This window comes from Paralichthys olivaceus, chromosome 2, assembly GCF_024713975.1.
Source record: "Paralichthys olivaceus isolate ysfri-2021 chromosome 2, ASM2471397v2, whole genome shotgun sequence".
NCBI lineage: Eukaryota > Metazoa > Chordata > Actinopteri > Pleuronectiformes > Paralichthyidae > Paralichthys > Paralichthys olivaceus.
The window spans coordinates 1,717,588-1,787,633 of NC_091094.1; the positions used below are offsets into that span (position 1 = coordinate 1,717,588).

The 70,046-nt window shown below is 42.0% G+C and overlaps 9 protein-coding genes across 23 annotated transcripts in view; 7 read left to right on the plus strand and 2 right to left on the minus strand.

The window, feature by feature from the left end:
* Positions 1–167, minus strand: part of LOC138411366 (butyrophilin-like protein 1) — an 8,988-nt gene extending 8,821 nt beyond the window's left edge. The window contains exon 1 of one of the 3 annotated variants that reach the window (XR_011244003.1): positions 1–134. This exon is cut by the window's left edge and continues 45 nt beyond it. Coding sequence is in view for 2 of the 3 variants with exons in the window: in XM_069531371.1 (XP_069387472.1) it covers positions 1–13 (13 nt within the window). In the remaining variant the exon portion in view is untranslated. The other 2 variants (XM_069531371.1, XM_069531361.1) reach the window with 2 other exon arrangements.
* A 2,510-nt stretch (positions 168–2,677) lies between these two features.
* Positions 2,678–32,802, minus strand: rbpjl (recombination signal binding protein for immunoglobulin kappa J region-like). Of its 12 annotated transcripts, XR_011239521.1 has the most exons (19): positions 32,660–32,802; positions 30,292–30,426; positions 28,873–28,962; positions 28,719–28,787; positions 27,598–27,715; positions 27,087–27,162; positions 23,065–23,215; positions 19,638–19,763; positions 19,422–19,492; positions 19,203–19,318; positions 18,634–18,811; positions 18,049–18,186; positions 17,125–17,237; positions 15,485–15,625; positions 15,253–15,408; positions 14,776–14,879; positions 12,642–12,957; positions 9,625–9,727; positions 2,678–3,655 (listed from the first exon to the last, which is right to left on the minus strand). XR_011239521.1 is itself a non-coding variant. In XM_069515944.1 (18 exons), exons 6-17 carry the CDS (start codon positions 27,112–27,114, stop codon positions 12,654–12,656), a joined length of 1,626 nt encoding a protein of 541 aa, XP_069372045.1. In that variant the 5' UTR covers positions 27,115–27,162; positions 27,598–27,715; positions 28,719–28,787; positions 28,873–28,962; positions 30,292–30,426; positions 32,660–32,802; the 3' UTR covers positions 2,678–3,655; positions 12,642–12,653. The 12 variants fall into 12 exon arrangements, 11 of the variants coding, with proteins under 11 accessions (XP_069372045.1, XP_069372056.1, XP_069372060.1 ...); XM_069515944.1 differs by lacking the exon at positions 9,625–9,727; XM_069515955.1 differs by lacking the exons at positions 2,678–3,655; positions 9,625–9,727 and adding an exon at positions 10,768–12,206.
* matn4 (matrilin 4) lies at positions 23,091–45,626 on the plus strand. 2 transcript variants are annotated; one of them, XM_069515925.1, is made up of 17 exons: positions 23,091–23,120; positions 32,682–32,790; positions 33,969–34,144; positions 34,515–34,673; positions 34,912–35,143; positions 35,331–35,453; positions 35,700–35,822; positions 36,594–36,716; positions 38,544–38,666; positions 39,255–39,377; positions 39,801–39,923; positions 40,863–40,960; positions 41,640–41,771; positions 42,287–42,470; positions 42,578–42,730; positions 43,545–43,647; positions 43,875–45,626. In XM_069515925.1, the coding sequence occupies exons 2-17, from the start codon at positions 32,709–32,711 to the stop codon at positions 43,933–43,935; spliced, it is 2,118 nt and encodes a 705-aa protein (XP_069372026.1). In that variant the 5' UTR covers positions 23,091–23,120; positions 32,682–32,708; the 3' UTR covers positions 43,936–45,626. The 2 variants fall into 2 exon arrangements, with proteins under 2 accessions (XP_069372026.1, XP_069372028.1); XM_069515927.1 differs by lacking the exon at positions 36,594–36,716.
* Positions 45,627–48,881: 3,255 nt separating this feature from the next.
* Positions 48,882–50,987, plus strand: LOC138411375 (odorant receptor 131-2-like). The gene is made up of 2 exons (XM_069531387.1): positions 48,882–49,491; positions 50,213–50,987. Exons 1-2 carry the CDS (start codon positions 49,342–49,344, stop codon positions 50,978–50,980), a joined length of 918 nt encoding a protein of 305 aa, XP_069387488.1. The 5' UTR covers positions 48,882–49,341; the 3' UTR covers positions 50,981–50,987.
* Positions 50,988–52,627: 1,640 nt separating this feature from the next.
* Positions 52,628–55,277, plus strand: LOC138411369 (odorant receptor 131-2-like). The gene is made up of 2 exons (XM_069531381.1): positions 52,628–52,777; positions 52,936–55,277. The coding sequence occupies exons 1-2, from the start codon at positions 52,628–52,630 to the stop codon at positions 53,701–53,703; spliced, it is 918 nt and encodes a 305-aa protein (XP_069387482.1). The 3' UTR covers positions 53,704–55,277.
* Positions 55,271–56,606, plus strand: LOC138411372 (odorant receptor 131-2-like). Its single transcript, XM_069531385.1, has 2 exons — positions 55,271–55,500; positions 55,658–56,606. The coding sequence occupies exons 1-2, from the start codon at positions 55,351–55,353 to the stop codon at positions 56,423–56,425; spliced, it is 918 nt and encodes a 305-aa protein (XP_069387486.1). The 5' UTR covers positions 55,271–55,350; the 3' UTR covers positions 56,426–56,606.
* An 871-nt stretch (positions 56,607–57,477) lies between these two features.
* Positions 57,478–61,372, plus strand: LOC138406002 (odorant receptor 131-2-like). Its single transcript, XM_069517219.1, has 2 exons — positions 57,478–58,286; positions 60,297–61,372. The coding sequence occupies exons 1-2, from the start codon at positions 58,137–58,139 to the stop codon at positions 61,062–61,064; spliced, it is 918 nt and encodes a 305-aa protein (XP_069373320.1). The 5' UTR covers positions 57,478–58,136; the 3' UTR covers positions 61,065–61,372.
* A 935-nt stretch (positions 61,373–62,307) lies between these two features.
* LOC138406005 (odorant receptor 131-2-like) lies at positions 62,308–66,373 on the plus strand. The gene is made up of 2 exons (XM_069517221.1): positions 62,308–62,940; positions 64,951–66,373. The coding sequence occupies exons 1-2, from the start codon at positions 62,791–62,793 to the stop codon at positions 65,716–65,718; spliced, it is 918 nt and encodes a 305-aa protein (XP_069373322.1). The 5' UTR covers positions 62,308–62,790; the 3' UTR covers positions 65,719–66,373.
* A 408-nt stretch (positions 66,374–66,781) lies between these two features.
* Positions 66,782–70,046, plus strand: part of LOC138406007 (odorant receptor 131-2-like) — a 3,950-nt gene continuing 685 nt past the window's right edge. The window contains exons 1-2 of the mRNA XM_069517228.1: positions 66,782–67,646; positions 69,658–70,046. The exon at positions 69,658–70,046 is cut by the window's right edge and continues 685 nt beyond it. Coding sequence (XP_069373329.1) covers positions 67,497–67,646; positions 69,658–70,046 — 539 coding nt within the window. The 5' untranslated portion in view covers positions 66,782–67,496. The remainder of the gene's footprint in view (positions 67,647–69,657) is intronic.

Below are 70,046 nucleotides of genomic sequence, written 5' to 3' on the forward strand. Positions count from 1 at the left end.
GAAGAAGCTTCATCGTTGTTTGAGTCCAGCTGTGACGTGTTGACCGTGGCTGTGACGTCACTGTGACGCAGCTTCAGTCGCTGCTCTCTCTCTGTCTCTCTCTCTGTCTCTCTCTCTGTCTCTGTCTCTCTCTCTCTCTCATCTTTAACTCTCTCACTTCCGCAGCTGCAGCATGACATCATAGCCTTCACAATAAAAGCCTAAACGCCTCGGAGGGATGACTCATGAGAATCTGATGGAGACAAACCTTTATATATATATATATATATATATATATATATACACACATACACACATACACACCTTTATATACTCATACATACCTTTATTTACATATACATAACTTAATATTTACATCGTATGTAATTATTTAATCTTCATCTTATTATTTTCTTCACTTATTTGTGGGTTTTATATTATTTCATCTTTTTGTATCTGTATATTTAATTTAAGTATTTCATTTTTTATATTTGTATTAGTATTTTATTATTTAATATTTTTCTCAGTATTCATTATTTCATCCTTTTGTCATTTTCTTTGTATTTTCTCATTTTTCTGTAGTTTGTCTTCATCTCATGATCTTTTCCTCGTCATATTCTTAGTGTTGTATTCTTTTATCTTTTTAATGTTCTTCTGATGATTCTTTACGACAGCAGATATGACTCACTTCCTGTAATTAGTTTGGTGCTGTGGGGTGAGGTGTGGTTTTTATGGCTTTTATTCTGTAAAGTTGTATAAAAACGTCAGGACCCATAAAGTGTGATTGATTGATAATGACTGATCACATCTGGACATGATGTCTTCACGTGTCTTTATGGACATGTGGGTGTTGATACCAGCAGAGTACACAGGTGTACCTAATAAAGTGGCCACAGACAGAAAAGCTGATGTGCTCCACACATGGTCAGAAAACCAGACTGTGGCTGTGAAGAGAAATGTTAGATTTCAGGCAGCAGGGGGCGCCACATGACTGAGAATGAAACAAACTCCAACCTCCAGAAATGATTTGTACAGAAAACAGATGTGAGACAAAAGAAACTCAACCTGTACAATGATACTTCGCCCCCTGCTGGTCACGACACAGAAAGCAGGTTTTGGGCACTTATTGGTTTAATTTTCTGAACTCGGAGTCTACGTCTATTTTTACAAACAGTCTGAGGTTTGTTCTGACTCGTGCAGTTCGCTGAGCAGGCATCAGGCCAGTTGATCTATATGAGCCGTCGGTATATATGTGGTGTGTTACATAACGTCCTCAGCGCTCGAACACTTGATGCGTTGTCAGCGACTCGGTCTCCTGCAGGTTCTGCTCATATCTGCAGCGAGAGCAGAAAAACAAACTGCTGCTCAAGAAAGGTTTCATTTCATTTGCAGAGACAGAAGAAGAACCCTCCTGCTTCACTCACCTCGGTCCGCAGGAGTTCACCGAGTCTACGACACCATCGCTTGGTAACTTTGTTCCCTGAGAAGAAACCTGCAGGATGTGCACGTGTTTAACTTCAGTCACGTCAGTCGATAGAAGACTGTGGTGTTGTTAGAATACTACGGTGAATCTATTTATATACGTAAAGCAGATACCATTTTTATACTCATATGAATATTGTATACATACCTGCCCATATACTTGTAACAGTCTATTTCAATATCTTATACATGAAGTACAAATACAGTTTTAGATCCTGGCCTAATCATCCTGTGCCTCTGCACTATGTGTATTTTTAGTGAAAGGTGTATACTATGTGTATATACTCTGTAATTTTCACTCTTGTTCTCTTGTCTGTAGCCAGCGATACTGCAGCCAGCCACCAGGGGGCAAATGACAAGTGTTGGCCTCACTTTCATCGTGTCGTCCATCTTTATAGTCAATGACATGAGCGCTCACTCGGACTCAAACAACAAAAACCAAGACCAGAGACGCTGAGATCTTAACTCACTCAGATTAAGTTCTTCAGAGACGAATAAAACTTTATCGATGTTACACAGTTCTGAGTTAAAGATCATTTACGCTTAGATGTGGAGAAGTAAAGGGGCGGAGCCGTCTGTCCGGAGTCTGCGTTCATTTTCTCCATATTTGTGCACGTCTTCTGTTTACGGATAAAACAGAGCAGTACCACCAGAAACCATGCGGGGGCACTCTAACAGTCCAATAGTTTAGTTTGAAACTGATTTTTAATTTTAACGGGATAATCAGACGTTGTTTCCTGTTTCTTCGGAGGAACATCATCACAACCTGAAACATGTTTGTTGTTGTCAGAAACTCTCTGCGTCGCCCTCTAGTGGAACAACCATGGAAGTTCGTGGGCAGCGAGGTTACGTCGTTTGAAACGGACGTTTCTGTTTTCATATGTAAAGAAGCATGAAGGAGAGTTTAGTGACTGAACAGTCACATGTTTGAATCATCGTTTAAATGATTTGTTTTCCCTCAGAGTCAAACGACCAAATATCCAGATCACTGTTTGCAGAACTTTAAATCTAAACAGCGACTGGCTGCACGGTCTCATGTGTCCTCGTCTAGTTTGCACTTTGAACAGTGAAGACACGTTCAGGGGACTTCAGGACACTGCTCAGGTTTTCTGAGGACACGGAAAAACTTTAAATCAACTTTAAACTGAGAGATTTCTGTGTAACTTCACCACACGGATTAAAAACAGATTCACCAGCGAAACACAACTGAGACATATTGATTTTAGTCGTATATAAAAAAACTGCGGTTTCTTTTATTCTCATATTTTCACACAAAACATTTGAATATTGGTGATTTTAACCTTCAGGTCAACTCCCTCAGATTTTCAGATTCAAAGTCGATGCGGCTGAAACCGTCTCTCACGTCTGTCGCTGAGCTCTCGTTAGTTTAAATGTCAGAGTTCATTTCCTGTCTGATGCAGGAGCCAGCAGCGAATAACACGTCGCTTCATCTCCAACATTTACTTTGGCTCTGAGATTGAAAACGTGATAGTTCGATAGAGAGCGGAACATTTTTGGAAACATTTTGAAATCCGATCCATTCGTCACCTCACACGGACTCAGTGTTGGAGTCACGCGTGACGGCTGCTCGGACACACGTGATGCTAACGTTTCTTTTCTTCTTTACTTTGAGCAAAACTTAAAATGCACAAAATAAAACAGGGAACATTTCATCATGTGACCAGTGGGCAGAACTGGAACCTTCGGAACAAATGAAACTTCCCTCAAACTTCAGTCTCCTGATTTTAAATCTTTACCACATAAAGTTTTTTATGAATATTGTGTGTTTTTATGAATTTATTTGTGTTGTGTTGTTTGTTGCTCTTGTTTAATTGTTCGTTGCTGATTGTTCATGTTTTCTCCGAGAGAAGAGATCTTGATCTCAATGTAACCGATAAAATAAAAAATCTATTTAATGTCTTGAACGATGAATTTCTTTGGAAGCGAACTTCGTTTATTCTGACAAAACGAACCAATCTATTTATTCAGCATCTTCTTTAGTGGCGCATCAACGTTTTTGTTCCAGCAGAGCAGGAGAACCGCTGACGTCTCAGTTCATCTCTCCACAGTCACTGTTCTGAAGCTAACGTTCACAGACGCAGCAAAAGACGAACTTGGTTTCACTCATGTTTCATCTCTTCCATCTGAGATCCACTGAGACACTGAAGCATCTGGAAAACACCAGAACTCTGACCTGGAAACAGAAATCACACGTTTCACGACTTAACGACCTCAGTGATCAGTGAGTTCCTGTCAGACGTGAAAAGATTTGTTGCTGTTTCTATATCGTTTCTGTGTCTTGGTTTGTAGAAACTAATTCTGAGGGTACTGGGAATTGAACCTGTGACCTTCCTGAACTGAGCCGCTGTGAAAAGGAAATATTTCCTCTGAGGGGAGGTGGTCGGACCATCACAGGATCACAACCCAGTGTTATCAGGTAACAAGAGACAGAAACAACAGCAGAGTTTTTAATGGTGGAAAGTTAATTAAGTTCAGTTCACTTTTATTTGTTCTGCGTCAAATGATGCGGAGGCAGAAAGTTCGAGTGTTGATGAGAGAAACTCGAGCGTCTGAGGAAAGAGATTCAAGTCAAGTACGACGATTGAATCTGAATGAGGAATCGATCCGAGCCAGAAAACATTTTGAATTTACTTGTTAAACAGAGAAAAATCATTTCTGTTTTTTTCACTCGACTCCTGACGACGGATCTGAAATAGTAGAAATGTCTTTTTATGGATTTTGAGTTGAGACGACGGTGCAAAGATTTATGTTTACGTGGGTCCGACCCAAACAAAGATGGACGACTCGTCTCCGCTTCCTCCCACCGTTCAGAAATGAAGCCAGAATTCCTCAGATACAGACGCTGCCCTCTCTCTCCGGTGACATCATGTCGGCCATTTTGATTTGCAGATGTCGGCCAGAGGTGAAACTATCACAGGAGGAGAAACGCGACCAAGACAGGAAGTAAAATCAAGTGAAGACGAAGCGAAACAAGTCGCTCAGAGGATCAGAGACAAAAAGGGGGGGGGGGCTGAGAGGAACACACACACACACGAGACAGCCAATCTTGACCCTTTAGCTCGGTCACATTAATTTATTTGACCCTTTAGTTCGGTCAAGAGGAGCAGCGTCAGGTGGTCATGTGAGCCGCGTCTCCTGCTGAGTGTGTGTGTGTGTGTGTGTATGAGTGTGTGTGTGTGTGTGTGTGTGTTATGGGAGAAGACAGCTTCACAGACGTGGATCTGGATTGTCAGCGTCTCACGTCACTTCTCATCTCAGACACATTAAATCTGTTTCTCTCTGTGTTTTCTGAGGACGACTCCTCGGCTGCACTTTGTGTTGTTGTGTTTTAGACGAAATCAAAAACGGGACAGAACCTTTGTTACGCTGACGACAGCGTGACGGCAAAGTTTCATTTTAGGTTCTTTGCCGTGTTCATGGAAAAGATGTTTGAGGGACGATCTCATGTTCCAGACTGTTGTTACCGGGACAGTGCGGTCGTGAGGCTGTGACAGAGACACAGCGTCTGAATCGAGTACAAGCGGAATCTGAGATGTTTTAACTTTTGTCCAACTGGAGGAAGTAGAGATGCATCGTCCATCTTTATTTAAACTTCTCTACACGGCTAAAGATTTATTTATTTAGATTTTTGTTTCTTTTAAATGCACAAACTCTCAAATCTTGAATGAAAAAGAAAAAGAAGAATCTGATCTCATTCAATGATTTACACAGCAAAACAAAACTGAACACGTTTCACTGTATTTCCTCAACAGCTGTAATTGTTTGTTTTATACTCTTTAGTTTCTTTTTTGAGTTTCTTCCATAAACGGATTCTTTATGACGTCTTTCTGTTTTTTCAGATCTTTTCTGGATGTTAGGTAAAGTTTGTCTGATGCTGATCAATGCGTCACTTTAAAAGAAGTTAAAACTTAAAGAATGAAACTTTATCAGAATCAATAATCAATAACGTGAATCCTCAGGGACGCTGTGGATCTTGATCTGGTTTCACATTATTTTCCCTGTGAAGTGTCTGCTTGTGTTTAATAAATCAGCCTGAGCCACTTTCAATATTTGAAGCCACAAACAAACACAGACCACCTGAAACTCTCCGTCGGAGCCAGGACGACATGAAGGAAACTCTCAGAAACGTTTCGGCTTCATGACTCACACTCAACATTAATTTACCCACAACTCCAACAAGCTCTTTCTGCACCAGGGAGATTTTTACTGAACTCAAACACCGAACGAATGCAGACGTGACACAAAACTGAGACTGAAAACACAAACGAGGTTCCACCGATTCGCCTGCTCTCGACCAATCAGGAGTCAGTCTCAGCTGCCATCACTAATTCAAACTGATGACTCATCAGAATGGAGACATTCAGCTTGTCTTTTGGGAGCTGTCATCTTTACGTTACTTTAGCTTCATGTTAGCACACGAACAGGAAGTGATGACACGTCGTCCATCTTTGTTTACAGTCGATGTACGGAAACATGAGACTGAACGTGAAAGGAATACGTGTTTGTGGAAATCTTTCTTCATCAAGAGAAACGTATTTTCTGTTCACATAATAAAAAAAGGAAACTTACAGTTAATGTAGTTTTATAACTGAAATGTAGTTTTGACATTAAATGTTTCATAGATTTATTAAAATGTGAATATCGGCTGTTTATCCTGAACTATTTCAACCTTGTTCATGTTTGAACTGAGTCGAGGTGGTACCCTCCACACAGGCACCTCCTGACAGTCCTCTCTCTCTGCTCAACCCTCCCCCTCTGCTCCCCTCCCCCCCTCCCTCCAGCTGAGCCCCCCCCCCCTCACTTCACCTCCTCCTCCTCCTCCTCTCACTGTGCCGCTCTGTAATCTCTCCTTCCCCACAACAAACCCACTGATCATGGGAATTTAAACTTTATTTTCACAATATAGAATTATTATGAACAGCACTCACTCTGTCTCTCTCTCTCTCTCAGGGAACAACTCTCTCTTATCTGATTGATTCTGTCCATATCTGGTTTCATGTTTTAATTGAGAATTATTTCATCAACTAATATTTTTTGCATCAGGTCAAAGGTCGTTAACTTAATTTAATTTCCTTTAAAATGATAATTGATTCCAATTTGAGACCAAATCCATTCTGGTTAAAAACATCTCCATCGTAACCTCCACCACCTCCCAGATGTTGACGACCAGCACTTAGCAGCACATTAATGCCTTGAAGACCCGTTGAGAAACATCTGTTCGCCAGACGACGTCTCGCAGCCACAGGGAAACTGAGCTGGAGATTTCACACAGTAAAAACCTTCGACTGAATTTTACACCATCAACAAATTCATGTCCTGTTTTTCTTCTCTTCTCCAAAACAAGAGGAGTCGCTCGGAGGCTCGAGCCTTAGCGGCCGCAGGTTCAGATCCAACCTGAAGTTCTGGCTTCAACTCGTATCATAAAAAGGTTTAATGTCCAAAAAATATCTAAAAAATACAAAACAAACCAAAAATAGTTCAAGTTGTAAAACACCGATGGAATCAGACTCAAAGCCTGAGCCGTTTCCTGCTGACCTGAAAAAAACCCCAGAACCATCATTCAACAGCACAACGACGTCTAACCGTCGACAACCTGCCGGGTAACGCACCTCCGCGGTTATTTCCACAACCTGGTGATTTTGAGAGCGTGGACTGTTTCAGACTTGTTCCACTCGGACGATGATGATGGACGATTTTCGCAGGGAGCTCGTAAAACACTTTTCACACCACGATACGAAGCGTTTCATGTCTGCGGAGACTCGTAAATTCTTTCTGCTCAACATCTTGCTCTACATGTGACCCTGGGCCGTCTGGGTATCTGGGGTAACTTCCTCAACACACACACACAGATACTGTAAGTGCACGTACACACACACACATGGCGGTGAACAGCAGGAATGCACATCTGCATCGGTTCCTGTCAGGACTGAACTTGCTTGTGTTGGATGTTGAGTTTGACCAGATGAAGAGAATCATCAGCTTCTGTCTGAGTCCGAACGACTCATTTAATTCAAGTTTTTACATCATCACGTTAACTTTAGTTGATATCAGAGGTTTCGTCAGGAGGAAGCTGTTTACGGGTTCCTGTCGACGAGTTCCTGTCGACGAGTTCCTGTCGCGTCCTCGTGTAGCACAGGTTCTCCATTATAGTATTTATCACTTATCATTTATTATGTCATAACAAGTATATTCTCAATTATAACTTCATTCTTGGGAAATCACGCCTACGGACAATTTAGAGTTTCCAGTTAAACCAGTGAGAGAGAGAGAGAGAGAGAGAGAGAGAGAGAGAGAGAGAGTAATAAATAATTATAGAATAATGATAATAGTTATGTGATATTCACATAATAAGATTAAGAGTTAAAAAAAAACTTCCTAAATCATTTAAAGTTTTTTTTCAGCCAAGTTTGTATTCTGTGTTTTTTCATGAGCAGAAACACATCGAGGCTGCGTCTGACTCTTCTTCTGGTTCTGATATTTCTCAGAGGAGATCAAACGGAGCTGGAGGAGGATTTTATGATCCTGTCACTTCGTGAGTGAAGGACACAAAGTGTCGGAGTCGTGTGTCAACGTGACTGATTGTAAATGTTCAACGTGTTGTGCAAAGACGTTGAGTTGATTTCTCTCAGCAGGAGAAGAGTTTAGAAGAAAAGCAGCTCTGGACTGAGCTCCATTCAGCGGATCACAGGATGACTTCACAGACAAAGAGCCGGTGCTTTGATCAGCTGAAGTTCTTCTCGTCTTCTCAGGATCCTGCGTCGTCTCAGGACACGACCGCCGCTGCCACCTGGACGTAATCTCTATTAACCATCATTATCATTCCTCTCATAGTTCCCATGCTCCGTTAGCTTCTGACAATTAGCATTCTGCTCATTTTTCTCCAGCAGCTCTGACGGGAGGATTCCTCAGCGACAGCTCCCGTCAGCGCCGGGCCGCTGAACAGCTGTGAGCGACAGGAGGCGTCCACTGATGAGTCGTCTCCTCTGAGGACCATAGTGTCCAACAGTCAGAGCGTCTCCTCACTATGTTTATTCATTCATGAAGTCTTCATCTGTTGACAATCTCTGCCTCTTCGCTTCTTTCTGACCAAATCTTTTCATCTAAACCCGAGATCCCTGTTTCCCTCCGTCTCTCTTCTGGTCCTCTCCTTTTTCGCCTCTCTGCATTTTCTGGTGTTTTCTCTTTCGTCCCCCGGCCGTCTGTCCATCACAGTGATGTCGAGGTGATGATGTACAGGAGGAGGACGGAGGAGAAGCAGAGAGTCGGACACTGGGCTCCTTTATCCCACTGTAATACACAAGAGAGGCAGGGGCCCCGCAACCACTGTGAAAGATATGAGAGGTAACACTGCAGGGAGAGGGAGGGCCCCTGAACAACACACACACACACACACACACACACACACACACACACTCACACACACACACACACACACACTAATCTAAATTCCATGACCCTCAAACAGAACAAGGACGTGTCTCCTCTTCTCATCCATCAAACACACAACACATTATTTTGAACCTAAAAGAATCTCAGATAATTCGACCTTTAACCTTTTCTCTATATTAAAGGTTATATATCAATGAAACTTCAACGTCACACCAGAGCTGCCACATGTTGTTCGTTAACCCCCCCCCCCCCCCCACAGTGAACGTGACGCCTCAACTCAATGAGAAGTAAAATAAAATGACCTCCGTTCATTAGAAGCAAAGAAACAGTCACAAGCTTGAGTCCACGTCAGGAACGTCAATCAACGTGGACGACATGGCGGCTCCCAACAGCGAAGCCAAAACACCACAACTGCCACCCTGGTGGCTGTCTGCAGTAACTGCACCTCCATGTTCAAGTGTCTCTGATCAGTTTGGTTTTAATGAGTTGATTGATGATATGAAAACAGGCTCCACTCCTCAGACGCTGACGATAACGGCGCCATTTGAGCTTAATTGTCGATCGATGCTAACAGGTCGTCGGGAGATCCTCCACAGCCGTCAGGGAGCGAGTGATGGCAACAAACAAATACTCGTAAAATAAGCTGAAGCTCTTCTGCTCAAAAAAACCCACTCACATCTGTGAATAGATACGATCATCGTGCACATGGCGGCTGAACTGAAATGAGTCTTGAGTTGCAGTTTATCTTCTCACCGTTGAACCAGCGTTGTTTGGCGATGGAAGGAAACATTCACCGCTGGAATCTGAAGGAGCCCTTGGAAATGGGATATGCAGATTTGAATCTCTGTCCATTAGTCTGCAGATCAAATATGAAAAGACAAACCATGTCTCAGAATCTTAACATCAGCACTGTTCAAATGTGCTTTTCATAAAACTCTAATGTTTTTATTTGACTTAAAGACTAAAAAACTTCAGGAGGTGAAGACAGACTTTCATTCACTGTGAAGTTAAACAGCAGAAATGAGCTTATAGCACAGAGAGTGGAGGAGGTGAGGGGCCTGAGTGAAGAATGAAGGTGTGTTCCTATAGAAGGGAAACTGAAGAATGGCTCTTTTCATTCGGCCTCTCATTCATCCGGACGGAGGGAAAACGTGGCGGACGTCAGTGTTTAGGCCACGTGGATCTCTCAGTTTGAAGCTTCTCCCACATGATAGAGATTAGGAGCCCGGAGACGGCAGGGTCTCCTTCCTCCGCTCTCACACATGTTTGTCTTGTTAATGATGAGGAAGAGGAGGAGGAGGAGGAGAGGAAGAGAGAACGAGCACAGGAAGAGAGAACCATGCCGCTCTGTTCCCTTCAGACTATAAGACACGTGAGGTGTGGAGGGAAGGTGAGAGTCGACTTGCAGCCTGGTGGACGTTCGGCCGGATCCACGACCAAGAGAAGTCAAATCTGATCCAATTCGCGAACGACAGGAAACAAATAAAAATATAATATAATATAATAAAATATAATATATCCAGAGCTCATATCCAACCCCACCGAATCATTCACCAAATCACACACACTCGTAGATATCAGTCCTCTGAGAAACACCCATTTACATTCATGTCCTCCATTCAGAGACACTACCCCCCCACCTGACGCACGCCCACGTCAGACTACAAACCAATCAGAGTCCAGTACAGGTAGACGACGCCCACGTAGGTGATGACGACAGGACGTACGCATGTGAGACTAAATTCTTTAGTCTCTAAATTACAAGTTCAGATTTTAGCTGAGACATTTTATTCTTCTTTGTATTTTTAAGCGTTTTTAAACTTTATGATGAACTTTCTTCTGTGTGAGTTCTTTATATTATTGTTTCTATTATCTTCAAATTAAAATCAAATCTACGTCCTCGTGGGGAAATGTGTCTTGGGCCAAATAGCTTCAGAACAAGTAACTAAAAAACATATCGTGTGAGACGCAGAATGAAAGTTGAACCTAAATAAAAGTAACAGAGGTTATTGAGACAAATGGTCAAACCAACATGTGTGATGGACGCTGAGATGAACGAGAGCTGTGACGTTGTGTCTGTATGAAAAGTGTTGAACCGATAAAGTCTGACTGATGCGGTGACGGCTCTGGAAGCAGCTGACGTAAAAAAAAAAAAGAGTGAAAACTATGTGAGGATGAAAACAGAAAGGAATCCAGCTTCAGTCCGGAGCCACGTGGGAGGTCTGCTCACGCCTCTGTGATCAGACCCGGCTTCACTAGTTTGGAACAAAAGAGTTCTCTGGTTCTGGTCGGACCACACACTTAATGAATCCTCACTTAAGTCCCACAGATCAAACGTGCAGCAGGAACAAAGTTGTTGCTGCTGCCAGACTCTAACATTAATTGGATTAACGTTACGAGGACCAGGAGAGATTTCAGGGACGAAGGACACAGACTGAGGAAGTAGCGGAAAAAATTATTAAGAATTTCTTTTCAGTCGTCGTTTATTTAACGTGTTTTAGAGACGAAGCGAAATAAAATGAGGCGGCTTTTTCGGGTCAGTATCTCTGGGATAAAAGAGACGTTTGGATGTTTTCTCAGTTTCGTTCCTCTAGTTTTAGTGTTTTCACGTTTTATTAGTGAAATGTTAAAGTTCTGCAAAGTTAAAACACTTGTTAAAGTTATCGAGATGAAAGAGTTCAGTTCCTTTAAGAGTTCAGATTTTCCTGCAGCATCATCTCATCGACACTTTTATAATTAGATTAACTTATAGTTTTTATCATTTTGTCTAAATTGAGCTCAGGAATATGAACGTTACAGTAACAGTGTGTGAATCAGTGATTACAGCTGACACACACACACACACACACACACAGGCCTCAGCTTCCTCGTCAAAGCAGACGCTGTTTCACTGCTGCTTTCTCTCACAACACGTCACTCTCAGCTCGTGTGTTCGATCTCCAGACAAAAACATCCACCCGCTCTCTCTCTCTCTCTCTCGCTCTTTTCTTTCGGTCAGGTCACAGTTCACTTCCAGTTCATTTTTTTCACCTCTCACACTGACCCTGAATCAGTGAGACTTTGATAACCATGATTAAAAACACGTGTGTCCGGACGCGTTCTGTTTTCATGTTGTTTGTGAATTTCTTTAAATTTGTTACAAACGTTCACTTGAGCTCAAAGATGAACTGATGAGAGTTCAAAGGTCACCGTGATGTCACAGAACCAACGTCTGAACCGATGTGATTCCTGCTGGTGTGTTCATGAGTCTCGCTCTGTCTTAATACTCGTGAGTCAACACCTTTACAACCTGCTGTCCCTGTATTTCCTGAGTCTGGAAGTGAGACAGTTTTAGTCTGGATGAAAAAGTGAAACAGAGAAAAACACGTTTGTAAATTTAACCAGTTAAACCAGTGAATAAAGCAGCGTCACGTTAAACTCGTGTTTCTCTGAAAACTTCAGATCCAGACTCGTGCACAAAGAGGACATGACGCCACCAACAGGCGACCAAGTGAAACGCAGCGTTATCTTGATTAAAACAACAGATTTCTGCAGGTTTGAAAATATAAAGTAAGAACACACGGATACAGATATAACACAGGTCTGACGTATAATAAACATTTCATTCAGTTACAGACTGAACCTGTGATTAAACTCAATAATTTGATGGAGTGACCTGGATTTAATGTTGACGGATGTTTTCGTGTGTTGACTCAGATGAAATTTTCAGTCAGTCAGGTTCAGAGTCTTGATCTGAAATGTGATAATCGGTGTCCTGCTGCGATCGGCACCTGATTATGAAGTCAACTTGACATGAAGAGGTGGAAATTGGCTCTGGTGAACTCCTGGTGGATGGTCTCCAGCAGGACGTCGTCCTCCTGTCCCTCGTCCATCCCTCCGTCCCTCTTCCCTCCCCCTCCTCCCGCTCCTCGGACAGAGGAAGGCGGCTGGAGCTCGGGGGTGTAGGTGAAACTGAATGAGGTGCGATAAATCAGGCCGTCCAATCGGATGAGAGACAGAGGGACGGTGATGACCCGACGCAGAGAGCGCCACCCGTCGCTGAACACAGAGACGTCAGGGACGACACAGAGCAGAGATTTGGGCGACCTGAGAAGAGAAAGAAAGTGACGTCATCGACTTTTAATCATGTGACTCTGAAGAACTCTTAATCCTGATTCTACTGTTTAGACCTAAAACTTTACTGACAGGGAATCCATGGTAACTATCACAACACTTACATATATATATATTTATACAAACACATTAATGGCTCTAGACGACACAGTGAAGCCAAAACACCTGGATCGCCCCCTGGTGGCTGGCAGCAGCATAGTTCACTAACCCGCCCCCTCCACGTCAGCAGATGGGACATGGACCAAACTAAAAAATCAAAGTGCACGTACATGTTCGTGCTCGTTCTAATCTCACTGATGTTTGTTCAAGTTTCAAGTTTGATTTTAATCAGTTAGTTGATGATATAAAAACAGGCTGAGACGTCATGATTGACAGCTGAGACTGACTCATGATTGACAGCTGAGACGTCATGATTGACAGCTGAGACTGACTCAGACTTGAGCAGCTACAGAATCAAGTGTCTCCATGAGGACGTGGTGGAGACCAAAATAGAGACAACACTGGAACTAGACTCATCACGAACAACCCTCAGTGACCGTGGGGCTTGTTTCTGCAGGACGCAGGAATATGCGACATTAGCCACAATATGTAATGTTTATACTTTCTGTGCTGCCCCCAAGTGGTCGCAAAAGAAATAATACAGGTTTAAAATTTAAGAAAAAGACATGCAAACTTTTTATCCATTCAGCACTTTTCAAAACAGATTAGAGTAAAAGAAGAAGACAGAGGAAAATAAATATAGAAACCACCGAGGAAACTGTACATAAGTAGATGATTATATGATTACGCGTCAGACTAAACACGAGCTGATATGAAATTCTAGCGAGCAGCAGATATTTGGAACGCACTCTCATAAGGTGTTTCATTCACACACGTCCTCTTTGCACGCCAGCGAGGGATCGAGTTCCTAATTGGCTGCAGCCTCTCGTACAAACAGCTCAGTGTGGTTGGCTGTTAAACAAACATAACTCTCCTCCACGCTGCCGAGCTGCTGCTGATGGGAGGTGTATTTACTGAACCTCTCGGCCAGAGACCCTGATGTCTCAGCACCTCAGCTGCGGCATCTGAGGTGGATTTTGACGTCAGAGGAGCGGCTTCGACGTGAGAGTCTGTGAGGAGACGCCTGAATGTCAGTTCCTGTCGAGTCCGTCTGTAATTTACAGGATCCCACACAGGAGTCAGAGAAGAGGATCGTTTCCTGAGCGTCTCTCAGTGATGAGTTTAACATTAACTCCTTTATGCTGCTCAGGTTTAAAAATGGACCAAAAGTTCAATGAATTCCCTGAATGTGTGAATCAATGGTGGAAAATTAGAATTTGTTGAGTGAAGAGATTTCAACCTCAAGTCAGAAGAAAACTCTTTGAAACAGAAGAATCTGGGTCAGATGAATTCAAACTGCCTGGTTACATAACATTTAGTCTGTAGAAGAAAAATGTCATAGAAATGTTATTACTTTAATTTGGCTTTAAACCTGGATCCTCTGTGGTGAAGCTGCATGAGAGCCACTGGTGTGAAAATTGAAGATGATTGAAACAAAACTTAAAAACCAGCAACGTTTAAAACATTCACCTGAAGAATAAAACTGATCAAATGAAAAGAATAAATAAAGGATTCGTCCTTCATCCCCCCGAGGCTCCACCTGCTGTTAACCAGGAAACAGCCCATCAATAAAATGAACAGATCTGTTGCGTGTCAACATGTGACGTTGTCAGTAACTGATATTGAAATCAATTAAGAGAAATCAATCAAATCAGAATCGACCTGAATTATTTATTTTCTTCCTGAACTCACTTGAACATGGTCTCAGCTTCACTGTTGCCAAACCAGACTTTGAGATGAGGGCTGAAGTTTTCTCCGTGGATTTCCATCATGGCAACGTGTCCGCCGCCGTTCACCTACAGGAACGAAGCAACAACACAGCCTGAGCTCACGAGGGCAGAACACTTTATTATTTTCAGATGTGTCGACAGAATTGATGACATATTGGCACAGAAGAGAAATGTTCTCGCCGAGTGTGTGTGTCTACAAAACAACTCTCTAAGAGACAATTATGACCCATCATCTGAAGTCATGTGATCAGGGACGTCATGACGTTACTTTTGCCTAAAAAGGTTTTCACTTGTAAGTGACTCTGCTCGTTTCACTGTCAACATCTGCTGTGGTTTTGTCTCATTGATCTTTTAACTTGGTTTTACTTAGAGTTAAAGCTCACGATTCTCAGTGCGTGCACGTGTGTGTGTGTGTGTGAACCCGTGTGATCGGACTCACCTCTAACCCTATGATAACAGGAAAAGGACTGACTGGCGTCTGGACACAGGCCAGACCCTCGTTAAAGGTGAATTCCACCATCTCCACTCCGATGATGGTCCAACAGGATCCGTCGTTCAGCACCACTCTGCTGGGGTCTCTGAGGCTGGAGGGAGCCTGGAGCGAGAGAAGAGGATGAAGGAGAGACAGAACCGATGGAGGGAGACAGAGACAGAGAAGGACGGAGTCTCACCAGGTACTGGATGATGCTGTCGTTAGATAAACACAAGTAGGCCTGAGGGTCGTCTCTGAACTGGAAGGCGCACTTGTGAAGCTGAGAAACAGGCTCGTCCACGTCGAGGATGGCGTGTTGCTTGTTGACCTTACGAATCACCTGGTGGGATTTTAACAAGACGATGAAAAGAAACACCAATAATAATGATTTTGATTTAAACACATTTAATTAACAGATTTACATAGTTTTTGTATTCTTGCAGTTTCACGTCCGTCCGACAATTTGTGTCCTCACATGCAGAACCTCCAGAACATTTCAGGAACATTAGATTAGATCTCTTTTTTAAAATATATTAATAATGATAAACAATTAATTTATATCAAAAATAATCCGAGCCTGCACTTTGCATAAAGAAGAACAGAAGTTCAGATCAAGAGTCGGTCGTTGACGTCTGAAAACAGTAGATCTAGTTAATCTGTGTTCAGTCGGCAGAAAGCTGAGACAGAACAGCTGACAACGCTCTCTAACTGCAGAGTGGAGAGATTTAAAAAGCTGCACAGTGAAAAACCTCTGGTATCTTCAGACCTCGAGCTCCATCACACGCTAACGTGCACTGCACACGCTACCGTGCACCGCACACGCTACCGTGCACCGCACACAGAACATGAACCACTTTGTTCTCATAGTCTTTTCACGGCTGCTGATGCAGCTGAACGTTTTCATCTGTACGTCTCCCTTCACCTCCTCAGTCCCTGAAGGTCGACCACAACCAAGCCGCTCGCCACGCTCTCTGTCTTCAAACAAACCGAAGCAGCGATAGGCCTCAACTGTAAAAACATCCAGAGGTGCAGTGTGCAGCTCCTCCTCCACCATCCAGCACCGGGCCTGTGGCTGAGCTTGTTATGACAGCAGTTTAGGAGGCGCTGAGAAAGGGTCTGCTCAGCGCTTCGTCTCAGTTTAACTTAAACTGGATGATGGGAGGAACAATCACAGCATTTTAGGGATTATCAGATTATGTAACACCTGCACACACACATCTGTGAGACGGGACAACCAGAGCGCTGATTGTACCGTGACTCTGAGGTTTAAACATTTAAACATGATCAGGTGAGACGGCTGCAGCGCCTCCTCTCTCCTGTGGTTATAAACACTGAGCTTGTTTTTTAAATAAGATATTTCTACGTCCCAGCATCACTGCTGCGCTTTGGTTTCTCCTCACGACATCGTCAGCAATTATTCATCCTCAACTTGACTTTTATCACAAATCTGATAAACCTCGGTAACATACTGCGTAAATCCTGCAGTGTTAAAGTATCACTGCAGAACGTACCGATACTTGTAGGTACTGGAGAATAAGATGAAAAGTAGTAAATCGACAGACTGTAAATAAAGACGAACAACACGTTTCCACTTTCTCCCACTTTTCAAAAAATAAAGCAAAAATATCTTGGATCCGAACGCTGACATCTTATAAACCAATCAAAACCAAACATGAACATCAGTGAGATAAGAACGACCTGAAATACAAGCTTCACTTTTGGGAGTTGTCACGTCGTCCATTTTTATATGATCAGTGCACTTGCCAGTGTGTGTGTGTGTGTGTGTGTGTGTGTGTGTGTGTGTGTGTGTGTGTGTGTGTGTGTGTGCGTGTGTGTTACCATTGGTGGCAGTGCTACTCCAGACTCCGTGCACACTAACTGGACCACAGCTCCGTAACAGATGAAACCTTCGCTCAGCACAAAGTCTCCTTGGTTAGCACTTTGGTCCTCTACTACACACACACACACACACACACACACACACACACACACACACACACACACACACACACACATGAATATTCATATGCACTGTACATTAATGGATAATATATTTAACTTTCACTGCAACACAGACTGATCTTTTGAGTGAGTGTGTGAGTGTGTGTGTGAGTGTGAGTGTGTGTGTGTGTGTGTTGGGGTGAAGGACTGAGGTTGAGGTTTTGGTGGTGGGAGGTCCGTGCACACCGGGCACTGTGTTAAATAAATAACCTCACAGCAGATCTGTGGACCGTCTTTTCCAGACGTGTGTGAGTGGAACACTGGTGAATAACTCGCCCTCACACTGACTGTATTTATGCAGGGTGGCCGTGAGCTGAGGAGACGTCTGGGGACCGGAGGGAATCAGACTGATACTGGTGTCGGCGCTGGTATCAGACTGGAGGGAACCCGACTGATACTGGTGTCGACGCTGGTTATCCCTGTGACCAGCAGACACTTGAACAGAATCTATAGTTCATGCTCGTTCACTTGCTGTAGGTGTGCACGTAGAGACTGAGGTTCGACGCGACGGTTCTGTCTCGTACTGTAACATTTAATCCTGGCGACGCCACTGTTCATCAGAATCTGTGTCCTGCTCAGTCACATATGGTGGAGGTGGATTTCTTGAAACCCCTCTGAGCCTCTGTTTTTGATCTAAAGTCAAACAGTGACCACAATATGACCTTTACAGTACACAAGGCATCAGTCAGTGTGTGACGAGGAAGCTGTGAACATGCACCGACACACACACACACACACACACACACACACACACAGATTTACCCATGGTGATGGTGAAGGCTGTCCACTGTCTGGCGCTGGCTACAAAAGCTCCTCTGTCCACTGAGAGGTAACGAGTGCTGACCGTCTGAGAGCGCAGTCGGTTGAACAAAGCAACTCTGGAGCACGAGGAGATACACACTGAAAAACACACAAAGACGTAGTGTGACCAAACGGATTCTGCACACACACACACACACACACACACACATACTGTACAACACAGTACAAGCTGTTTATTTAAGCTTTTCATCATTTGTAATATTTGACATGTTCTCACGCAGAAACCTGAGCGGACGTCACCTGATCTGAAATGTCGGCTGTCAAGATGATGTCTCTTTTTAGAGGGTGTGTGTGTGTGTGTGTGTGAGTGTGTGTGTGTATGTGTGTGAGAGAGTTTTGACCCTGTGACCGGACACAACCGGTTATCAATCGTTCAGCTGAACCTGGGATCAGTGGACGTGCTGATGAGGTTTCTAACACGTGACGTGAAACTGGAAGAACACAAACATCTCAGGATACATTGGAAAGACGAGGAGATTCCAGAGGAGGAATGAAAAGTGGAAAAGATGTAAAAACGTGACTCACGGTCGACGTTCTTCATGGACTGTCTCTTCTGTGACGGTTTGGAGATAACTTTGATCAGTCTGCTCTGGAATGAACCCACTTCCTGTCTGTTGCCCAGGAAGAGTCGCAGCAGGAGGCGGAAGTGTTTCCTCTTGTCCTGATCAGAGATGAACAGCGACTTGGCGCAGGCAAACATCTGCTGCAGAGACAGAGGAGTCAGTCAGTCAGTGTGTGTGTGTGTGTGTGTGTGTGTGTGTGTGTGTGTGTGTCAGAGGTCTGGCGAGTTTGAGTCTTCTCTGATGGACTGGACAGAGAAACAGGAAGTCTGTTTCTACTCTCTCAGTGACGACGTCAGCGAGAGAGAAACAATGTATTTACAGGAGCGCAGCAGCTTTTCTGTCAGACACGACTGTTTGTTGAGTCAACAGTCGTCTGTCGCTAAGGACGTGATTGTCTCGTCTGGACAAACACACCGAGCTGTCTGTCGCTCCAGGTCTTTAGTTCAGGATCCCATCAATCACACACACACACACACACACACACACACACACACACACACACACACACACACACACACACAGTTATCTAACCGTGGAGTCTGGCTGCTCATCGAAGACCAGTTTGAAAGTGTCGGCCTGAGACTGACTGGAGTTGTCCAGACACATGTAACCACACATGCGATACACAGAGTCTCCATAACCAGCCGCTGCAGGAGAACGAGAGAGAGGAGGGATGAAGAAATGACAACAGAGCGATGAAGAGGATGAGATGGAGGAACAGAGGGAAGACAAATAAAGAAGTTTCCTCACCCTTTAGATGATCCTGCATGACCTTCCATCCATGACCACGGATGTAAACACAGGGCGGAGGACAGAAGAACCTGCAGAATCAAAGTATTCTCGTGAACCTGAACTTCTCAGTTTCAGGAGCTGGAACAACTCTGTAACTAAAACGTATTCGTGTGAACGTAGCCACAGTTGTACGTGTTTTTTGAGTGAGTGTTTATCAAACTGAGATGTCATCACCTCTTCTCGTTGCCGTAGGACTTCTGAGCCACCTTGGCGTGCAGGATGACGACGCTCTGGTCAGAGTGGGCTTCTCTTCCCGGTTCCCTCGTTGTTCCCACTGACTGAAACCCGGGGTCCGGCCTCCTGATCGGACAAGACAGCAGTGACTCACAAAGAACCAACTCAAGAAGGAACTGACCAGATGTCAGTGGACAAAGGTCAAAGGTCACAGTGACCTAAAAAAGAAAAAGTACTGCCTCGTTACCACCTGAGACACAAAAACGACTCCCGCTGCTGTTGTGATATTTAATGGATCAAATAATCATTTTCTATTTTAATCACATTCAGATAAATTCCACAGGGGTTTGTTTTCAATTCTAAAAGGATCTAGATCATAGTTTTTAATTTTATTCCTTTAAAAAAAAGAATCACTCCCATTTTAAAACATAGTTCATGCACCAGACAAACAGGACCAAAGTGCTTCCATCAAATAAACTAAACAGTGGCTTTAAACTGACATAATATTATTACATTTTCTACTCATGCGTGTGTCTCTCGGCCTCAATGTGGGAAAACGTGCTCATTAATTCCTCAGTTTGAGCGATTAATCTTTGTATTTAGACGATTAGAATCAAACTCATGTGTGTGATTAGATCTCACATGATCAGCTGAACAGCAGGTAAACGACTGAGCGAGCCGGAGCAGTCACGGAGCGAGCGGCCCCGTGTAGCTCCGCTAACAATGGCAGCTGTCACATCAGCTGCGTTCTCTCTCTGCAGCGACGGTGTAATGAGGGGCCAGACACAGAGCTACAACCCCGGGGCCCGGAGCCTGGAATGCTCCTCATAATGAAGACTGTTGACACGGAGGGGAGCGGGGAGGAGGGCAGGAAGATAGAGTTGTGACGGGTGATGACAAAAAGTAACGACGACAAAAAGGACTCGAGAAGGTTTCATGGTAAAATAAAGTTGTATTAGTCACTAGAATGTCCCTCTGAGCTCATTCCTCCGTCTTTTACATTAAATCAAGCTGCACCAAATCACAGACACGAATAAACCCGGTCCTCTAAATAAGTCACATCCATGAATTATTCTCTATAAATCACTCAGTAGTTTTTAATTGAGCTAAAATCACAAAAAAAATGAAAGCAAATGGACAGGAGTGAAAACACAATGCAACACTTTTCTGCCCTGAAAGAAATAATCCGATAATCAGAGAAAATAAAGTCTCAATCAATAGTTTCAAGTCGTCTTCAAGAGTCGATCATTTAGAGTCAAATAGATCACAAAGCACTGTGTGTATTGGGGGGGGGGGGTTGATACAATGTGACTGACAGCTAGTACCGTCCAATGGGTGCAGGTGGCAGGTGTAGGTGGGCGTGCATTGGCCTCGAGCTCTCAGTCAGGCTCCACCCATCCACCAAATATGGTTACTGCCGCTGGACAAATTGTCAAACTGGGAGGAGGTGGAGACATGTCGTCCATCTTTACATATAGTGCACCTCTGACCCTGTGCTCCTCTCTCCACGGTTCACAGTTCAGGGTTCACACTTGACTGGCTGTGTGTGTGTGTTTGTGGTCAGTCACCAGGGTGCCACCATGGAGTCTAAATTAGAACTTCCCATGTCCAAAGGTCAAAGGTCAGTGTGTCAGGAGCTCGGAGCCTCTGGTATTTCACACCGAGGACACAGAATGGACTGAAGACAGAATGAGGGTGAGGGGTGGAGGCAGGGGTGGAGGGACGGAGGAGAGGAATTCGCTCTCACCTCCGGAGAAAGTTTGTCCTCTTGTCCGGAGGTTGAAAAGTTGGAATGACTACAATCATTGTGAGGTTCGTCTGCGGACACGACTCCGCAGGCGTCAGCGCAATAAAAATGTAACGAGAGACGAGTCGTTTAAAAACCTTCGTCAACCTGAGACTTGGTTTTCACCTGACGGAACAAAGTCACGTGATGCAACACGTCTCAGACGAAACGGACGCAGGACATGACATCATCATCATCATCACCTCTCTGTCAGAGAATGATTTGTTATAGAAGTTTGTTGTTTCTTAAGACGTTTCTCTAGAACAGTTCATCTGATCTGCTTCACACTGGTCACGTGTGTTAAGGATCCACTGAAGTGCAGAGTTTCATTTTTTCAATATTAAACTTTGATTTAACAGGAGACAAGACGCAACAACGGCGACTGATTCTCCTCAAGTGACGACGACTTGTGAACTGGAGGATCAGCCGCTGTGATCTGCCTCAGACACTGGTCACCTGTGTGTCCAAAGCTTATTAATACTGAAAATATCGTGTGTCCAAGTTCAACACTTCACTTCACTGGAGCCTGAACAACACACGCTGAGTGTGAAGCTGATCAGATGATTGTTACAGAGACACGGACAGATTTCTGAATTAGAAAGAAGAGGGACGACTCGTCTGACAACGTCCTCGTCTCAGAAGTTTAACAGGGTCGATGGGTTCATTAAAACATTCTGCTTCATGAGAACTTCAGTGAACATTTGTTTGACTTTTACCAACAAACAGGGACAGACTCTCACACAGTTTGAAAATAGGATTCAAACTCTAATTGAGGAGGCACTGGCCCCAGCTGAACTCTGATTGGCCCCTGAAGTAGTTTGTACTTACAATAAATATGACAATTATTTTTTTAAGTCCACAATTTGCTTTTGTCAAAATATATTCACTGATGTGTGTCTTTGTTCACATCTACAGAAATAACAGTAAGTAAGGAATGACTTAGATGTGCACTTTACTGAGTCTGCATCAATAATTGACATATAATTGGCCCCTCAATGGCCCCTGGTTCAGATAAATACGAGATCCACCACTGCAATAAAAGATACAAGATAATAAGAGTTGATAATGTTCTGAAGTTATGAGACTGGTTTGGCTTCAACATTTAAAAGTGTATTAGTTGAAATGTTTAGTTTGATCTTTGAATGTTTTGCAGTGTGTGTGTGTGTGTGTGAAGCTTTTGTAGAGATTTTACTGGTAGAAACATATTTATTTATATATTCATTTTATCTGCGGTGTAAAAGAACATGGTTCATTTGTGATATTATTCCATTCTATTTCACTAAAAGGACATTCTGACCTCCCTGGTGCCACATGGACTCGTGCGCCACGGCTCCAGCGCACCTCTCCAAACCCTCTTTGGATTTCAGAGGGTGAGGATGGGGGAGGGGTTTCTGCCTCCCCAAATAGTTTTCTCCTCCTGGTATTTTAATACCTTCACTCCATCCCTCCACCGGCTCATTCCACCAGAGTCAACCCGAGGAGAGCTCAGAGACACCCCCGCGCCCTGAACGCGTTTTCACGTCCCAGCGCTCATTCCTCACGCGGCTGAAGAACTTTGGGATAAGTTTCAGTTAAACCCTGAACTCAGCTTCCTGACTCGGGACAACTGGACTTTAAGAGCCGGAGGTTGGATCGTCTCACCTGTCCCAACAGCCCCCGGTCCTCGGTGCGTCTAGTCCGGCCAGCAGCGGCCCCAGGTGAGTGAGCGGGGTGACCGGGTCTGGGGCCAGAGAGGCGGGGAACAGGAGCGCGGTGTCCGCCTGAGAACATCCAGGCTGGAGCATCGGTGTCTCTGACGGGACGAGATAAGAGATTTCAAACGTGTAACAATAAAAGTTTTATATGTAATTAAACGAACAATGCGTCATTTAAACGACCTTTAATTAAAGAATAGAAGAAGAAGAATGATTTAGCATTAGAACTGGAGGAGCTCAGATAATTGATCAATCTTAGATCTCGGATCTGATCATAAACTAACTAAACTATAAAACACCTGCATCTGCACATCTGGCTCAGGGAAAGGTGTGATGAGCATTTTCACTATTCTCTGACGTTTAAGACAAAAGAATGAATTAGTCATTGGAGGAAATAATCAGGGGGAATCCACACAGAAAACATTGGCAATTCTATATAAGATGTTTGAAGCTTTAAGTTTGGTATAAATGAACCTTTTAAAATGACAGATGATGAAAAACTGATCAATAGATTTGGACGAACACATCTGTCACATCTGGATTTTTGGAAAAGCTTTTTATCTTTGCTTCTGAGTTTGTTTTTCAGACTTTAGTATGAATGTGTAATTCTGTTTTTAAAGGAAGTGAGACAATGAAAGAACAATTTAATTTAAGAAAACAAGAGTTGATGAAATCTGTCCTGTCAGCGATTTAGTCCTAAAGTTCTAGAACGAAGGATGAAGTCAGAAAATTCAGAAAAGTGGTGTTGGATGAGTGAGAGGGAGGGAGGGAGGGAGAGAGAGAGAGAGAGAGAGAGAGAGAGAGAGAGAGAGAGAGAGAGAGAGAGAAATGCAGTGGGTTCACACTGGTTGACTGGAGGTGACGCTCAGACGCTGCTGTTCCAGGAGAAAGAGACCAGTGACCAGACAGACAGGTAGACGGAGAGACAGGTAGACAGACAGAGAGACAGACATTAGACTGGTCTGTGCTGTTGTGTCTGTGGCTCTGTCTGGCGCTGACTGTGTTTCTGTTTCACTGTCAAGAGTTTTGTGAAAAAGAATAAACTGTGAAGTGAGTTTCCATCAACTGCTTTGTGGTGAATATGCTGCACAGTGTCGTCAGTAGGTGGCAGTGTTGCTACCATGGGCGACGCCGTGAATGCAAAGTGTTGTTGATGCTACTGTAATAAACCACAGAAGAAGATGCTGCCAAAAAAACCATAGAAGAAGACACAAAACCAGTCTAATTGGGTCGTTAACGCAAGTGTTTTTATCAGTTATGTTGTAATTATTTCTTTCATATCAGCATCTTCCTCCTCGTCTTCAAATGACCAATTAGCTTCACCAAGCTAAACTAAGAGCCACATTAAATACTCAGTAAGAAACAGTGACATCTGCTGGCCAATGAGGGGAAAAGAGGCTCACAATTTGTGGTTTTGTTAATGATAATTTACCCAGAATTCATAGTATATTATCCCTAATTTCCGAACTAGACAATTTATTGTGGCATATTAATTTAGACATTTATCTGAGGTCTGTTCGATCTCAACCACGGTCACCGTGTTTGTGTGACGGACCTCAGCTGAGCAGACTCGTGCAGACAGACAATCAAACAGTGAGTGTGTGTGTCCCACAGGAAGTGAGAGGGTGAGACAGGTGGGCAGGTAGACAGTCAGGAAAACAGTCGTTCTCTCAGTGGAACAGTAGCAGAGTCCACATCTGGTTCTGATCTTCAGCCGCTAACAACAAGTGCTGTGTCTTCATCTGAGTCTGGACTCCAGCTGTCACTCAAACTCCACACTGTCTCACCCCCACCACGACCTGTCTCACTGCTCACACTGACTCCACCTGTCTCACCACCTACAGGAGAGACAGCAGCCGCTTCACGTGTCTCACCACCTCCACCACCTGTGACCTGTCTTACTGCTCACACCCTCCACTTCCTCTCTAACTGACACACACTGACTCCATCCTGTCTCACTGCACGCTCTGCCCCCCCCATGCCTCTCCATCCTGTCTCACTGCACGCTCTGACCCCCCCCATGCCTCTCCATCCTGTCTCACTGCACGCTCTGACCCCCCCATGCCTCTCCATCCTGTCTCACTGCACGCTCTGACCCCCCCATGCCTCTCCATCCTGTCTCACTGCACGCTCTGCCCCCCCCCATGCCTCTCCATCCTGTCTCACTGCACGCTCTGCCCCCCCCCATGCCTCTCCATCCTGTCGCTCTCGTCTGTTTCTAACCTCTGAACCACAGAACTGATCAGTTTTCACCTCAGTGTGAATCCAGACTGTCAATCACACTTTGACAGAGAAACTACACAATGTTAGAACCCCCCAGCCCGCCCCCCCCCCGACAGGTGAACCCTCGTTTGTGGGCCAGGGGGGCCACTAGCTCTGAAGAAGGCCGATCCTGATAGTGTTGCACAAACTGATAATTTGTCCACATGGTGGCGCTAGCGGAGAACAAGCAGGATTACACGTCACCCTGATCTATCCGGTAGATGTTGAGATATTTCAGCAGCCGGTTGAAAAAAAAACTTCGACGTGCAGGTGGCGCTAAAAATGATCATTAAAAGCTTCAGTGTGTAGAATTTAGTGACATCTAGTGGTGAAGTGTCATGTTGCAGCTGAATACTCCTCCAAACATGACAGAGAACCTTCAGTTGTCATAGAAACTCAAAAGGTTTAGTTTGTCCAGTCTGGGATACTATAAAAAACATGGCTGCCTCCACAGAGAGGACCCCCCCCCCCCCCTCCTGATGTAAATATAAAGTTTTTAAATATAAAGGCCCCGTTCCAGGATTCCTTCCCCTGGGGACCATGAATCTTTAGTCTGAATGTCACAGCAGTTGGTTAAATACTTCTTGAGACATTTTGGTGAAACAGCAGATGAACATCTGTGTGGCAGATACACATAGTTTTCTACTTTCCCTTCCTCCGTCCATCAGATCAGATTCTTCTAGAAAAGAAGTTGTGGCCCCGACCACCTGGTTAGAAAACAGCCGTCTGACTTGGCACCAAAGATTCTTCCTGTTGAAAGTGGTTTGTTGGAGCTTGACTGTCAAACAGAGTCACAGCTGACGGAGGTATAACAACCAGCAGAGAGAAAACCACATGTGCTCGCTGGGACCGATCGAGTTACACATCATGAAAGTCACACAACTTCAGCTGTTCACTCAATACGAAGTGGACACTACTTTTCTGTCACGAGTCAAACACAACTAATGTTCACCGTGAAGAAACAGAACTACGCTGTTTAACACCGGGTGAGAGACAAACGTCTGAGAGGCAGAAACTTCTCCGAGTTCAAATATCCGTCATCTGTCGGCGCTTCTCAACCTCAGGGTCGCGACCCTGGCAGGAGGTCATGTGATGGGTATCAGGGGTGAGATGATTGATAGAATGTGGGACAAAAGTAAATAGGATGTAATTACAGACGGTTACATCCTGAAACTTTCTGTTTTTACATTGAAGCATAATTGAATCTGTCATAGTCCTGAGATGTTTAATAAGCAGCTGATTCCACAGACAGACTGCGTCTAATAAAACATTTTAACATGGACTGACTTTTAAATCTTCATTTTGTGCATAATTCACTTTCTTTTAGTTTTGTCTTGTGGCAGAAAATATAACGTTTGAGTTCAGGGAAGATTAATGTTACAACACCAAACAGTTTGCACTCAGTAGAGTTCAAACCTCCACCAAGGCCCAACATGAAATCACGCTGCACCAGTGTTCACACACTCATCAGTCCTCTACACGTGCATTAAAGGAGATTCAAGAATTATTCACTGGGAAAATGGAAATGTTGATAAACTCCTAAATCTCACAATGTTAAAGAAAAGAAAGCATCTGTATCACTGTTAAAAAGGTCAAATGCATTAACCACCTTTATTCATCATTATAATATATCAATGACCCCCCCCCCCCACACTGAAATGTGCACAGTTGAACTTTGTGGACAGCGTGTTGAAATCGTCTGCTCACCTTTCCTGTCTACGTCCGACTCGTCCATGGCGGCCTGTGCTGACTTCAGGAGGGGGGGGCGTTCCTCATGGTCACTCTGCTTTCACAACAGTGTTGAAGATAACGTCAGCGTTCATTTACATTGAGGCCCGTTTGTGCGTGAAAGAGCCGCACAACAGCTCATGGCTGATGTGGACACACAAAGGCACAAGGTGCAGATGTGAAGATGGAAGAAGAATAAAGAATGTGTTCAGTGTCCAGCAGCAGATCTTAGAGCAGCGATTCGTGTTGCAGCTTGATGGTCTGTTGACATCAAACATTCTCCTGGTGATGGTTCAACTGTCGGAGTAAACTCATCCTCAGTGTCATTAACAAACAATTCCCTCCAACTGGAGACGAAGCATCGTGGGTTTGGACGCGATACAGACTCAGACACATGTTGATATTCCAGATTATTCATCCAGCTTCATTCACATTTATTCAAACCATTAGTAACAACAAATAATAATCACGATCATTTCTTTCCACTGACCTGAAATCAAGATCGTTCTGTTTGTTCTCCTCATTCTGGTTTTCTGTGCTGCAGCTTCCTCATGTTCTGCTGCTGCTGCAGTGATGCACAGTTACCTTCAGCTTCACCTCAAGCTCAACTGTGAAAGTTAGTTCAGTTTAAAACGTGTCAAACGTCCGTCATCACCTGCACCTTGTTTTCACTGCAGCGTACAGTCCGTCTACAGTAACAGACGCTTTGTGTGTGTGTGTTTGCACTACATCCTGGATCTGTTATCTGACCACAGGTCTGTGTGTGTGTGTCTGTGTGTATAAAGAGATAATCACCTGTTGCTGAGCTGCAGGTTTCTCACACACACACACACACACACACACACACACACACACACACACACACACACACACACACACACACACATTTCTCTTTAGCAAACACTGCAGATGTGTGTTGACAGCGTTTTAACGTTTCTGAAACATTTTGTTTTTCATCACGCTATCTGATTTGTCTGATTGTTTTCTTGTAATGAATAACTGCTCTTTACCGTTTAATGTTCTTACTTATTAAGAAACAGATGATACATGAGCTGTAAGGAAATCTCACTGCCCCTAAAGACAGCAGCCATTCATAGAACCATGCCAGTTGGATAAATGGATTAAAAAAAGCTTTAAATAACTTCAAAAATTAATAATTGATGTGTAAACATGTAGGAAAGTCACGTTTGATTTGATAGATTTTTACTGGAGGATACTAAAGAAACATAATAATTCCATAAAACACCCTCTAACACAGTAATTCATATATTAAAGGTGATGTATGTAGGGATATTAGAATACCGGGTTCAAATGTGCAGGCTCAGAACATTTCTTCTGGTTCACGAAGCTGGGGATCATGGGTAATATCCAGTGTTCAGTGGGTGGGACTACACATGTCAATCGATTGATAGACTTTGTTTTCTAGATAGATTGTGACTCAATATAATGAACTAACTTAATGGCTGCAGAGGACACTGTTGGTTCATGAGATTTTAAAAACAACGACACTATTAATAAAATAGGTAAAGAATTAGACAAACTGTAACTCAGCCTCTAATTCAAAGGTTGAGAAGGTTTCACCCTAAGAAAGAAAGAAAGAGTCATATTTACCTTCAGTTGTGTGCTGTGGTTCTTCTGTGGTTCCGATTCAGAGACACAGGCTGTTAAACACATTATAACCTGATGAAAACAAACAGCACTCAGAGAAGTCTGTGTTCTCTATCAGTCACCAGGGAGAAAAACAACAAATAACAGTGACACATACCTGACGCTGCTGCTGCTGCTGCTGCTCTTCTCAGCAAACTTCAGCCAAATCGGACTTGAGACGTTCTGTGAGAGCTTGGTTTGGTCTGAGCTGATGTCAGGACGCCAGAGGAAGAAACATTCATCAAGAGAGGGAGAGAGGCAGAGTTAGAAAACCACTGATTGAAATATGTCTCAGCCAGCGAAGAGCAAACATCTAAATTTATCATTTCATAATGAGAAAGACAGAAAAACAGAGGAAACAAATCAAGACTTCTAAAATGAGCTTGAGTGCAAATATAGTTTACAACAGAGGTTTTTTTACTTTCTATTTATTTATTGCTTTCCTAATGATCCTAATGACCTTAGTCTGCTGAGCGCTGGTTTCTGTGTCATCAGTCACATGTGGGAGGTGATCATACATGACCAGGATTTTAATTCAAGCTAAAATGGACAAATATCGAAGCACAAACTCTGAAATACTAACAGATGAGTTGATGGACAAACAAAATGATGAGCAATTATTAATGATACAGGAATAATAACATGTCAAAGTGCTTCACAAAGAGGACAAATAAAAACAAGAAAACTAAATTAAGAATCGTTTAAACATTTCTATTCAGAATCAAACCAAGTGATATGGTACAAAAGACAAAATCAAATAATACAACAAAAGAAAAGATCACATGATAACAGATGCATTGTTGGGGAGCTGTCGCAGCAGAAACAGTCTGTAACAGTATCTGCTCTGCAGAGGCCTCAGTGTGATGTCGGGGTCGGTGACAGTTACTCTTGTCGGCTGACTTTGAGCCGACATGTGGAGAATGCATTAACACGTCCTGCTCCCTAGAGGGAAGCACTAACAGGAACTCCACATGTGCTGTTAAAGTCGAGTGAACGCAAACAACCAAGATCAGAGCAGCTGAACACGGGTCTTTTGTTTTTTCCTTCCTGGATCCTTCACTTCCGTCTTTATTAAATGAGATGAATTTAGTCCTCTGAGCTTTAGTTAGTTAGTTTAGTTAGTTAGAACAGAATTTAAAACCACATCTAACGATCAAGTGATGCACAAACTGGCCGTTGATTGTTTCCAAACCATTTCCAACTTTTATTTAACGTCTACTTTGAGTTTTTAGTTTGGTTCATGTCCCATCTGCTAACATGGAGGAGGTGGGGTTATGACCTGTTCTGCAGCCAGCCAGCAGGGGGGGCGATAGAGACACTTTGGCTTCACTTTTCAGACTTCCACCAGAGCCTGACTAATTTTCACGAACTTTATTTTTAAACTTCTGATTTTTGTGCAGCAGCTAAAAAATTAAAAACAAAGATGAGTTTTAGTTTCGTGAAACTGGAGGATCGCAGCAGTTTATTTTTCCTGCCTGGATCTTAAAAAGTCGTTTATAAGAAACAGCGACTGTTTCCTTCGTTGTAGTAATCTCACCTTCGTGCCAACGTCAACAACCGCTGCAGCTCTATGACTTCTTTTTAACAAGTGGTGTGGTCGGTTAACGCTGCAACATGTGGCCTCAGGAGACTCCCTGATGTCCAACTGGCTGCTGGTTCTCTCACCGCTTTACTGTTGACGCACAATTTCTTCAAGATTAGACACAAGGAAGAATTCTGTGTCATGCAGTTGTCTCACACCATAATGTGTGATTGTTAAATAAATGAAGCATATCTCAGCTGTTCTCCAGGAGGTGGCACGAGTCCAGACGTGGTTTTTATTTGTTTGAAGAGTTAATTGGAGGAAATAAGATTTTCTTTTCTATATTTAACAACCGAGCTCAGAAACACTGTGTGAACTGAAGCAGCCCTCGCCTCCAGTCAATGAAACGTTTAACGAGAAAACATCAGGCCTGAGCTCAATGATGCTCTTTGTGGATAATTATAGAATGTCTGTTGGTCTGTGTGTGTGTGTGTGTGTGTGTGTGTCCAACAGCAGATTGTCGTTTGGTGAGTGGACGGTGAGGGAGACAGGAAAGGGGGGAAGTTACTGAGCTACAGGGAGCTATACTGAGGAGGCTTTGTCCTACACACACACACACACACACACACACACTTTTGTCACTATACTCTCAGTGGGCACTTAATTAGGAACGTCAACTGTTATAAAGCCAATTTTATGATCAGTTTTTAATACAGTCACAGAAGTTTTGATTGAATCATGTTTTAGATTTGAGATTATATCATCTCCTACCTCACAAAGTTATCCAATCCACCATTGTGACCTTTGACCTCGGAAATCTCATCGGTTAAATCCATGAGCCTAAATCAAGACGACCACCAAAATGTAATAAGTTTATCTTTGATTCTAAAAACGACAAAACTAAATGTTTGCACCGATTTGAAGGTATTTCCTGAAGATGTTTTTGAGATATCGTATTCACATGAACGGGACAGACGGACGGACAACCTGAAAACCGAATACCTCCGGCCACTGGGTGTCGCTGGTTTTGTTCTTTTAAATCCTTCAACAAATCCACCTGATGTGATGTTAGGACGACGGTTCCCACGTGTTCAGATAACGAGGCAGCGGTTAACTTTAGTTGTAGACTGGTCTGAAGGAGCAGAACTTTAATGATCATAAGATTCATCAGGAATAAGACTTTACATGAGACTATTACACTGAGGACAATGCATTCCACACAGGTCATTACCTGAAAACGTAAAAGCAGGAATAATGTTCTCCAAATGTTTGGCTGAGGCTCCGTTGTGTGCAAGAGACGAAAGTTGGCGAAGGAATTCTGAGGGAGCGAGCGTCACGAAGAAACAATGAGACGAACAGAGACTCAGAGAAAAGAGTCTTTGTGCTCAACGACGTCCGATGACTCAACGCTTAGACCTGAGCCAGAGGCGACCACAGGCTCTGGCCGCCAGTCAGACAGAGATAAACCCCTGGAGGACCTCTCTCTGCGGACGGCTTCCATGCTGCCTGTTGGAATTGAACAAATGCCCTGAACGTAAACACTTCCCAGACATGATCATTAACCCCGAGCTACTGCTGCTGCTGCCTGCAGAGCTGATAGAGCTGATAGAGCTGACAGAGCTGACGGAGCTGATGGAGCTGACAGAGCTGACAGAGCTGACAGAGCTGACGGAGCTGATAGAGCTGATGGAGCTGACAGAGCTGATAGAGCTGATGGAGCTGATAGAGCTGACGGAGCTGATGGAGCTGATAGAGCTGACGGAGCTGACAGAGCTGATAGAGCTGATGGAGCTGACGGAGCTGACAGAGCTGATGGAGCTGACAGAGCTGATGGAGCTGACAGAGCTGATAGAGCTGATGGAGCTGATAGAAAGAGCTGAAAGCCTGCAGGGGAACTGACAGACATGCAGACAGATGAAGGACTCAGCCTGTGTTTATCCAAAGTCGTCTATTACCACAAACTGTACTCCTTCTCCAGGTGTTTGCAGCTGAGCATTTTACGACAGGAACGTCCCACTTCAACACACGCCCGACAACGACATTATCATCACTTCACACACACACAGACTCATGACTGCACCAATCACCTGTGCTGCTCAGATGAGATCATGTGAAATGTATTAACTGATGATCCAGGAAGAATCTGATCAATTCTGATGCTGATCCAGGAATTCTGTTTGTCTTTCTCTAATATTGTGCGATATCTTAACATCTCAATCAATTACTCAGAGAACAATTTATGGGTCTTTATGAATAAGATCAGGGATGTTTAAAGGACTCATGTTCACGACGCATCAACAAATAAGAGCAAATCAGTCATGATGCATATTTCTGCGTCTTGCTCGAGGGCACTACAGCGGGGTTTAAACTAACGTCCTCTCACCTGACACCTCTCGTCCTCACAGTTTATTCCAGATCCAGTTGTCGTCAAGATGAAGATGAAGCAGCTCGGAGCTTTGTGTGGATTCATTCTGCTGAACCTGGCCGTCCTCGCCACCGCCAGGCCGAAAACAGGTCAGTCTGTCCATTCTGTCAAATAAAACAAAAAGTGGAGTGAAACCTAAAAATAATTATCATCATATCATCTTCTTAACACAAGTGCCTCCTTAAATAAAGAAGCACAACACACCTGATTAATTAAAATGGTTGTGAGAAACAATATTGACTTATTTCAATCAGAAGAAACTGATAAAGAAACAAATGAGAATTAATTTAAATTTATTGTGAACAGAGACGATTAGACCTTGATTAGATATTGAACCCCAGAGCAAAGACAATGTCCACGGTGACCTCGACCTTTGACCACAGAAATCTGAGTTAGTCCAAGAGTCCAACTTCCCCGTTTCACCAAACTTGAGGAAATTCCCTCAAGTCGTCCTTGAGATATCGTGTTTATAAAAAAGGATAAGACGGACACCTTGAAAACATTGGGCCTCCTGCCACTGTGTGTCGCCGTCGTGGAGACACAAAGCTCTCAGCCTAAGTCGTGAATGCTTGTACAGTAGAGAACTCATTTCTAGCATGTGAACCACATAGAGGCTTATATTGGTAGGTTTTCCTTGACTTGATTTATGCCTCCAGACACTGAAGCAGACACATTTATTAAAATGCGAAAAACCATCCGTTGCCCACGTGTTTGAAACTAAAGATGGAATCCACAACAATCCCACACGGCTGCTTCTCTCAGGACTTTGTGAAGAAACTCTGGATCCATCGATTCTTTTCCATCTCATGGCTCCACAAACACAGACTCACCTCCAGCCTCAGATGATGTTATAGCTCAGTCACGACTGTTGTGTGTTTGAACTCAGATGATGTTTCACCACTCGAGAAAAAATTAAAGACAAAAACAGGTGTAATGTGGCGGCTGAAGCCACTGAGGAGCGAGTCCAGGTGATAAATCACGAGAAAAATACACCAGTGGGCCAGGAAGGCCCCTGCTGCTGAAACACACACACACACACACACGGATGTCATATGATATCCTCAAATCAATGTGGTGCCTACACAGAACCTTTATTACTTAGTCATTTTATATTTTCTCAAAGGAAACACATTCTGCTCATATTCAGGTTGATAATGTGAAAGAGCATTATGATGTTTACATGCTCTCATATTCAGAAAACACCTGACTCTCCTCAGACTGTCCTTTGCTGCGGTTCCTCTTTTGATTGGATTTATTTCGATCTCAGGTCCCGATCAGAAATGTAAGTCCGGTCCGGTGGATCTGGTTTTCCTCATCGACAGCTCCCGCAGCGTGAGGCCCCACGAGTTCGAGACCATGAGGAAGTTCATGATCGACATCCTCGACACGCTGGACATCGGACCCAACGCCACCAGAGTGGGAGTGGTTCAGTACTCCAGCCAGGTGACGAAGATGAACACAGAATCCACATCTTCATCACGTTCAGATACACAGATGTCCTCCTCTTATTAAACTTTCAATTGCACATTTGATTTCACGGTTTCTGTGACAGGTCAACATTAAAAACATTTCAGACCATAATGAATGAAATTCAAGTCGTGAGTCAAGTACGACAGATATGAAGGATTATCAGAGTCAGAATCACTCACACTTCCTCGTAAATGAAGTTAAGGTGAAGTAGACAAGCAGCCATTTTGTTTCTGCCATTTCTTTTTGTCAACCCTCCAACTCTGCAAATGTTTCAGTTTTAACTGTGACTCTAATAAAACTTTAATTCCGTCTGACGACTCATCGCGTCCCCTCTGGTCTGCAGGTCCGCAGTGAGTTCTCTCTAAAGACGCACAGCAAGCTGGACACTATGGTGAAAAACATCAATGAGATCATTCCCCTCGCTCAGGGCACCATGACGGGGCTCGCCATCAAATACGTGATGAACGCAGCCTTCATCGCGGAGGAGGGAGACAGGCCAAAGGTACCGCACATCTCCAGGAAAATACAAATCAGCATGTTTATCTAAAATCCTGCTGCAAAACCTGGTCACACAAAGTACAAACCTCAAGTGTTTTTATCACAAACTTAATGATCCAAGTTCAAATCTTTTCATTTTAGCCAATGATTATGATTTTTCTTCTTTAAACTGTGAATTTAACTCCTGACCACGTTCCCCCCACTTCACCTCAGCTCTGATCCGGATGTCTTCTGTCCCTCAGGTCCCCAACGTGGTCGTGATCGTGACAGATGGACGTCCTCAGGACCGCGTGGCAGAGGTGGCGGCAGAGGCCAGAGAGAAAGGCATCGAGATCTACGCTGTGGGAGTGGCCAGGGCCGACATGACATCACTGAGGGCCATGGCGTCCCCCCCATTTGAGGACCACGTCTTCCTGGTGGAGTCCTTCGATCTCATCCACCAGTTTGGACTTCAGTTCCAGGACAAGCTCTGTGGTAAGACTGCAGGGAAATGAAACAACATCATCTATAAAAAAGCCACAGTATCGTCTACATTGGACTTTTTAATTACTTTGTTTGTCAAAAGTATTTTTCAGTCAGGACCGGATCTGTAAAACTAAAAGTACGTCTTAAAAACACAAGAACAAACTGGTGGAGTTTAATGTGAGTGAAAACCCTGCAGGTGTTGATCTGTGTCTGGAGTCAGAGCATGGCTGTGAACACATCTGTGAGAGTTCACCAGGCTCCTACCACTGTCTCTGTCTGCCTGGACACACACTGAAGGACGACGGGAAGACATGTGCAGGTGAGACACACACGCAGCATACGGAGGCTCAGGATTCTCACCTGAGTCTGAACCAGCTTCATGTGTTTGTTCATAGTTTCATTTGATCTCTGATTAGTTTGTAGACGGGTGTTTTAACGATAAATATCATCTCGACGTGTGTGTGTGTGTGTTTCAGCCATAGATCTACAAACAAGAACCTGTAACAACAAATAACAAACTGTGTGTGTGTGTGTGTGTGTGTGTGTGTGTGTGTGTGTTATTTAGCCATTGACCTGTGCGCTGAGGGGAAACACAACTGTGAACAGATCTGCATCAGCTCCCCTGGTTCCTTCACCTGCGACTGCAACAAAGGATTCACACTGAATGACGACAACAGGACCTGCTCAAGTTAGTCACACACACACACACACACACACACACACACACACACACACACACACACACACACACACATTTTCATAATATTTCAAAAGGATGAAGTCACAAACTTTAAACTAGAATGTCAGTAGAGCATAAAGTGCTTTTATAATCTGCACTATATTGTACACACACAGATGTTAACATCATAAATATGTTGCTTCCTAATATCAAGACTCAAATTGACAGAAATGTTTAAATATCACACACATACGAGGAAAGTGGAAGTTCCTGGATTGGCCCCATGATGAAGTGGTTTCTTCCACAGCTCATTCTCCGTCACTCCACCAAGTTTGGAGCCACTCAGTTTCGTATTTTCCTGCTGACAAACAAACAAAAACACAAACATGAACTTCCTGTCGGAGGTAAATAACAGCTGATCTCTGGTCTATCAGCTGTTAAACTGACTGTGTTCACGTCATGTTCATTCATGCTGAAACGGATTCTGATCTCAACCAGCTGCTGATGTTTCTGCTGCTTCATGAAGCTGAGTGGGAGTTTGTGCTATGTTCCTCCTCACGATATAAGAATCAGCCGGACATGTTTACATTCGTCCAACTGTTACAACCTCTTAGACCTCGTGTAGACCTGCTCGGACTCCTACAACAAAAGGAGTTTAATTCAGTTTCTTGTTGGAGGTGAGATCAGAGGTGAGAAAAACGGGAACATAGACACAAACGCACACTTGTTTTGCCGCTGTTCGCTCTGCTGCTTATGCCCTCGCTGCTTTCCTCCCCTCAGTGATCGACTACTGTTCGTTTGGGAACCACAGTTGTGATCACGAGTGTGTGAGTGTGCTCAACGGCTATCACTGCCGCTGTCACGAGGGAAACAGGCTGCTGGACGACGGCAAGACCTGCCAGGGTAAGTAGTGCAAGCATGAGACCAGAAATCATAGATCGTAAATGAAGGCAGGTGAAGACTCAACGGTATCATGGAGATGAGGATCAGATTTGAAGATGTAAAATCTACCAAACACTAAAGGCACAGTTCTGAAATCTAATCTGTGGATCATGATACCAGGTCATTTAAAGATCCTTCAGGTGTAAAGGAGGAAATCGACCTGCTCGTTTCCACGCTCACTGAAAGTTTATCACAATGACTGTGAATAAAGATGGGCGACGTGTTTCCGCTTGACAGAATCCCACAAACATTTGATATCTGCTCTGATGTTTTTAGTTTATGTCCCATCTGCTAACACGGAGAAGGTGGGATTTACCACCAATACTGCAGCCAGACACCAGGTGGCGATCCAGATGTTTCGGCTTCATTTTTGGGAGCTGACATGTCGTCTTTGTACAAAGTCATTGGTCGGTGCTGTGAACTCATGATGGTGGCGACAGCGTTTCTCAAGCGTCGGTCACTGTGTGCACAGTAACTCACAGCAGTGCACGAGTTTCGACAGAGCAGTGTTGTTCCAAATCAAACATGGTCGTGGTGTATGCACAGGAAATAACCATCATGTGACCACGACGGTTCACCACCTGCTTTTCTCACTTCACTCTTAAATCAACATTTGACTTTCTTGTGTGTTGTGTGCCGCCCCCCGCATCTTATGACAAATTCAAGAATATGTTGCTGGCCTCTCTTCCTTCTGCTACACACATCAAGAGCATGTCTACGGCCTCACTCCCACATGTATGCATCCTGTACCCACAAACATGCATGTAGTGTGCATGAGAACACATGCGGCCAACATGTTTGTACACATTCATGACGTCTCAGCCTCAGCTCCGCAGCAACACCTGCAGTTTATATCTTATTGACGGAAAACTGAGAGATGAGGACGATTTACAGCCTTTGGAAAATGAAGCCATACGAACCTTCAAAGCTGCAGCGACACAACATGTAATTGTGTCGTCCATTTAACCCAAATACCACAGCAGCACCGAGTGAAGACAAGTATTCTAAAGAATGGATTGTTACATTCCTGCTGGATCAGCTGTTTGAAAACACCTGGTTTTTATCTTATCTGAATAAAATGCATCCTCCAGAGGTTCTGAACGACAGTTTGACCTCGTTGCTCCACAATGTAAAGATCATACTCTAAAAGAAAATAAAGAAAACTAAAGCAAAGAGATTAATATCACAGATTGTTTTCAGTGATCCCGATGATCTCACAGAGTTTCAATTGAATTTAATTTGCAGGTTTTAATATTCGACCTTCATGTATTTTACTTATTAGAAGACTTAAAAATGAAAAGTGAAATATTCTCTCTGTGTCTAAACAAGAGCAATGTTTTCAAAAAGTGCGTCACCAGAACAGAAGGCAAATTTGCTAATATAGGAAAAAAACTCTCCACAACTAGTAGGGGGCGCTCATGAGGTAGTTAGAGTGGAGATGTAGCTGCAAAGGCAACATTCTGCCAAATTTTCTTATGGTTTAAGATACAAGTGGAAGAAACGATCGATAAAGTTCCATTAGATTCGATTTGTGAAAAACCTTCCTGTAAGTATTTTTTTTACTTTACTGTGTGAGAGAGGAGTAAAGGTGATAATGATGATGATAGCAGCTGCTGACTCCACCGACTGTAAGAGAGACATTAACATAATATATAAATTCAACAAAAGGTATTCGTAAATAATGACTTTAGCGCAAACACACACACACACTCTCACTTTAACTCAATGTGTGTGTGTGTGTGTGTGTGTGTGTGTGTGTGTGTGTGTATGTGTGTGTGTGTCATTTAGCCATTGACCTGTGCGCTGAGGGGAAACACGACTGTGAACAAATCTGTGTCAGCGCACCGGGCGTCTTCACCTGTGACTGCAGAGAAGGATACACACTCAATGAGGACAAGAAGACCTGCACACGTTAGTCAGGCCCTCACACGGATGCACACGCGTGTACACACACATACAAACATACACTAGGGGGGGGGGTTCCTGATCTATCACATAACACGCGCTCATCCCTTCATCCTTCTTATCAAGTGGAAGAGAAGTGATGTTGTGTTCAGCTGTTAAATGACTCAGTGACCGTTTAAATCATCAATTAGAAATTTCAGGCCCAGTAGGTGCTGTTTCCATTTTTGCCTTTTCAACTTCATGTAGGTTAATTTAAATCTGCTCAGGGTCAAGAAGCAATTTCAGTTTGAACTGATTTTGATTTAAAATCTATTGCACAGGTTAATGAATGTGTAGTCGAGTCTCTGGTCCCCAGAATAGTTCTTCTCTTTGTTCTTATTAATTATTATTTAAAAGATGATCAATATATTTATTACTATATATATAATAATATATTATTATTTATTTTTTGAAGACAGAAACAAACAAAAACATCCCAACACACAATATTTCAGTGCAACTTTTACTACAAACAAGAACCTGTAACAACAAATAACAAACTGTGTGTGTGTGTGTGTGTGTGTGTGTGTGTGTGTGTGTGTGTGTGGTATTTAGCCATTGACCTGTGCGTTGAGGGGAAACACGACTGTGAACAAATCTGCATTAGTGCACCAGGCACCTTCACGTGCGACTGCAACAAAGGATTCAAACTCAACAAAGACAAGAAGACCTGCACAAGTCAGTGAATTACACACAAAGCTTCCTGTTGTTTGCCTTCACTTCTTTACTTTAACTCGTAACTGTGTTTTGAAAGGAGCTGTATAAATTATTATCATTATTATCATTAAACCCTCAAACAGACATTTATTATAACTGTTATATGGTGAAACTGTCTCTCACAAAGACACACAGTTATCATCACTGATCTGGTCCTGAGTAAAAAGTTAATCTTGTTTATTTGACTGGAAAAGAAAACACAAATAAACAACATTTTTCAAATGTTGAACACGTTTAAAACAACAGTAATAATAACAGCACCAATCCCTGCACAGTAACAAAATACTCATGAACGTGTTCTTTAGTTAGTTCAAACCTAGTTGACATGTGTGTGTCTGTGCGTGTGCAGGTGTAACTTTGTGTTATTGAACTGTGTGTTTGCAGACATGGACCTGTGTAACACGGTGGAGCACGGCTGTGAGCACCAGTGTGTCAGCACCCCTGGATCTTACTACTGTATCTGTCCAGAGGGACAGCTGCTGCAGGAGGACGGCAAGAGCTGTGGCAGTGAGTCCACTCGCTCTTTCATCATCTGCACAATGTGGATCTGTGAGGAGTCTGTCTCATCTCAGGCGTCATCAGTCACAATCATTAAAAGAACAACCTCACCTGTAGGGTTAGTTTGGAGAGACGGGGGGGGGGGGTCCTGTGGGTCCTGCAGGACCATGAAGACAGACTGCAGGAGACAGATAGAGGAACATCGAGTTAATATCACTGTGAAGGAACGACAACACACTGAGACATTACAAACTACACATGCCACCAAAACAACAAAAGTAAAGCTTGATAGAATGAAAGTCAATCAGGACCAGAACGAACCAAACATAATTAAGTTTGATGATCACACCGTTTAGTTTTTTTTTTAACTAAAACTGATTTAATGACTCTTAACGAGACAGAAGTAGTGGTACATGAACGTTAAACCTAATTAGGACCTGACTGAAGGAGCACTTGATATTAATTTTATTTCTCAGGGGCTGAAATAAAGACTGATGAGGACAATAACTTAATCTCATACAGATGTTAAAAGCAGCTCAGTTTGGTCTGTGAGAAACAAAGAGGACAATTCTTCTGCTGAATTTTCTTTTTCTCCGGGGAGGCCCAGTGAATCCTGCCTGGAACACAGTGACTTCATGTGGACATTTGTGGCCGCTCCCGCTGGAGTCACCTGGAAGACGACATCCGTTAGCATGACAACTGTAACAGCAACCAGAAACAACTTATATTTATTATATAAAATACTGGGATCATGTCTTTTTTTAATATGATGGCAGAAGCATTCTTTAAAAAGAAAGACGCATTTCTATGATGGAGTATTATCGCCATTAATTTCCTCATTTTAATACAGACGACAGGAGTTTTTCTCTGAATATAATAAACTAATAAAATGTTCCCTTCAATTTGCCCTGATGCTTAAAGTAAAGTCTCCACCTCTTTCTTCCTCAGCCTGCAAGTCTGCCAACATCGACCTGGTGCTTCTGATCGACGGCTCCAAAAGCGTCCGCCCGCAAAACTTTGAGCTGGTCAAAAAGTTTGTCAACCAGGTACAGTTCTTTTTCATGTCAACGATAAGCAGTGTGATGATATCAATGTGTATTCCACATAAATAACAACATGAACAAGCTGAATGTGATGATTAATGTTATAATTTGTTTTGTCCTCTGCATTACGTCTCATTAAAAAGTGTGTTTAAGTGTTTCACCTCAGAATCAGTAATAATCCTCGTCCACACTAACACACCTGGAAACACACGTCACATGACCATTGGCCTACACCGGTCATGTGGTATAAACAGGAAGTAGATTGTCTGCTTGTCTGCAGTTGGTTGGTTAGGAACTGAAATCACTGCGAATGCGTTACAGCGATGGTGAAAAGTAAAAGCAAAGATTTCTTTTGTTGGAGCGACGACGAGGTGGAACTGTTACTGACAGGAAGTGTTGTCGAGTCATGTGACTGAAAAGAACCAAAGTCAAGAAGAGACTTCAACCTTTTATTCAGCAAGTTCTATCTCCAGACGTGGAACGCAACAGCAAAGATAACTCGGATTCTGTTTCCATTGTTTCATTCTATTTATCTACTGAAATTAGCATCCTCAATTAGCATACTGAAGCTCTGGGCGAGTGACCATCACCACCACACCCTAAAGGAACTGTGTGTGTGTGTGTGTGTGTGTGTGTGTAAGATGAATATCCCTCACCTCCTCCTCCTCCTGCTGTGTCTCAGGTTGTTGACTCCCTGGACGTGTCCACTCACGGCACCAGAGTGGGTCTGGTCCAGTACTCCAGCCGGGTCAGGACAGAGTTTCCTCTCAACATGTACCACTCTGCTGATGAGATCAAAGCTGCAGTCATGAAGGTGAATCTGACTTTGTTATCTTCAGTTTGATGTTTTCATGTCAGACACAGTGTGAAGAAAGTATTATTCCAGAAAACCAGCCAATACATCACCTGAGTGAAATTAAAGCCGGCACAGAATTCATTTTGGAGCAAAATAAAGACAGTGTGATCATTTTAATTATCATTACACAAGTTAAATACAACTTTTAACCCAGTCCTCACTTCACTACACAAACCTCTATTTCATGAGTCGCCAACAGGAAAATATGAAAAGAAACACCTGCTCATTATCTGCCCTGACTTCAGATAGAGACCTGACGACTCCAGGTCCACAAAGTGAAGCCAGTGTGGAAGTGGGACTCCACCCCCTTCTCCTCCACATATGGTTATTGTTACTTCTAGTTTCAAAAAACCAAGATGGCGCAGGACAAAATGCCAAACTCTTCAAAATGGCAGCTCACAAACCAGCGGGTGACGTCAGGGTGGGTTGACACTTTTTAAAAAACATTTTCAATCACTTCTGTCCTCGTGCAGGTTGACTACATGGAGAAAGGAACTATGACGGGTCTGGCCCTGAAACACATGCTGGAGAACAGTTTCTCCGAGGCAGAGGGCGCTCGGCCCGCCAGCCGCAACATCCCCCGAATCGGACTGGTCTTCACGGACGGACGCTCCCAGGATGACATCACTGAGTTCGCCAAGATGACCAAAGAAGCCGGTAAGACTTCACCGATGAGAGGGTCCACGCAAATCTACGGTTTATTTTCTGGATCTGTCAGTTGATGAGTTGCTGCAGATGAATGATCTTTGCGTGCACGTTCACAGGCATCACCATGTACGCTGTGGGCGTGGGAAAAGCTGTGGAGGACGAGCTTCGTGTAATTGCGTCCGAACCCGTGGAGAAACATTTCTATTACACCACCGACTTCACCGCCATCAGCACCATCGCTGACAACCTCAAGCTGAACGTCTGCCCAGGTACAATCCTCCACTGAGGAAGCTGCATATTAACAATGTACAAACAAACACACAATACCACACACGCACATTTCACCAAAAACCTTATCACTGCAATACATTCTCAATTCAAGTGCTATATATATATATATATGAGGTTGTGTTTGTACGTAAGAAGTTAATGGTTAAACGTCTTGATTACATTACTTTGTTATAAGAGTTTGAATCATAATCATTTTCCTTTTTTACGACCTTATCTGGCAAAAATTCAAAAACTGTATATTTTCCTCAAACATGTAAAAACTAAATCCTTCATTTGACGACTGAACATACTTCTGATAATTATTGTAGATAAAGAGATAAAGAGAAGAAGATAACGCTGGCAGGGTAATTAAATATCTTGTTATTTGGCTCTACCTACTGGCTAAAGTGCGACATGACAGTTGGGTTATCATTAATAAACCTTAACCCACATATAGGGACACACATTAAAGAGAGAAGTCATTTAGACGTTTCTAATTTTGTTTTCAAGTATTTTAGTTTTCAGTTGGTCCAAGGAACATTCAAGATTAATAATTAATATACCGCTGAAGTGCATAAAGGTTTAAACTGCAGCAGTGCATCATGTGTTTCCTCATAAGTGATATTACCTGCAGCATCGAGACAAATGTGGTGAAGTGAAGGTAAAATAGTTAATGTGGAGGAGTCTACTCGTGTTTCTGAATAAATGACTAATCATCGTATCATAAAGTGAAACTGTAATAGATGAATATACAGTCGTGTGTGTGTGTGTGTATCCATGTGAATAAACACACTGACGTGTTTGTGTGTGCAGAGGAGAGTCAGGGGGAGATCGAGGTGAAGGACCCGTGTGCCTGTGAGAGTCTGGTGGAGTTCCAGCAGGCGACGATGAGCAGCCTGGAGCAGCTCACACAGAAACATATCCTTTAAAAAACAAAGCTTAACTCTCGACAGTGAACTGAGGTTTGTGACTGAACCTACAAGTGTTTTCTTTTCACTCACACACTCTGTTCTGCTGCTGAATAATCTTACCACAAACCAGTGATTCAATAAATCTGAATCTGTAAACTGACAATTATAAGAAATCTGTCAGATGAACAGTAAATACCAATGAACGTGTTAATTATTCCTTAATCAACTGTCCACTGGCTGGGATGACTGCTCGACTGGAGCAGCTGGAGAACCAGCTTCTCACCAGGAAGTGATCTGGACGTCACAGTGAGCGAACAGGACGCCACAAAGGAAGAACGAGAGAGTGAGGAAGAGGAGGAGGAGGAAGAGGAGGGCACATCCTAGAGAGATCATTTAGAGCAGGAATCAGAAAACCCTTCTAATCAATGGACAATCCAAAGTGTCTTTTCACAAAGCCTCGGTAGCCTTCAGTAGATCTGGTGATCACGTGTATGAGGACGACATTTATCTGACAGCTTGTGATTATGATTCATTTTTCTGGTACAAATTTTAAAACACTCATTGCCTTTAAAAGACAACAACAACAGCGCTAGTTCAATTGTCACTAAGATCTCTGCGCAGAAACAGTTTTTACAAGAGTCAAAAATAAATGCTTGTATAAAACAGATGAATATTAGCAACACTACGCAGCTTTGACTGATCAACAGCGCCCCCTGCAGCCACATGCTGCTGATTAACTCTGTTGGGCTGCGTGTCCGAGCGATGACGAGGTTTTCATGTAAGACAAAGTCTGATCAAAGCTCTGACTGCGTCGTCCCACTCAACCGAAACACAACTGAACGCTGGATATTACCCATGATCCTCTGCTTCCTGAACCAGAAGAGCTGCTGCTGTAACAAATCCACCAAACTCTGTTCAGAATTCTTCATATTTCAAAGTTTCCTGCTGAATACTGGAGATGAACAGGAAGCCTCACCAGAGTTACAGACGCTCAGGGAGTGAAGGAGGAAACTTTCTCCATGTTCACACTCAAACATCAAATTCACATGAATCAATCTGATGATTTAAGGTAGAAAGTTGCAGAGTGTTGCCTTAAATGCATATTTGCGCAAACCCCCAGTTTCCATGTGTCAACCAACAAACAGAGTAAGGATTGATTCAAGACCTCGTCTGACGTGTGTTAGCATCCTCCATGTAGCATGTTATCTTACATCATCTTTGCAGACAGACACAAACAGGACCACAGACTTGTTGGTATCTTTGTGAACTTCATGTAATCGATGTTGTGTAGATGTTTTCGAAAGTCACAAACCATCTGTTTCCATTAGTGCCCTATTTATACTTGATCTGTTTTGTACCGTTTGTTAAATATGATGTATTTATAGCATTTTTTTTTACCAACAGTAGACTAGTGATTAAAAAAGTCGGAGGGCAGAGAACAGGAGTTAGTATAATGAAGTGTTGTTACCACTCCCATTTTTGATACGATCATTGTTTTTTTGTTTTCCAGGTAGAAAACTAGTTTTTAAATCACAGGCCTGTTCGGCTTTGTAGTGTGAGAACTGTTGAAAACAAAGGGAAGTGTGAAGTTTCACTATTCACTAAAGCTGTGGTCTGTTGTTGATTGAGGTGTTCATATCATTATAATCAGTATTTTACTCTGAATAAATGACTTTTCTTACATGAAATATTTTTCTTTCTTCACTCTGCACTTTCTACATTTGGTCTAACAACAGTCTCCACATGTTTGTTAAATAATGAAATCAGTTATTGCTCCGTATGTATTAATTCATTGATATGACCTCCTCAACATTGGTAGATTTTCTAAGTCTTGCAATTTTGTATAAAACAAAGACGACCACAAATTTATTCTCCTTCATATTTGAACAACTTTTTGTATATTTCCTAATAACTTTACCTTTTTTATATTTTTCTGATGAATCCCTGTATTACAGCACAGAAGACAATAAAAGAGTGAAATGTCCACTGCTGAGTGATGAGTTACTTTTTTAAATTCCACATTTTTAAGGCCTTATGATGTTGCCTTGTTGCCAGCACTCAGTACGTGTGTATAAGTACAGCTGAAACACCATCTGTATCAAACTACACACACTTCTAGTAGTTTGAAGACAACAGTGGGACTTTGTAAAACTATGAAAACTATGAGGAAGGAGAGCGTGTCATCCACGAACCAGAAGGTTGGTGGATCAATCTCCTGAAATGAAATTTAGACATGTGGAGTTTTCTGTCGTTAGTCTCGTTATGTGACGTCTCGTCACATTATTAGATCCTGTTGGAGTTCTCACTGCTTTAAAAGTTACAAACCGATGATGACACATGACCCGAGTTTGAGTGTAAACAACTAATGGACGTGATGTAAACAGGAATCTGAATTTATTATTCTACCAGCAACTCTCGTCAATACTGTAATATAATTGGAATAATATCTTATTCAAAATATATTGTAATATAGTCAGATTGTCGCTGCCTTAACGTCAACAAACTCCAAAGTTTTTACTGAACTTTTCTTGGTACAGTTCTGATGATGATGATGATGATGATGAAGTGATGTCACCTTATTTTCATCAATGGCTCCACAGTTGCTTTAAGTTCATTTCTTTTCATAAAAGGTCAAACGAGTCATGTGAGGGAGTGAAGCTCTTCCAGGAACAAAACCAATTCCTCGTGGATCATCGTGTTTAAAGAGCAGCTCCCTGGGGATCACTTACTGCTTCCAGACGAAGAGCGTCGTCACTGACAATGACCTTAAACATCTGTTCTCGACAGACTGTGATGCAAGACATGTTTGTTCTGACAGGTTCTTTCTTTTTTTGAACAGACAAATAAGTTTTTACTGGAAGAGCAAATTTATTTTTATATTACTGATGAATCTGAAGATTAAAATGTGGAATTATTAACAGAACACATCGTAAAACTTATAGCCAGATTTAATCTGGCTATATGTTTTCTATGATTAATTACCAACCACTTCAAAATGGAAGATAATATTGGACCTAGGTGTTATAATTATTTCTTTCAACATTTGCTTTCAAATATAACTGACGGTGTGAGTTCAAAATGTTTCAGGATAACTTTTCACGAACTAATTAACCACCAACCATTCATTTTGTTCTAAATCAAGTTTTAATTTGAAATATTGAGGATGAAAGATTTTTTTTTTTACATTCGCTTTAAATGTTTTGTTGTGAAATCTGAAATGATGGAACAACTTTTTTTAAGCATCACAAACAAACTCTGACTTGTGATTTGTTTTCGCGGTGAAAGTTTATGAAAGAGTGAACAAGTCAAACAAGTGAGAAACAAAAGTGTCCTCAGCCTCCGTGTGGATTTCCAGCTGATGTGACCAAAGAACACGTCCCCTGAGAACAGCTTGTTGTTTTCAGACGACCTGCTTAATGTCACTGAACTTAATCAGCTGTTCTTCAACTTGTTTATCCATTTATTACAAAAGCCATTTTAAGTAAATGATCATCCTAATGATCCCAGAAAAGAAAACAGCTCCTCTTTAATGATGATGATGAGAAACTCTCTCAGAAGACACGTCTAATAAATCCCTTTGATGCTGAGTGTGTGTGTGTGTGTGCGTAACGAGCTGCCCCAGTGTGTACGACCTTTACCTTGAGGGCCTAATGAGCTCTGAAGAGAAGGAGGCTGTACGTCCTGCAGCACGACTCACTTGCTGAATACACAGAGGGTTAAATGTCAGCAGATCCCAAAGGTTCTTCCTGTGGAAAGTTTGACAAAGTTGTAATGACAGTAAGTTTACTCGAGAAAGTGCAATATTAGTGTTGAGGTGCCGAACAGAGGAAATCAAAAGTTTTTGTTTCTTGAGTGAAAGAAGCTGCAGGAGGCCGTGATTTCACAACCGAATATTAAGAAGAGGTTTCCTGACACTTCCCACGAGGCTGAGATCAAGTGATTAAACGATGTTAAGGGTTCAAAACAACAGAAGTGACTCCAACATTACAAGGCCTGGTCATTATAATATTTAAAGAGCAGATCAATTTGAAAAGTGTTTAATAAAAAACAATAAATACAAATCTAATGAAGGTTTGCGTGGATGTGATTGTGACCATATAAATAATATAATAATATAATAATATACATAAAGATGGACTTCCTTGGCCCATCCCCCACCCTTCCACTGGTTTACTGGGATTTGCTTAATCCTGCTGACACGAAAAACATAAACCACTGAGAATCAGAGGATTCGCTTGTTGAGTTCAATTACAGTAAAAATATAGGTGAGTGTGTAGCATCACTGACCAAACTAAACACCTCCGACCACGAAGACGTGGTGCCGGGCTTGTGAAACCAGGAGAACCTCAGAAACATACACACATTTCCCATTCATACACAAACATATTTAACATATGTAACATCTTTCACACGCAGTTCACCTGCAACACACAACAAGACACACACGCAGCCAGGACATCACAGTTAAAGATACACAATCTGACACCATCAATCAACAACTTAAAACATGTGACTGTCAGTTTGTGTTTGAGACGAGCAGACACACACACACACACACACACACACACACACACACACACACACACACACACACACACACACACACACACACACACACACACGATTCCTTGGATGATTGCTGACCACACAACATAAAACCTCTGAGTTTCTCTGAAGCACCAGTGTTGGTGATTGTATGCAGACTGAGGTGAGCTCTGTTAATGTATTGAAAGACTGAAACAATCATGTTTTTATTATTTTATAATTATTCATGTGAACTGTCCTGTATATGTAAGAACCAGGCTGACTCACTGAATACAGTGGTACTGTGTTTTTACTGGTGTATTTGGGTTTTTTTTTCCTTGTCTTTAACAGAATAATTTAAATTTTAAATCCTCTCTTTCAGAGTCCCTGCTCACGACCGATTCTGCTGCATGAAAAAATTAGAAGTTTGTTTCTTCGAAACCTCAGATATAAACTATTCAAAAAAACAAAAATGACTGAAAGCAAATTTAAACGCAGATGCTATTTAAAAAGACCTTGTTTATTCAAAAATGATTCACATGTAGATTTACATGTTATCTACAGAACACAGTGAAAATCTTTCAATGAGTACACTCATGTTTATTTTAGTTTATTACTATTAATGAATAACTGTAATATTTAAAATAAATTCAATCTGACTTTAAATGACAATACACTGATTTTTATCTTTCAGGCTGATGCTCTGATCCTGAGGTGATCCTGTTAAAAAGTTGAATTAACGTTCTTGATTTGTAATTTACTGAAACACTGTCCAACAGTTTCTTCAGGTGATTTCGTAGTTTAAAGGTGAGACGCTTCATTTACTAACGTGCCTTCGTGATCCCATTTAAATAGCATGTAGTGTCTCTCTGACTCACTGTCAGGACTCCACAACACATCATAATGTGATTCTCTAACAGGTTATAATCAGGAGTTCAGTCAGGAAGCTTATATTGTATTAAAATATTTGATGAGTAATGTTTTTAGAATGTGCAGCACTTGTTTTTAAATAGAAATACATCCAACCTCAACTGTTTTCCTTAGTTTGAGAAACACGTTCTTTGCACTATGATTGTGACAGAAATATATTCTGTGAACGTCCTCGTCATCAACACAATATTATACAATTATCACTGTCATGTTTTCTCATTTATCAGATCTTCAGACTTCAAGACATGAACACGTCATCCACCAACGTGACCGTGGTCATCGAGTACAGAGACTCCTTCACTAAAGCTGTGACCAAGAACGTGATTGTTGTGGTTCTCAGCATCTCCATCAACTACATCAATGCAGGCCTCATTCACACCTTCTGCAAACACCAGGTGTGATAATCTTTTCACGTGTATAAATACAAATCATTGATCGAATCCTCTGCAGCTCTGGTTGAAGGCATATTAAAGGAGAAGTTCGTTTTTTTTCAACCTGGTCCTTATTTCCAGCATATGGTTTGTAGATCTACTCACCCATAAAGGTTTGGAGTAACTTTGAGTCCTTTGGACGCTTTTAGATCCACACGTGATCGGCGTAAATCCATACAACGCAAGTGACTGGGGCATCCACAAGACAGCCTCTAAATAACGCATTATCTGCCGCGAAACTCTTTATTTACTATGAATCACCAGCACTAGTCCCCTGTGAGTCCAAGTTGCTTTGTTTACATCCCGGGCTTTCACTGGGGTGACGTCACCGAGGCACGCAGCCGCAGATCAACTGACGATCAGCTGTGTTTGTTTACACGGAGTTTGCTGCTGCTAGTTTGGCGCAACATGGCAGAACACTTATCAGGTGCATTACAGTACAGTATTGTTTTAAAGCAGTTGTGTCCTGGTGCTCGGGCATATTCACCCGGTTTGTTGATTAAACAGGTTCGCTAAGCTAACGCTAGCTCCGAGGCTGCTCGTTAGCCCGCTGAAGTTAGCTAGCCTTTAACCGGGTGAATACGCCCGAGCACCAGGACACAGCTGCTTTTCATTTGAAATCTAAAATGATGATTTCAATTTAACTTCATAAAAACGTATTTAAAACCCATTTCATTCCCTCCAGATCTTCTACATGAATCCTCGCTACATCCTTTTCATTCACCTGGTCGTCAACGACATGATCCAAGTGACGTTGACCGTCACCCTGTTCCTCATCAGTTACACCATCTACAAACTCAGCGTCTCCGTCTGCTGCACCTTTATCCTGATTGCTCTGTTCACCACAGAGAACACCCCTCTGAACCTGGCCTGCATGGCGGTCGAGTGCTACATCGCCATCTGCATCCCTCTTCGCCACGTGCAGATCTGCACCGTCAAGAGGACTCTGATGCTGATTGGTTTAATCTGGGCGACCAGCATGTTGTCAGTTCTTCCTGATCTTTTCATCACCTTGGCCACAGAGCCACTGGACTTCTTCAACTCCAGAGTGTTCTGTCTCAGAGAAACTGTGTTTCAAAATCCCCACATCCTCAAGAAAAGGGACATCACTTATATTATCTATCTAGTCATAGTTTGGGTCATAATCTTTTACACCTACTTCAGAATAATATTCACTGCTAAAGCAGCTAGCAAAGATGCTAAGAAGGCCAGAAACACAATCCTCCTCCATGGGTTTCAGGTGCTGTTGTGTATGACCACGTACGTAGAGTCACTGTTAAAACAAGCTCTCCTGCAATGGTTTCCTAAGAATTATACTGACTCCCTCTTTGCTACTTATGTCATAGTACAGATTCTGCCTCGCTCCATTAGTCCAATCATCTACGGCGTACGAGACAAAACTTTCAGGGGGTATCTGAAAAGGTATCTGCTGTGTGGACTGAGGCCACAGTGAGAATCGGGTCGTGGATGGTTTCACAAACAAGAATTACAGCCTCGCAGTTCTTCACCTCCAACCAGTCGAGTTGCAGTTTACATCCACATCCGTTTATACTCATGATATATGTAGTACAAACTTTAAAGAACTTAATAACAAGTATTTTATCACAATAAAAAGGTGTCGACCCACTGTGATGTCATCCATTTGTTTGAGAGCTGCTGTTCTGAAGTTTCACATTTTGTCCAACGACATCTTGTTTTGTTTTAGACCAGAGGTAACAAACACATACTGTGCTTTATCTTCTACATGATTATAAATGGGAACATAATTTACTAAATGAACATCCTAAATGTCCCTTTGGATCAATAAAGTATCCATCAATATATCATCGATCTTGCTGTGTTGAAGAAAAATAAAAAGTAGAGATAAGGACCATCAACTCCTCAGTGAAGCTTCCCTCTGCTGATCATCTGAGAAAAAACACCACAAATCTCATCGTAATCTTTGACACACACACACACACACACACACACACACACACACACAGTCTGTAAACATGCATGGACTCGATTCCTTGGATGATTGCTGACCACACAACATAAAACCTCTGAGTTTCTCTGAAGCACCAGTGTTGGTGATTGTATGCAGACTGAGGTGAGCTCTGTTTCCTCTGTGCACTCATGTCACAGTGGAAATTAACGTATTTAAAGACTGAAACAATCATGTTTTTATTATATATTATTATAGAAAATGTTAATGTAGATGCTGTTTAAAAAGAAAATATGATGTATTAATATATATGTATATATTATCTTTCAGGCTGATGCCCTGATCCTGATGTGAAGAGTCAACATATTTTTATTCCTATTAAGAAGAAATTAACTTTTCAACTTTTAATTTTCTAAAACACAACAGTTCTTCAGCTGATAGTTTAAAGTTGAGACGCTTCTTTACAAACAGTTTTAAATGTTGGGTTATTTTTGCTTCCATGTTTTCTTTCAGACAAATGCAAGGGATGTGTTTATTTACACAATCTTTCCTCCATAGATTTTAAGTATAATAATAAGTATTTAATACTAAAAACTGTTGTTTGAGCTATTTCTGTTCTGGAAACTTATTTAAACTGTCACATTTAATTTGATAATGCATTTTTTATATGTTTAATCATAACACTTCAAAACAAAGTATACTTGTGTTCATATAAGTAACTGGTGAAGTTTCATTGTGAAAACCTGTTTGTTAGAATTTGATCTATTCATTGAAGATATTGAGCGTGTTGAATTTGGATAGGTGATTGTTTTACAAATATAAAGTAGAGTTCATCGTGATCCCATTTAAATAGCATGTAGTGTCTCTCTGACTCACTGTCAGGACTCCACAACACATCATAATGTGATTCTCTAACAGGTTATAATCAGGAGTTCAGTCAGGAAGCTTATATTGTATTAAAATATTTGATGAGTAATGTTTTTAGAATGTGCAGCACTTGTTTTTAAATAGAAATACATCCAACTTCAACTGTTTTCCTTAGTTTGAGAAACACGTTCTTTGCACTATGATTGTGACAGAAATATATTCTGTGAACGTCCTCGTCATCAACACAATATTATACAATTATCACTGTCATGTTTTCTCATTTATCAGATCTTCAGACTTCAAGACATGAACACGTCATCCACCAACGTGACCGTGTTTATTCAGTCTCGAGACTCCTTCACTAAAGCTGTGACCAAGAACGTGATTGTTGTGGTTCTCAGCATCTCCATCAACTACATCAATGCAGGCCTCATTCACACCTTCTGCAAACACCAGGTGTGATAATCTTTTCACGTGTATGAATACAAATCATTGAACGAATCCTCTGCAGCTCTGGTTGAAGGCATATTAAGACATTTTCATTCTGACTTTAAAATGATGATCTCAATTTAACTTCATAAAAACTTATTTAATACCCATTTCATTCCCTCCAGATCTTCTACATGAATCCTCGCTACATCCTTTTCATTCACCTGGTCGTCAACGACATGATCCAAGTGACGTTGACCGTTACCCTGTTCATCATCAGTTACACCATCTACAAACTCAGTGTCTCCGTCTGCTGCACCTTTATCCTGATTGCTCTGTTCACCACAGAGAACACCCCTCTGAACCTGGCCTGCATGGCGGTCGAGTGCTACATCGCCATCTGTATCCCTCTTCGCCACGTGCAGATCTGCACCGTCAAGAGGACTCTGATGCTGATTGGTTTAATCTGGGCGACCAGCATGTTGTCAGTTCTTCCTGATCTTTTCATCACCTTGGCCACAGAGCCACTGGACTTCTTCAACTCCAAAGTGTTATGTCTCAGAGAAACTGTGTTTCAAAATCCCCACATGATCGAGAAAAGGGAAATCACTTATATTATCTATCTAGTCATAGTTTGGGTCATAATCTTTTACACCTACTTCAGAATAATATTCACTGCTAAAGCAGCTAGCAAAGATGCTAAGAAGGCCAGAAACACAATCCTCCTCCATGGGTTTCAGGTGCTGTTGTGTATGACCACGTACGTAGGGCCGCTGTTAAAACAAGCTCTCCTGCAATGGTTTCCTAAGAATTATACTGACTCCCTCTTTGCTACTTATGTCATAATACAGATTCTGCCTCGCTCCATTAGTCCAATCATCTACGGCGTACGAGACAAAACTTTCAGGGGGTATCTGAAAAGGTATCTGCTGTGTGGACTGAGGCCACAGTGAGAATCGGGTCGTGGATGGTTTCACAAACAAGAATTACAGCCTCGCAGTTCTTCACCTCCAACCAGTCGAGTTGCAGTTTACATCCACATCCAGTTATACTCATGATATATGTAGTACAAACTTTAAAGAACTTAATAACAAGTATTTTATCACAATAAAAAGGTGTCGACCCACTGTGATGTCATCCATTTGTTTGAGAGCTGCTGTTCTGAAGTTTCACATTTTGTCCAACGACATCTTGTTTTGTTTTAGACCAGAGGTAACAAACACATACTGTGCTTTATCTTCTACATGATTATAAATGGGAACATAATTTACTAAATGAACATCCTAAATGTCCCTTTGGATCAATAAAGTATCCATCAATATATCATCGATCTTGCTGTGTTGAAGAAAAATAAAAAGTAGAGATAAGGACCATCAACTCCTCAGTGAAGCTTCCCTCTGCTGATCATCTGAGAAAAAACACCACAAATCTCATCGTAATCTTTGACACACACACACACACACACACACACACACACACACACAGTCTGTAAACATGCATGGACTCGATTCCTTGGATGATTGCTGACCACACAACATAAAACCTCTGAGTTTCTCTGAAGCACCAGTGTTGGTGATTGTATGCAGACTGAGGTGAGCTCTGTTTCCTCTGTGCACTCATGTCACAGTGGAAATTAACGTATTTAAAGACTGAAACAATCATGTTTTTATTATATATTATTATAGAAAATGTTAATGTAGATGCTGTTTAAAAAGAAAATATGATGTATTAATATATATGTATATATTATCTTTCAGGCTGATGCCCTGATCCTGATGTGAAGAGTCAACATATTTTTATTCCTATTAAGAAGAAATTAACTTTTCAACTTTTAATTTTCTAAAACACAACAGTTTCTTCAGCTGATAGTTTAAAGTTGAGACGCTTCTTTACAAACAGTTTTAAATGTTGGGTTATTTTTGCTTCCATGTTTTCTTTCAGACAAATGCAAGGGATGTGTTTATTTACACAATCTTTCCTCCATAGATTTTAAGTATAATAATAAGTATTTAATACTAAAAACTGTTGTTTGAGCTATTTCTGTTCTGGAAACTTATTTAAACTGTCACATTTAATTTGATAATGCATTTTTTATATGTTTAATCATAACACTTCAAAACAAAGTATACTTGTGTTCATATAAGTAACTGGTGAAGTTTCATTGTGAAAACCTGTTTGTTAGAATTTGATCTATTCATTGAAGATATTGATCGGTTGAATTTGGATAGGTGATTGTTTTACAAATATAAAGTAGAGTTCATCGTGATCCCATTTAAATAGCATGTAGTGTCTCTCTGACTCACTGTCAGGACTCCACAACACATCATAATGTGATTCTCTAACAGGTTATAATCAGGAGTTCAGTCAGGAAGCTTATATTGTATTAAAATATTTGATGAGTAATGTTTTTAGAATGTGCAGCACTTGTTTTTAAATAGAAATACATCCAACTTCAACTGTTTTCCTTAGTTTGAGAAACACGTTCTTTGCACTATGATTGTGACAGAAATATATTCTGTGAACGTCCTCGTCATCAACACAATATTATACAATAATCACTGTCATGTTTTCTCATTTATCAGATCTTCAGACTTCAAGACATGAACACGTCATCCACCAACATGACCGTGGTCATCGAGTACAGAGACTCCTTCACTAAAGCTGTGACCAAGAACGTGATTGTTGTGGTTCTCAGCATCTCCATCAACTACATCAATGCAGGCCTCATTCACACCTTCTGCAAACACCAGGTGTGATAATCTTTTCACGTGTATGAATACAAATCATTGAACGATCCTCTGCAGCTCTGGTTGAAGGCATATTAAGATATTTTCATTCTGACTTTAAAATGATGATCTCAATTTAACTTCATAAAAACGTATTTAAAACCCATTTCATTCCCTCCAGATCTTCTACATGAATCCTCGCTACATCCTTTTCATTCACCTGGTCGTCAACGACATGATCCAAATGACGTTGACCATCACCCTGTTCCTCATCAGTTACACCATCTACAAACTCAGCATCTCCGTCTGCTGCATCTTCGTCCTGATTGCTCTGTTCACCACAGAGAACACCCCTCTGAACCTGGCCTGCATGGCGGTTGAGTGCTACATCGCCATCTGCATCCCTCTTCGCCACGTGCAGATCTGCACCGTCAAGAGGACTCTGATGCTGATTGGTTTAATCTGGGCGACCAGCATGTTGTCAGTTCTTCCTGATCTTTTATTCACCTTGGCCACAGAGCCACTGGACTTCTTCAACTCCAGAGTGTTCTGTCTCAGAGAAACTGTGTTTCGAAATCCCCACATGATCGAGAAAAGGGAAATCACTTATATTATCTATCTAGTCATAGTTTGGGTCATAATCTTTTACACCTACTTCAGAATAATATTCACTGCTAAAGCAGCTAGCAAAGATGCTAAGAAGGCCAGAAACACAATCCTCCTCCATGGGTTTCAGGTGCTGTTGTGTATGACCACGTACGTAGGGCCACTGTTAAATCAAGCTCTCCTGCAATGGTTTCCTAAGAATTATACTGACTCCCTCTTTGCTACTTATGTCATAGTACAGATTCTGCCTCGCTCCATTAGTCCAATCATCTACGGCGTACGAGACAAAACTTTCAGGGGGTATCTGAAAAGGTATCTGCTGTGTGGACTGAGGCCACAGTGAGAATCGGGTCGTGGATGGTTTCACAAACAAGAATTACAGCCTCGCAGTTCTTCACCTCCAACCAGTCGAGTTGCAGTTTACATCCACATCCGTTTATACTCATGATATATGTAGTACAAACTTTAAAGAACTTAATAACAAGTATTTTATCACAATAAAAAGGTGTCGACCCACTGTGATGTCATCCATTTGTTTGAGAGCTGCTGTTCTGACGTTTCACATTTTGTCCAACGACATCTTGTTTTGTTTTAGACCAGAGGTAACAAACACATACTGTGCTTTATCTTCTACATCATTATAAATGGGAACATAATTTACTAAATGAACATCCTAAATGTCCCTTTGGATCAATAAAGTATCCATCAATATATCATCGATCTTGCTGTGTTGAAGAAAAATAAAAAGTAGAGATAAGGACCATCAACTCCTCAGTGAAGCTTCCCTCTGCTGATCATCTGAGAAAAAACACCACAAATCTCATCGTAATCTTTGACACACACACACACACACACACACACACACACACCACACACACACACACACACACACACACACACACACACACACACACACACACACACACACACACACACACAGTCTGTAAACATGCATGGACTCGATTCCTTGGATGATTGCTGACCACACAACATAAAACCTCTGAGTTTCTCTGAAGCACCAGTGTTGGTGATTGTATGCAGACTGAGGTGAGCTCTGTTTCCTCTGTGCACTCATGTCACAGTGGAAATTAACGTATTTAAAGACTGAAACAATCATGTTTTTATTATATATTATTATAGAAAATGTTAATGTAGATGCTGTTTAAAAAGAAAATATGATGTATTAATATATATGTATATATTATCTTTCAGGCTGATGCCCTGATCCTGATGTGAAGAGTCAACATATTTTTATTTCTATTAAGAAGAAATTAACTTTTCAACTTTTAATTTTCTAAAACACAACAGTTCTTCAGCTGATAGTTTAAAGTTGAGACGCTTCTTTACAAACAGTTTTAAATGTTGGGTTATTTTTGCTTCCATGTTTTCTTTCAGACAAATGCAAGGGATGTGTTTATTTACACAATCTTTCCTCCATAGATTTTAAGTATAATAATAAGTATATAATACTAAAAACTGTTGTTTGAGCTATTTCTGTTCTGGAAACTTATTTAAACTGTCACATTTAATTTGATAATGCATTTTTTATATGTTTAATCATAACACTTCAAAACAAAGTATACTTGTGTTCATATAAGTAACTGGTGAAGTTTCATTGTGAAAACCTGTTTGTTAGAATTTGATCTATTCATTGAAGATATTGATCGGTTGAATTTGGATAGGTGATTGTTTTACAAATATAAAGTAGAGTTCATCGTGATCCCATTTAAATAGCATGTAGTGTCTCTCTGACTCACTGTCAGGACTCCACAACACATCATAATGTGATTCTCTAACAGGTTATAATCAGGAGTTCAGTCAGGAAGCTTATATTGTATTAAAATATTTGATGAGTAATGTTTTTAGAATGTGCAGCACTTGTTTTTAAATAGAAATACATCCAACTTCAACTGTTTTCCTTAGTTTGAGAAACACGTTCTTTGCACTATGATTGTGACAGAAATATATTCTGTGAACGTCCTCGTCATCAACACAATATTATACAATTATCACTGTCATGTTTTCTCATTTATCAGATCTTCAGACTTCAAGACATGAACACGTCATCCACCAACGTGACCGTGGTCATCGAGTACAGAGACTCCTTCACTAAAGCTGTGACCAAGAACGTGATTGTTGTGGTTCTCAGCATCTCCATCAACTACATCAATGCAGGCCTCATTCACACCTTCTGCAAACACCAGGTGTGATGTTCATTACATTCAAATACTAAGCAATAAATGTGTCAACCGACAATTTACTTATCAACTTTCAACCTGATCAACTTGTTTCAACAGTAATATAATGTGATATTTGGAATCTATTTGAGTATTCAAGTAAAGTCTGACCTATATAACTACATATATGTAGAGTTGATGTATATGTGACACATTGAATTAACAGGTACAGGTTTAAAACGTATATTTTTACAAGATGCTAAACTCAAATACTGTGGCCCTGTCTGATTGCTTAGAGGAGCGAGGCTGTCTAAGGAACATTAGAAGCAATTTCTGTATTTCTGCACCGATGCCAGGCTCTTCAATGAGTCAGAGTCATTCAGGCCTTTCAAAACACCTCTCCGACTGACGTGTCATAAACCTTTTGGGTAGACACACCTCCCTGCAGCTGTCATAAAGCAGCTCTGTAACAGGAGCAGGCCGAGGTGAATCATCACAGGAAAGAAAGGATCTGAATTTGCCACTGACAGGGAGGTGAACAGGCACTTGAACAAAGGGGCTCTGACCAGAGACTGCAACGCTGATGTGATTTCAGCAGAAGGGATCCACAGAAAGGACACGGGGGCAATAACTAGACCTGCTGCAGAGATTAAGCCTCGATTTGCAAGTTGTCACACGTCTTGGCAGTTGATGTCAGCAGTCACAGTTGTGTTTGTTGGCTCCCAGGACTAAAAACCAGCTGGTTGTTTTAGCTTCTGATGAAAGTCCTGTTCATAATCCTCAAGTAAGAATCATCAAGAGGGCGACGATTGTTTAAAACTATAAAAAAGGAGAAATTTAACCGACAAGGATCTAAAAGAAAAACCTCGAAAATAAGTTCAAATTAAAACTTAAAATAACATAAAAGATCAACTGGAAACACTGAAAGTAAAAAAAATGATGTAGCATCTGTTCAGTCACTCAATCACATACTTTGTCGTTGTAAATAATAATAATAATGGCTTGAATTTATATAGCGCCTTTCGCGGGACCCAAGGACGCTTTGCATAAGTTTGTGAGGACAAGACAGAAGAGAAAAGAGAAAAGTAATAATACCAAACAGGATCAAATTTAGCAGCAGGGAGGAGCATTAACTGAGGCCAAAGGCCTTAGTGAAGGGGTGCTGCTTGAGGAGTTTTTGAAGATCTGTCTTCATGGCATGAAGTTCAGCTGTGAACCAGGGGGCTGGGCAGGTGTAGGTGACAGTTCGGGTTTTGAGAGGGGCGAGAGAGTCAAGACTGAGGGAAAGAGCAGTGTTGTAGTGGGCAACCAGGCCCTCAGCCATGGTGCTCGGGGGATCCGAGGCCAGGTGTGAAGCCAGTAGGTTTGCCAGAGCTGGTGAAGTCACCGTCTTGGTGTTCCTAAAGGTGCGTTTTGCATGCTGTCTGGGCGGGGGATAGGAACTGTGAAAAGGACAGCGTGATGGTCAGAGACCGCAAGGTCAAGGCCCTGCAGCTGGGAGAGGGTTGTGCCATTGGAGCGTACCAGATCCAGTTTGTGACCTTTGGCACGGGTGGGACCTTGAACATGTTGTGTGATGTTGAAGCAGTCCAGGGGTGACAGGAATTCAGTGGCCAGTGTGCAGTTGGTGGAGTCGACGTGAATATTGAAGTCACCAAGCAGTAACGTAGATGGAGACATGGAGCAGATGGAGGTGAGTAGCTCTGACAGCTCAGACATGAGGGTGGAGGAGGCTTTGGGGGGTCGGTAAATGGGAACAACCTGGAGCAGCGAGGGTCGAGCCAGGGTGAAGGCGACACATTCAAACAAGGTGGTATTGGATACCAGAAGCTCTTTGAGCAGGAAGTCAGCTCTGTGTATTATGGCCAGCCCACCACCCCAGCCCATAGAGCTGGGCTTTTGGATGTAGTAATACTACAATAATACATACTACAATAATACATTAAATTCAAGGATTAAAAGTTAACTATTCTGAAATTAGTTGATCTCAATTTAACTTCATAAAAACGTATTTAAAACCCATTTCTTTCCCTCCAGATCTTCAACACGAATCCTCGGTATATTCTGTTTTTTCACCTGGTCGTCAATGACATGATCCAAGTGACGTTGACCATCACCCTGTTCCTCATCAGTTACACCATCTACAAACTCAGCGTCTCCGTCTGCTGCATCTTTATCCTGATTGTTCTGTTCACCACAGAGAACACCCCTCTGAACCTGGCCTGCATGGCGGTCGAGTGCTACATCGCCATCTGTATCCCTCTTCGCCACGTGCAGATCTGCACCGTCAAGAGGACTCTGATGCTGATTGGTTTAATCTGGGCGACCAGCATGTTGTCAGTTCTTCCTGATCTTTTCATCACCTTGGCCACAGAGCCACTGGACTTCTTCAACTCCAAAGTGTTCTGTCTCACGGACACCGTGTTTCCAAATCCCCACATCCTCAAGAAAAGGGACATCACTTATATTATCTATCTAGTCATAGTTTGGGTCATAATCTTTTACACCTACTTCAGAATAATATTCACTGCTAAAGCAGCTAGCAAAGATGCTAAGAAGGCCAGAAACACAATCCTCCTCCATGGGTTTCAGGTGCTGTTGTGTATGACCACGTACATAGAGTCACTGTTAAAACAAGCTCTCCTGCAATGGTTTCCTAAGAATTATACTGACTCCCTCTTTGCTACTTATGTCATAATACATATTCTGCCTCGCTCCATTAGTCCAATCATCTACGGCGTACGAGACAAAACTTTCAGGGGGTATCTGAAAAGGTATCTGCTGTGTGGACTGAGGCCACAGTGAGAATCGGGTCGTGGATGGTTTCACAAACAAGAATTACATCCTCGCAGTTCTTCACCTCCAACCAGTCGAGTTGCAGTTTACATCCACATCCGTTTATACTCATGATATATGTAGTACAAACTTTAAAGAACTTAATAACAAGTATTTTATCACAATAAAAAGGTGTCGACCCACTGTGATGTCATCCATTTGTTTGAGAGCTGCTGTTCTGAAGTTTCACATTTTGTCCAACGACATCTTGTTTTGTTTTAGACCAGAGGTAACAAACACATACTGTGCTTTATCTTCTACATGATTATAAATGGGAACATAATTTACTAAATGAACATCCTAAATGTCCCTTTGGATCAATAAAGTATCCATCAATATATCATCGATCTTGCTGTGTTGAAGAAAAATAAAAAGTAAAGATAAGGACCATCAACTCCTCAGTGAAGCTTCCCTCTGCTGATCATCTGAGAAAAAACACCACAAATCTCATCGTAATCTTTGACACACACACACAAACACACACGCACACACACACACACACGCACGCACACACACACACACACACACGCACACACACACCACACACACACACACACACACACACACACACACACACACACTCTGTAAACATGCATGGACTCGATTCCTTGGATGATTGCTGACCACACAACATAAAACCTCTGAGTTTCTCTGAAGCACCAGTGTTGGTGATTGTATGCAGACTGAGGTGAGCTCTGTTTCCTCTGTGCACTCATGTCACAGTGGAAATTAACGTATTTAAAGACTGAAACAATCATGTTTTTATTATATATTATTATAGAAAATGTTAATGTAGATGCTGTTTAAAAAGAAAATATGATGTATTAATATATATGTATATATTATCTTTCAGGCTGATGCCCTGATCCTGATGTGAAGAGTCAACATATTTTTATTCCTATTAAGAAGAAATTAACTTTTCAACTTTTAATTTTCTAAAACACAACAGTTTCTTCAGCTGATAGTTTAAAGTTGAGACGCTTCTTTACAAACAGTTTTAAATGTTGGGTTATTTTTGCTTCCATGTTTTCTTTCAGACAAATGCAAGGGATGTGTTTATTTACACAATCTTTCCTCCATAGATTTTAAGTATAATAATAAGTATATAATACTAAAAACTGTTGTTTGAGCTATTTCTGTTCTGGAAACTTATTTAAACTGTCACATTTAATTTGATAATGCATTTTTATATGTTTAATCATAACACTTCAAAACAAAGTATACTTGTGTTCATATAAGTAACTGGTGAAGTTTCATTGTGAAAACCTGTTTGTTAGAATTTGATCTATTCATTGAAGATATTGAGCGTGTTGAATTTGGATAGGTGATTGTTTTACAAATATAAAGTAGAGTTCATCGTGATCCCATTTAAATAGCATGTAGTGTCTCTCTGACTCACTGTCAGGACTCCACAACACATCATAATGTGATTCTCTAACAGGTTATAATCAGGAGTTCAGTCAGGAAGCTTATATTGTATTAAAATATTTGATGAGTAATGTTTTTAGAATGTGCAGCACTTGTTTTTAAATAGAAATACATCCAACTTCAACTGTTTTCCTTAGTTTGAGAAACAAGTTCTTTGCACTATGATTGTGACAGAAATATATTCTGTGAACGTCCTCGTCATCAACACAATATTATACAATTATCACTGTCATGTTTTCTCATTTATCAGATCTTCAGACTTCAAGACATGAACACGTCATCCACCAACGTGACCGTGGTCATCGAGTACAGAGACTCCTTCACTAAAGCTGTGACCAAGAACGTGATTGTTGTGGTTCTCAGCATCTCCATCAACTACATCAATGCAGGCCTCATTCACACCTTCTGCAAACACCAGGTGTGATGTTCATTACATTCAAATACTAAGCAATAAATGTGTCAACCGACAATTTACTTATCAACTTTCAACCTGATCAACTTGTTTCAACAGTAATATAATGTGATATTTGGAATCTATTTGAGTATTCAAGTAAAGTCTGACCTATATAACTACATATATGTAGAGTTGATGTATATGTGACACATTGAATTAACAGGTACAGGTTTAAAACGTATATTTTTACAAGATGCTAAACTCAAATACTGTGGCCCTGTCTGATTGCTTAGAGGAGCGAGGCTGTCTAAGGAACATTAGAAGCAATTTCTGTATTTCTGCACCGATGCCAGGCTCTTCAATGAGTCAGAGTCATTCAGGCCTTTCAAAACACCTCTCCGACTGACGTGTCATAAACCTTTTGGGTAGACACACCTCCCTGCAGCTGTCATAAAGCAGCTCTGTAACAGGAGCAGGCCGAGGTGAATCATCACAGGAAAGAAAGGATCTGAATTTGCCACTGACAGGGAGGTGAACAGGCACTTGAACAAAGGGGCTCTGACCAGAGACTGCAACGCTGATGTGATTTCAGCAGAAGGGATCCACAGAAAGGACACGGGGGCAATAACTAGACCTGCTGCAGAGATTAAGCCTCGATTTGCAAGTTGTCACACGTCTTGGCAGTTGATGTCAGCAGTCACAGTTGTGTTTGTTGGCTCCCAGGACTAAAAACCAGCTGGTTGTTTTAGCTTCTGATGAAAGTCCTGTTCATAATCCTCAAGTAAGAATCATCAAGAGGGCGACGATTGTTTGAAACTATAAAAAAGGAGAAATTTAACCGACAAGGATCTAAAAGAAAAACCTCGAAAATAAGTTCAAATTAAAACTTAAAATAACATAAAAGATCAACTGGAAACACTGAAAGTAAAAAAAATGATGTAGCATCTGTTCAGTCACTCAATCACATACTTTGTCGTTGTAAATAATAATAATAATGGCTTGAATTTATATAGCGCCTTTCGCGGGACCCAAGGACGCTTTGCATAAGTTTGTGAGGACAAGACAGAAGAGAAAAGAGAAAAGTAATAATACCAAACAGGATCAAATTTAGCAGCAGGGAGGAGCATTAACTGAGGCCAAAGGCCTTAGTGAAGGGGTGCTGCTTGAGGAGTTTTTGAAGATCTGTCTTCATGGCATGAAGTTCAGCTGTGAACCAGGGGGCTGGGCAGGTGTAGGTGACAGTTCGGGTTTTGAGAGGGGCGAGAGAGTCAAGACTGAGGGAAAGAGCAGTGTTGTAGTGGGCAACCAGGCCCTCAGCCATGGTGCTCGGGGGATCCGAGGCCAGGTGTGAAGCCAGTAGGTTTGCCAGAGCTGGTGAAGTCACCGTCTTGGTGTTCCTAAAGGTGCGTTTTGCATGCTGTCTGGGCGGGGGATAGGAACTGTGAAAAGGACAGCGTGATGGTCAGAGACCGCAAGGTCAAGGCCCTGCAGCTGGGAGAGGGTTGTGCCATTGGAGCGTACCAGATCCAGTTTGTGACCTTTGGCACGGGTGGGACCTTGAACATGTTGTGTGATGTTGAAGCAGTCCAGGGGTGACAGGAATTCAGTGGCCAGTGTGCAGTTGGTGGAGTCGACGTGAATATTGAAGTCACCAAGCAGTAACGTAGATGGAGACATGGAGCAGATGGAGGTGAGTAGCTCTGACAGCTCAGACATGAGGGTGGAGGAGGCTTTGGGGGGTCGGTAAATGGGAACAACCTGGAGCAGCGAGGGTCGAGCCAGGGTGAAGGCGACACATTCAAACAAGGTGGTATTGGATACCAGAAGCTCTTTGACCAGGAAGTCAGCTCTGTGTATTATGGCCAGCCCACCACCCCAGCCCATAGAGCTGGGCTTTTGGATGTAGTAATACTACAATAATACATACTACAATAATACATTAAATTCAAGGATTAAAAGTTAACTATTCTGAAATTAGTTGATCTCAATTTAACTTCATAAAAACGTATTTAAAACCCATTTCTTTCCCTCCAGATCTTCAATACGAATCCTCGGTATATTCTGTTTTTTCACCTGGTCGTCAATGACATGATCCAAGTGACGTTGACCATCACCCTGTTCCTCATCAGTTACACCATCTACAAACTCAGCGTCTCCGTCTGCTGCATCTTTATCCTGATTGTTCTGTTCACCACAGAGAACACCCCTCTGAACCTGGCCTGCATGGCGGTCGAGTGCTACATCGCCATCTGTATCCCTCTTCGCCACGTGCAGATCTGCACCGTCAAGAGGACTCTGATGCTGATTGGTTTAATCTGGGCGACCAGCATGTTGTCAGTTCTTCCTCATCTTTTATTCACCTTGGCCACAGAGCCACTGGACTTCTTCAACTCCAAAGTGTTCTGTCTCACGGACACCGTGTTTCCAAATCCCCACATCCTCAAGAAAAGGGACATCACTTATATTATCTATCTAGTCATAGTTTGGGTCATAATCTTTTACACCTACTTCAGAATAATATTCACTGCTAAAGCAGCTAGCAAAGATGCTAAGAAGGCCAGAAACACAATCCTCCTCCATGGGTTTCAGGTGCTGTTGTGTATGACCACGTACGTAGGGCCGCTGTTAAAACAAGCTCTCCTGCAATGGTTTCCTAAGAATTATACTGACTCCCTCTTTGCTACTTATGTCATAGTACAGATTCTGCCTCGCTCCATTAGTCCAATCATCTACGGCGTACGAGACAAAACTTTCAGGGGGTATCTGAAAAGGTATCTGCTGTGTGGACTGAGGCCACAGTGAGAATCGGGTCGTGGATGGTTTCACAAACAAGAATTACAGCCTCGCAGTTCTTCACCTCCAACCAGTCGAGTTGCAGTTTACATCCACATCCGTTTATACTCATGATATATGTAGTACAAACTTTAAAGAACTTAATAACAAGTATTTTATCACAATAAAAAGGTGTCGACCCACTGTGATGTCATCCATTTGTTTGAGAGCTGCTGTTCTGAAGTTTCACATTTTGTCCAACGACATCTTGTTTTGTTTTAGACCAGAGGTAACAAACACATACTGTGCTTTATCTTCTACATGATTATAAATGGGAACATAATTTACTAAATGAACATCCTAAATGTCCCTTTGGATCAATAAAGTATCCATCAATATATCATCGATCTTGCTGTGTTGAAGAAAAATAAAAAGTAGAGATAAGGACCATCAACTCCTCAGTGAAGCTTCCCTCTGCTGATCATCTGAGAAAAAACACCACAAATCTCATCGTAATCTTTGACACACACACACACACACACACACACCACACACACACACACACACACTCACACACACACACACACACACACACACACACACACACACACACACACACACACACACACACACACACACACACACACACACACACCACACACACACACACACACACACACACACACACACAGTCTGTAAACATGCATGGACTCGATTCCTTGGATGATTGCTGACCACACAACATAAAACCTCTGAGTTTCTCTGAAGCACCAGTGTTGGTGATTGTATGCAGACTGAGGTGAGCTCTGTTTCCTCTGTGCACTCATGTCACAGTGGAAATTAACGTATTTAAAGACTGAAACAATCATGTTTTTATTATATATTATTATAGAAAATGTTAATGTAGATGCTGTTTAAAAAGAAAATATTATGTATTAATATATATGTATATATTATCTTTCAGGCTGATGCCCTGATCCTGATGTGAAGAGTCAACATATTTTTATTCCTATTAAGAAGAAATTAATTTTTCAACTTTTAATTTTCTAAAACACAACAGTTTCTTCAGCTGATAGTTTAAAGTTGAGACGCTTCTTTACAAACAGTTTTAAATGTTGGGTTATTTTTGCTTCCATGTTTTCTTTCAGACAAATGCAAGGGATGTGTTTATTTACACAATCTTTCCTCCATAGATTTTAAGTATAATAATAAGTATTTAATACTAAAAACTGTTGTTTGAGCTATTTCTGTTCTGGAAACTTATTTAAACTGTCACATTTAATTTGATAATGCATTTTTTATATGTTTAATCATAACACTTCAAAACAAAGTATACTTGTGTTCATATAAGTAACTGGTGAAGTTTCATTGTGAAAACCTGTTTGTTAGAATTTGATCTATTCATTGAAGATATTGAGCGTGTTGAATTTGGATAGGTGATTGTTTTACAAATATAAAGTAGAGTTCATCGTGATCCCATTTAAATAGCATGTAGTGTCTCTCTGACTCACTGTCAGGACTCCACAACACATCATAATGTGATTCTCTAACAGGTTATAATCAGGAGTTCAGTCAGGAAGCTTATATTGTATTAAAATATTTGATGAGTAATGTTTTTAGAATGTGCAGCACTTGTTTTTAAATAGAAATACATCCAACTTCAACTGTTTTCCTTAGTTTGAGAAACACGTTCTTTGCACTATGATTGTGACAGAAATATATTCTGTGAACGTCCTCGTCATCAACACAATATTATACAATTATCACTGTCATGTTTTCTCATTTATCAGATCTTCAGACTTCAAGACATGAACACGTCATCCACCAACATGACCGTGGTCATCGAGTACAGAGACTCCTTCACTAAAGCTGTGACCAAGAACGTGATTGTTGTGGTTCTCAGCATCTCCATCAACTACATCAATGCAGGCCTCATTCACACCTTCTGCAAACACCAGGTGTGATGTTCATTACATTCAAATACTAAGCAATAAATGTGTCAACCGACAATTTACTTATCAACTTTCAACCTGATCAACTTGTTTCAACAGTAATATAATGTGATATTTGGAATCTATTTGAGTATTCAAGTAAAGTCTGACCTATATAACTACATATATGTAGAGTTGATGTATATGTGACACATTGAATTAACAGGTACAGGTTTAAAACGTATATTTTTACAAGATGCTAAACTCAAATACTGTGGCCCTGTCTGATTGCTTAGAGGAGCGAGGCTGTCTAAGGAACATTAGAAGCAATTTCTGTATTTCTGCACCGATGCCAGGCTCTTCAATGAGTCAGAGTCATTCAGGCCTTTCAAAACACCTCTCCGACTGACGTGTCATAAACCTTTTGGGTAGACACACCTCCCTGCAGCTGTCATAAAGCAGCTCTGTAACAGGAGCAGGCCGAGGTGAATCATCACAGGAAAGAAAGGATCTGAATTTGCCACTGACAGGGAGGTGAACAGGCACTTGAACAAAGGGGCTCTGACCAGAGACTGCAACGCTGATGTGATTTCAGCAGAAGGGATCCACAGAAAGGACACGGGGGCAATAACTAGACCTGCTGCAGAGATTAAGCCTCGATTTGCAAGTTGTCACACGTCTTGGCAGTTGATGTCAGCAGTCACAGTTGTGTTTGTTGGCTCCCAGGACTAAAAACCAGCTGGTTGTTTTAGCTTCTGATGAAAGTCCTGTTCATAATCCTCAAGTAAGAATCATCAAGAGGGCGACGATTGTTTAAAACTATAAAAAAGGAGAAATTTAACCGACAAGGATCTAAAAGAAAAACCTCGAAAATAAGTTCAAATTAAAACTTAAAATAACATAAAAGATCAACTGGAAACACTGAAAGTAAAAAAAATGATGTAGCATCTGTTCAGTCACTCAATCACATACTTTGTCGTTGTAAATAATAATAATAATGGCTTGAATTTATATAGCGCCTTTCGCGGGACCCAAGGACGCTTTGCATAAGTTTGTGAGGACAAGACAGAAGAGAAAAGAGAAAAGTAATAATACCAAACAGGATCAAATTTAGCAGCAGGGAGGAGCATTAACTGAGGCCAAAGGCCTTAGTGAAGGGGTGCTGCTTGAGGAGTTTTTGAAGATCTGTCTTCATGGCATGAAGTTCAGCTGTGAACCAGGGGGCTGGGCAGGTGTAGGTGACAGTTCGGGTTTTGAGAGGGGCGAGAGAGTCAAGACTGAGGGAAAGAGCAGTGTTGTAGTGGGCAACCAGGCCCTCAGCCATGGTGCTCGGGGGGATCCGAGGCCAGGTGTGAAGCCAGTAGGTTTGCCAGAGCTGGTGAAGTCACCGTCTTGGTGTTCCTAAAGGTGCGTTTTGCATGCTGTCTGGGCGGGGGATAGGAACTGTGAAAAGGACAGCGTGATGGTCAGAGACCGCAAGGTCAAGGCCCTGCAGCTGGGAGAGGGTTGTGCCATTGGAGCGTACCAGATCCAGTTTGTGACCTTTGGCACGGGTGGGACCTTGAACATGTTGTGTGATGTTGAAGCAGTCCAGGGGTGACAGGAATTCAGTGGCCAGTGTGCAGTTGGTGGAGTCGACGTGAATATTGAAGTCACCAAGCAGTAACGTAGATGGAGACATGGAGCAGATGGAGGTGAGTAGCTCTGACAGCTCAGACATGAGGGTGGAGGAGGCTTTGGGGGGTCGGTAAATGGGAACAACCTGGAGCAGCGAGGGTCGAGCCAGGGTGAAGGCGACACATTCAAACAAGGTGGTATTGGATACCAGAAGCTCTTTGAGCAGGAAGTCAGCTCTGTGTATTATGGCCAGCCCACCACCCCAGCCCATAGAGCTGGGCTTTTGGATGTAGTAATACTACAATAATACATACTACAATAATACATTAAATTCAAGGATTAAAAGTTAACTATTCTGAAATTAGTTGATCTCAATTTAACTTCATAAAAACGTATTTAAAACCCATTTCTTTCCCTCCAGATCTTCAATACGAATCCTCGGTATATTCTGTTTTTTCACCTGGTCGTCAATGACATGATCCAAGTGACGTTGACCATCACCCTGTTCCTCATCAGTTACACCATCTACAAACTCAGCGTCTCCGTCTGCTGCATCTTTATCCTGATTGTTCTGTTCACCACAGAGAACACCCCTCTGAACCTGGCCTGCATGGCGGTCGAGTGCTACATCGCCATCTGCATCCCTCTTCGCCACGTGCAGATCTGCACCGTCAAGAGGACTCTGATGCTGATTGGTTTAATCTGGGCGACCAGCATGTTGTCAGTTCTTCCTCATCTTTTATTCACCTTGGCCACAGAGCCACTGGACTTCTTCAACTCCAAAGTGTTCTGTCTCACGGACACCGTGTT

Excerpts from the sequence above, each read along its gene's own strand:
- LOC138411372 (XM_069531385.1), top strand. The coding sequence starts at position 55,351 with ATGAACACGTCATCCACCAACATGACCGTGGTCATCGAGTACAGAGAC. Across the intron at positions 55,501-55,657 it reads ACACCTTCTGCAAACACCAG|ATCTTCTACATGAATCCTCG; the intron begins GTGTGATAATCT and ends CATTCCCTCCAG.
- rbpjl (XM_069515944.1), bottom strand. The coding sequence starts at position 27,114 with ATGGACGAGTCGGACGTAGACAGGAAAG. Across the intron at positions 18,812-19,202 it reads ATGAGCAGCCAGACTCCACG|CAGATGTTTGCCTGCGCCAA; the intron begins GTTAGATAACTG and ends CTGTCTCTGCAG. Across the intron at positions 15,409-15,484 it reads ACAGCATCATCCAGTACCTG|GCTCCCTCCAGCCTCAGAGA; the intron begins GTGAGACTCCGT and ends CTCTCGCTCCAG.
- LOC138411375 (XM_069531387.1), top strand. The coding sequence starts at position 49,342 with ATGAACACGTCATCCACCAACGTGACCGTGGTCATCGAGTACAGAGAC. Across the intron at positions 49,492-50,212 it reads ACACCTTCTGCAAACACCAG|ATCTTCTACATGAATCCTCG; the intron begins GTGTGATAATCT and ends CATTCCCTCCAG.
- LOC138406005 (XM_069517221.1), top strand. The coding sequence starts at position 62,791 with ATGAACACGTCATCCACCAACGTGACCGTGGTCATCGAGTACAGAGAC. Across the intron at positions 62,941-64,950 it reads ACACCTTCTGCAAACACCAG|ATCTTCAATACGAATCCTCG; the intron begins GTGTGATGTTCA and ends CTTTCCCTCCAG.
- matn4 (XM_069515925.1), top strand. The coding sequence starts at position 32,709 with ATGAAGATGAAGCAGCTCGGAGCTTTGTGTGGATTCATTCTGCTGAAC. Across the intron at positions 35,454-35,699 it reads CGACGGGAAGACATGTGCAG|CCATTGACCTGTGCGCTGAG; the intron begins GTGAGACACACA and ends TGTGTTATTTAG. Across the intron at positions 41,772-42,286 it reads TCAAAGCTGCAGTCATGAAG|GTTGACTACATGGAGAAAGG; the intron begins GTGAATCTGACT and ends GTCCTCGTGCAG.
- LOC138411369 (XM_069531381.1), top strand. The coding sequence starts at position 52,628 with ATGAACACGTCATCCACCAACGTGACCGTGTTTATTCAGTCTCGAGAC. Across the intron at positions 52,778-52,935 it reads ACACCTTCTGCAAACACCAG|ATCTTCTACATGAATCCTCG; the intron begins GTGTGATAATCT and ends CATTCCCTCCAG.
- LOC138406002 (XM_069517219.1), top strand. The coding sequence starts at position 58,137 with ATGAACACGTCATCCACCAACGTGACCGTGGTCATCGAGTACAGAGAC. Across the intron at positions 58,287-60,296 it reads ACACCTTCTGCAAACACCAG|ATCTTCAACACGAATCCTCG; the intron begins GTGTGATGTTCA and ends CTTTCCCTCCAG.